At 39.4% G+C, this 72,089-nt stretch overlaps 1 protein-coding gene across 1 annotated transcript; it reads right to left on the bottom strand.

Annotated features, from left to right (window-relative positions):
* Positions 1 to 13,069: 13,069 nt before the first annotated feature.
* Positions 13,070 to 68,194, bottom strand: SLC6A2 (solute carrier family 6 member 2). Its single transcript, XM_063167796.1, has 14 exons — positions 67,813 to 68,194; positions 46,734 to 46,865; positions 42,830 to 43,067; positions 35,233 to 35,371; positions 34,367 to 34,501; positions 30,437 to 30,540; positions 29,631 to 29,755; positions 28,786 to 28,898; positions 26,118 to 26,246; positions 23,302 to 23,401; positions 19,831 to 19,931; positions 17,715 to 17,882; positions 15,906 to 15,977; positions 13,070 to 14,334 (listed from the first exon to the last, which is right to left on the bottom strand). Exons 1-14 carry the CDS (start codon positions 68,120 to 68,122, stop codon positions 14,311 to 14,313), a joined length of 1,890 nt encoding a protein of 629 aa, XP_063023866.1. The 5' UTR covers positions 68,123 to 68,194; the 3' UTR covers positions 13,070 to 14,310.
* Positions 68,195 to 72,089: the final 3,895 nt, after the last annotated feature.

Raw genomic sequence — 72,089 nt, 5'->3', positions numbered from 1 at the left:
TTGAAATTCTTTGCCCATGTATAGCAGGAATAAATTTTCTTTCTGCTTCTAAACACTTTAAACATCTTCATTGGTTGACTTGGGAACAATTAATAATGCTTTGGTAATAAATTTTGATACATATTTGACAAGAAAAGGACTATTTTTAGAAAATATATTGCATTGCCCATTGTAAACCTCATTTATAGATGGTTGAGGCTTTCTTCTTAGAGAATGCAGTCTAATATTCCTAAGATGGGGAAAGGAAAGCTTTATTTTAAAATTCTAATAGTGCTGTTCCAGATTAAATGCAAAAGGGGGGGAAACCCACTGAAATAAATTACTCTATCAAAAACTGATAAAATTTCATCTGCTTGTTAACACAGTTATATGTCAATAGCCCGGTGCTTGTATAGACCAGGAGACATTTTCTTGGATATGTGCTTTGTCTTTGGTGGTCCTAAATTATTCTATAGGACTGTAACATATGCCATTGGTAGAAGGGAAATTCTCCCTTCAGGGCCTTTTTTTCAGTCTTTGAGCCAGAAACTCCCAACTTTCATGTATGCAGAGGTTTGTAAGCCCAAAATTGCATGTTGAATTCCAATGGATATTTATGCAAGATGTTTTCCTGCATTTCCTTTGCCCTCATCTTATTTGTCTGTGTGACCCATTCAGGGGAGATTGGCTGCTTGGGGAATGGCCAAACTGAGAATTTTCTGCAGATCCTCTGAATGCCTTCACAGGACAAATCCAGGTATTCTCGCACAGTCGAATCTGAGCATTTTCCTGACCTGATAGTAAATTAAATTATTGCTGCTGTGGAAACTGCTGGAAAGGATGGAAATGCCCTCTTTGGGATTATACTAACTATGATTGATGGATTTGAGTTTATAGTTTATTATAACCAGGTTTAATACAAGAGTTTTCTCTTGGCAGAAACATGCATCAATCTAGCTGGCATTACTTGGGCACAGAAAATAAATAAACAAGAACTGAAGGGCATGTTTTACTCTACACACTTGAATCACAATAGAGATAGAATTGGGATAAAGTGTCTTCCAAGAGCTGGAGATAGCTGGAGCATCAGCTGAGATTTATTTACAAAGTTATTTTTTATGGAAGTCCTCTCACTAAGAAATTTCCGACAGATCAGAGCATTGCATTGCTTGACATTATGTTACTCTTGCTTTTTTTGGTGCATTTTATGCCAAACAACAAATATGGGCTCTTTAATAATTATATATAGGATGCAATGTCTTATATAATATAAGCTTTATTAATAATTATATATAGGAAAAACACAGTAGGAACTTTAGCATCAGGAATAAATGTTCGTGCTTGAATATTTAACTGCATGAAATTTGGTGTGGCATTTAATGTTTAATATTCATAAATCATAGAAAAGGCTTGTACAAGGATCAAAATAGTGTGATTGATTATAATTTTTCCTGCTGGAAGATGTTTGACATGTTTTTATACATCTTGAAAACATTCTAACAAGAGCAGATGGGAGTTTTTGAGAATGGTAGCTTTTAGATCAGGAACCAGACAGATTAATGTTTTGTGAATTAGATTAGAGTCCAAATTGTCTGAATGAGTTTGTTACCAGACATCTAACCAGAGTGGGGTTTTTTTTCTCCTGAATTGGATTAAACTGCCATAGTCACAGCAATTCTGCTGTAGTTTATGGAAGTTTACTGACTTTCATTATTGAAATAAATTTTAAGGAATTTTGTAAGTTTGACCTTTTGTCACACCAGATAGCAGCAGGTGTTTGGAAGGAAATCAGCTGGCTAAAGAACTGTTGAAAAATCCAGATTTGCTCAAGGATATGATTATTTTTGAGAATGGATTATACTAAAACTCCAGAAGACCTTTGAAACCTCTTGAATAATTCTAAGGGATATTTTTCTAATTTTTAGTGTTTGGTTCATATAATTTTTAAAATGTCTATGTTGAAAATTAAGTCTTGGAAATTAAGAAATACTGGATGGTAGTTGTTACTACCCTGATACATTTTTTTTCTAGCCAGGCAATAATGACTTATTCTGCTTGAATACAAAACATATTAAATAACAAATAAAGGAAAGACTATATCATAAATAAAGGAAGAAAATCCATGGGCATGTCTGGCAATCTCTGTGGCATTCTTATCTAGGATTTTGTCTCAAAACGGAAGTAGAGCAGGTAGAGATTTAAATGAGGATTTACAAACCCATGTTGTGAGTACAGAATTGTTTCAAGCCCAATACAAGTAGCAGAAAAACCAATGAAGGTAATAGCAATAACTTTCTACTGATGTTGTGCATGGAACAGTGTTTTGTATGTGCAAGCCACTAAACATCCTTGTGAGTCACAATTTTGTATTTGGCTCTGAAAGAGGAATATAACATGAGCTAAAGGAGTTCAGGATCCAGTCAAAATTGTCTAACTTTCTCTATCATCTGTGTTTATTCTGTAAAATATGTTTTGGTCTTAGTAAATAGCTGACCAAAAGTTAGATATTCAATAGAGATAAAAGAACAATACTTTTCTGAAATTGTAGCAATGTGCAATGAAGAACAAAGCAGTAAATAGTATCTCCCTTGCTTTGTAAAAATAAATTTTTTGAGACAAAATGTTGGAAGAGTTAGCTTAGGTTTTTTGACAGAAATTCTAACTTGTTGCCTAAAAAATGGTGTCTTTTACAAAATATTTATCTCATAAGCTTTCTGTTAGATTGAGATATTCATTTGCACTGGGGTTGTTAAAAAATAGTCCAGAAAGTCTCTTCTGGTGCAGCCATAGTCTGTGTAGGGGGGTGGAAGATATTCCTGGAAGCTGGGCTGGTGTTGCTGGTAGGTGCTAATGATGGCAAATGAGAAGTCACACTGATCACTTTGTTATGGACTAGAACATAATTCAGGGGCAAATGAACTATGTCTTTAGAGTACAGGAAACTGAAATGTCTCAGAATTCTTTAGGTCAGGTCCTGCATGGTGCCTAAAAGGTTCTTTCAAGGGCTGTTACTTACATCAAAACATCTCTAAGAGGTGGTGAGATGCCTTGTCTTTGAAGTTTTGTCATACATGGGACTCTTGTGTCTGAATCAACCCCCCCTAAAAAACCCCAAATAAAAGAACAACCCACAGCAGGAAGCCTGACCTGAACTTGCCTGCTGCCTTCATTTGTACTGTGAGGAGTGTCAGAGCTGATGTACCTCCAGCTGGGCTCTGCATGGACAGGGTGAATGGGAGTAGAAATGGTTGATCATTTATTTTTCCTCTTTTTAGTTGCTTAATTGTATGTTAGCTTTGTGTACAGTGACTTTTCTGTGCTGCTTCTTTCTTGATGACAGCAGCCCCATGTACTTAAAGGGTAATGTCGTTTTGGCTTCAGAAAGCATTGAAAAGCCAATGGAAAATGTGAACTACTGAACTGGCATATTACAAGGACAAAAACATCAAATCAGATGAGTAGAAAACAGGTCATTTTGTTCTTGAATAGCAAAGAATATTCTATATGCCTGGGAGGGAGAATAATGTTTCAGGTTTAATTTCTGAATAAAACAGATTTAAGAACCAAGTTAATGAAATAGTTCAGGGGTTTCAGGGTCAGTTCAGTAGGTAAATGCAACATACTTAAGATATATCAAAAGAGCAAAATAGTAATTTAAAAATAGGTGTTGAAATTACTAGACTGCCTAAGTATTTCAAACCAGAAGCAAGGCTGATATGGGCTTCTGTCCTTTCTGGGTGGTTGCAGTGGCACTCAACCAGTACCAAAGATTTTCTTGCCATTGTTTTGGATGAGACAACCATAAAGTGAAAGCTGGTTTGTTCTTTTCCAAAAATGGGAAATCAAAGTTCTTACACAGTTAATTCTCAGCCTTATTTGCTATCCTAATAGAAGTGGGGCCATTGAAGCCCAGCAAAACAGGAAGCAAAATGTAGTATTTACAAAACAAATAATATAAAATCGGCTCTTTCTAACATTAAAAATTCAGTATTCAGCTGCAGACACTTAGCTATATACTCTTAGAGTATAGAATGTTTTATGGAAAACTTAATGCTTCATTCTCTTCTTTATAGGATTGTGGGTTTTCTATTTCTTGTACAACTCCTGTATTTCTATTACCTGGCCTATACCAAATGAGCAGCAGATGGTTTCAAAGCCTTAGCTGACTGGAGTTGTTTTGAGCAAAGAGGAGCAGGACAGCCATGCCCAGGTTGTGTAGGTGGCCAACCTGAGGCAAGGCAGGAACCTGCCAAGTGTAGCAGAGCAGCTTGGGGACAGCACTGGAGTCACCTGGCAGGGCTGATGCCAGCCCCTGTGTGCCATGGCATTGCTGCACTAATGCTGAGAGCTCCTTTAGAGGGCTCTCCTTTGCTTTGTGAACTCCTGGTATCTCTAATGTTCACCACACAGCCCTACAATGCCTTATCCCCTTCAGATTTGTCATTACTGATGGTGAAAGCAACATGATGGAAGAATTCAAGATTGGCCACAAAGTTCACTCAATATACTCTTTACAATCAGGCTTAGTTAAATCTGAAGTTTGAAAGCAGAAGCTTAAGTGAAGCTGTCAGTGACTCAGAACATTGAAGGCTGAATGTTGTTCAACTCAGGACCAGAATTCTAATGGGGGCAGTAGGTGGCAGAAAAATAAATCAGTTCTAGGAACTAAAGCCAGGACAAGATCTATTATCTGGCAGTCAGTGTCTGTTTCACCTCAGGCTCAAAATTCTGGTCTGTGGTTCCTTTAATGTGTGTTCTGGAAAGAAGTCAGGAAACAGTTTAGATAAATGTGCATTTGGTTCCCAGCAAATCACCCATATTTACCTTAAATTGTGATTTAGGATAAACTTCCCTTGGGGAGGGAGGAATTGGCCTTGGCTGTCTCAGGAGGTGACTGAGGGGGACATCCTCAGCGTTTGTCACCTGCAGGAGGTGTCAGAGCCTGGAGCAGGCTCTGCTCAGCGGGGCCAAGCTAGAGGACAAGAAGAAATGGGCAGGAAGTGAGGGACAGGAAATTGCACATGAACACGGCTCCCTTTCCACCACAGTCATTCTGAGTCAGCAGAATGTTTCCTGTCTATAAATTTTTACACTTTTTCAAGCTAAAGAAATGGGTAAAAAATGGAATATTGATTATGATACTTTCAATTTTGCAACTGAATAGCTGCAACTGTGATAATTTCTGGTCATGGTCGATGTCAAAACATGTAATTTCTTTAAAGATTTGCTTTCATGAACTCCACTGAATGAGGCACCAAGCATCTCTTCTTTGAAAGGTGGTAGAATTTTTCTCTGCCAGAAATTACAACTTTGTTTTTTTTACTTTTTTTTACCTACATGTGCTTTATTTTTTTCTATGGTGGTTTGTGAAGGTTTTGTTAAAAGGTAATGAGTGAAACCATGTGAAAAGTTTGTTCTGTTGGTGAGCTGTCATGCTCACATTGGTTAATATTTTTGCAAAGTGCTGCTTGCAGAAATTTATCTGGACACAATAACATTCACGTTGACATTTGTGGGAAGCAAATGCTTCTTTTTGATAGAACTGAACACACAATTCTGAACATTAATCTCATGAATTTATCAGAGATCATACTGTGTGTCAATTAGTTGAGACAACTTGAACTTCAAGTGTTTCCCAAGCCTGTCTTTGGAAATTTGTGATCAGGGATTTAGAAAAACAATATTGACCAGCAGTATTCCTTGCTTGATTGTTTTCTGGCTTTGGCAGAGAGAACGGAAATTAAAAAATGGATTTTCACTTTAAAATGTTTCTTAAATTATGTTGTTTTTTTTTTTTCCTGAGTCTCAGTAACTAAAAGTAATAAACCCCTGACACTGGTGCCTTCTGAAAATGTATGCAGTGTCATATTTTGGTTAAAGTCGATTTCTCTCTGTGTAAGTTGAGAACTAAATCTTTGCTGGAAGAGAAATCTATGGTTTGATCACACATTTTTTGCTTGAAATGACAGTAAATTTCACAATTTGATTGTAACATGACCCTGCAGAAAATAATTAATGGATGGCAGAGCTTTGAGTCTGCTTGTGTGCATAAGGAGAAACCAAGACCAGTAGATGTTGAACTTTCCAGTTTGGTCCAATGTGGATTTATGTAACATGGAACAGCTTTCATTAAAGTGTGCAACTGTTTCCACACACACTTTGTCGATATCTAGGAAGAAAATTGACTTATTTTAATTCTTTTTGCAAACCACAGGAAGGGGAGAAGCTGTTTAAAGAGTTTTAATAATTGTAGGAGTGAAAGGATCTAATATATGGCTTGTATAATGTCATTTCCCTGGCCTGTCCCAGATGCTTTGCTAATCTTCATGAAGTTTTAATATTATCACTGTTTTTACAGCTGAGGAAAGACAGGGCCTTTCTGTTCTCTAGGAATTGCTTTTGATTTATTGCTGGAACTACACATTGGTGGATTATGCAAGTAGACATTGTTGGATCTCTTTCAATTCTAGCAGTTCACTCTTAGTTTTTTACACTGGTTTCTTGTGGAACTCTTAGAGCTCCTTGTTACTTTAGTTACTACTTTTAAACACATCATATCATTTTTCTCTTGTCTTTGCTTGTACAAGAATGTAATATTTCAGGGTTTTGGCAGCATTGTTGATTTGTCTTATAATGAAAAAAGAACCAGATGTTTTCTGCCTTCTCCAAACCTTCAGTTTTCTTTTCAAAGATAGTTTTTGTTGTGCTTCTGCATTTTAAGTCATCTTAGGTTATAAATATTAGTTTAGGTAAGAAAGCAAATTGAAATTTCATGTTTATTTGTACAAGTCTCAGATGCTGAAGAATCAGGGATGCTGACACAGTTGTTGGATCTACTGGTAGCATCCAGTCCCTCATCTGCCTCTTCTGCTTTGGGTGTTGAAATATGGTGCAACCTAAATTCCTGCTTTTAGAGTAAATTAAGGAGCTAACAGAAGAAATAACATCAGTAACCAAAAATAGATAGAAAACTTGCTTTCAATAATACTCCCAGGACAACAGAATGGTTTTGTTATTTTAAGTAATTCCTATCTAGTTTTACTTCCATGATAATCTGTTAATGCTGAATTAATGAGTCCTAAAGACTTGCCAATGACTAAAGCTTGGTTAAAGCAGTTGATGGGAGAATGAAGAGTAGTGGTAAAATGAAAATTTTGTAAACAGGTTGTTGAATGGTAGAACAGATTCAGTGTTTCACAGAAATTTCTATCTTGACATTATTCAACTTTTAATTGTTTTAATACTAATTTGTGTGTTTGACTGTTTCGCATTATTAGAAATTGACATGTGATAATTTTGTTATTCAGTCTTTCAGATGTATTAAAATAGTCTAAACCATGCACTTCTTACTTGAACACAGTAGAGAAATTTAATATGGAGTTCTGCTTAAAGAAAGTTCTGTAAGTTCCAAGTATAAAATTTGTATGGAGACAAGTGAGGCAGTCTAATAAAATGTATCTTTGGAAATAGTGCTATTCATTATTGGTGTGGAAATGTAAGAAATTGATGTGGAAATAGAAGAAAGTGGTTTTAGTTCTAGTGAAAAAAAGTTAAATAAAGTAATTAACTATTCTTCATTTAGATTGGGTTAAGGGTCACCTTTTCCTGGCTGTTCTGTAAATTAAGAATAATGTGCTTATTGCTATTATTACTTATGGCAAGATTAACAAGGCAGAAGGAATATCTTATAAAAAGGAGAACAATGTAGCCTTGGAGAATTTGGCTATCTGTGCATCTTGATTCATGTTCCTAGAAGGTCTTGATTATTTCCTTTCAATATGTGATTGTGAAATCTTTGTTGCATTACTGTAGTTGTTTTGCTGAAGGGAGTTCAAATGTAGAAATTAATCTGCCCACTGCATCCACTGGACACTGACAGGATGTGAACAATCTCCTGAAGGTTGAGCTGTGTAGGTTTCCAGCTTTTGGGATTTTGTTTTCAGCTGTCTGCCAAGCCAAGGACCACCTGCCCCTGCAACGCTTTAACTCAAATAGTATTGACAAAAACCAAAAATTTCATTTCAGCTTTTAATTGACAGAAGTAAATTCTTGGTACATAATCCTTTTCTTTATATTCTTTATGTGCATATTTGTCAGATTTTATTTAAATAATTTTATACACAATATTGGGATAATCTGTTACATTAATGCACAGCTTAAAACAGTTCTTATTTACACTGATCACAGAAAGACAGAGGTATGAGGACAAATACTTTACATTCACCATCTTTATCAGCATTTTAAGTATAGTTAACCAGCACACATCACACACATCCATATCCATATTTATAAGAAATGTAATTGTTTCTAATTATACACATGGGCATGTAGATGTCTCCCTTTGAAAAAACCATAAATTAATGAAAGAAATTTGAAATGCCATTTCCCCCAGATAACCAAAGACTTAAAAAAAAAAAGGGCAAAATTCACCTGCAGATTGCACAATTAATGGAATCAGGCATGGAATCATGGTGGCTGTGTTTGGACACTTTTGGTCACTGGGGCACTTTGGGGAGTATTTTTTACTAGTGGCAAGTTTTGAGCTCCTATGAAGACTTATTCCTGAAAACTACAAAGTGTTCTCTTGCTTTGGAAGTAGGTCTACTGGACACTAACACATTTGGTTCAATGTTAAGTCATCTAACAACACAAAATGGCAGCCAAAAGATACTCTGGATTTTTTGGTTTTCTTTTAGAATATAAATTAAAAACACATGACTTCATTCCATGAGATTAAGGCAGCAATGGAGAATATTGTGCTACAATGTGCATTAGCTGTAGGTAATGTTCTATTCTCCTGTATCACATTTTTACATTTATACTCAAAGGCCAACGTATTATTGAACTAGACTGGATGACTACAAAATCTTATATTGAAGAGATAGGTCTTGTGTGATAACCTTGTTACAGCAAAGTTGAATTTCTCGCCTTACAATATACATATATTCTATGAAAATTAAAAAAACTGGTAAAAATATTAAAATATTTCCTATACAGAGGTACCCTTATCTAAGTTAAATTCTAGTCACTGCTATAAAAAGGCATTAAAAATTAAGTAAAACACTGGTGTAAACCAAGTAAATGCTCACTGTAAAGCTTTTATTTGTAAGGCAAATCTTCATTAGACCTATTAGGATTTAGTTTCAAAATGTATTGTTTGGAGGTTCTCTCTTTGTAACTGATATTGCCCATAGCAAAGGAGAGCTAAGTCTTGCAGAAAGGTTCACAGAGAGTGCAAGGTAAATTACCAATGCAGGTCACCTTCAAGCTTAATGCCTCTTGGCAGTGACCAAGAAACAACATGACACCTTCAAAAGAAAACCAGCTTAAGGCTTAGTAATTCTCTTAATTCACTGAATTTATTCTGTTTCCTTTTAATGAAATTAGGCAACTCATGTTTAGTACAGCAGCTAAAAAAACACCTTAAAGGAGGAAAGCAAAGCACACAGATGACTCAGTCTGGCTGTGAGTGCTTGGGCAGGAAAGGCCCCCTGCTCTTATGGGAATTAATGCAGTCATGGTTAATGTACACAAGGGTTAAACCTCTCCATTTATCCCCTGCTCTTCCCAGCCACTCAGACCTAGAGACCTCCATGTCCTTCTAAGAGCACAATTTCACTGAGCACAATCACATCTGTGTCATTTATGTTTTCTTCTGGTGCCTTCAGTTCCTCGGCTGCTCCTGCTCCTCAGCCACACAGTGACTGCAGTGACTGCCCTTTCTGCTTTTTAATGGTGGTGGAAACCAAGCAGATGCTGAACTTAAAAGTGACTCTATTACCCTGTTATGTTTTTACTGATTGTTTTTATTGCCCATGTAGCTCTCAGTAGTCTCTGATGAATTTAGATGCACCTAAATTTGGTCTAAACTTGACCAGTACCACTGTACAAATTAATCACTTTCCACTGATTAGCTAGGTAAGCTCACAATCACCAACAGGAATGTGGATAGAAGTCAGAGGAAGGTAGCTGAGAAAGTCTCCCAAGTGGTTCAGGGGTCTAATCTGAAACATCATGTTTGCCTTCACATTAAGAAAATTGGGTTCTTACATGAGGTGATTTGTGGACCACAAGTATTCCTAGTATTGAAAAGATAAAGTGTATTAGAACAAAGAGATCCTGGTTCACTCCTCCAAGAGGCTCAGAGTTCACACAATTTCTGCAGGAAGGGCAATGTATTGTCATTTGTTGAACTGTAATGGCTTTCTAATGTCTGGGTCCTTCAGGCTCATTTTAAAATGTTTTAACATGGCACTGCAAATAAAATATTAAGTCTCACCTCTTTTGAAATTGTTGAACTACAGTTTTAATTTTGTTCGTAGGAAAGAAGTTCTTAAACATTTGCCAGTTCCTCATGAAATTTAGTGAAGCAGTCAAGGATATGAATGAAAGCTATCTACTCCCATAAAAGCAAGTATCTGCTAATTAATGCTGTATGAATTGAAAGAACTGCAAAAGAGACATTAACAGCAAAATAACTTTGATGTGGCCTCCTAGAGCCTAACAGTACAAAATAAACTTAATTCATGTCAAAACAATAGCATGAGAAGTAAATGCATATACAAAGTGTTAGGGCTTGCCCCTTTTAAATAATAACACTGAAATGGTATTTTGCTGAGAAGAAATGACCAAGTACAGGAAATTTTCTCTGGGAAAAGTCCATACAACACACATCGCACGTGCAGTCAGGGAACATGCACAGCAGTAACAGCCAAGTAATTTTCCTGCATTCTAAATTTAAAATATCGTGTTTGATCCTGGATATCCTGCAGAATCCCTCAGTATGGTAAAATGTCTTTCAAGTGTTGCCAGGGTGTGTGTCTCAGGTCATGACTGAACACAAGAGGGACTAATAAACAAGATATTGTTCAAACAGGAGCCCAATAATAAACAGTTTTAGGGCTTTTTGGACTATTGCCTTGAAAGGCTCACTGTTTCTTCCAGAAATTTAAGTCTGTGAAGTTTTAGTAATGCAGCTTTAGAATAATTCCAAGGATGTGAAGAATTACCTGGCTGAATGATGGCAGGGAAGGGTACAAAGAGAGAATGGAGGGTCTCTTTCCTTGGTCCTAACTAAGGATTGATGAAACATTGTGGATCACAGGCAGGTCTCTTTCACTGGTCAAAAGAAAGGTGAGAAGAGAGATACTGATACATGACAGCTGCTTCCTTTATCAGCTTAAGAAAAGCTTTTGAGGAAATGTTTTCTAGAACTGTCAAATGAGCTCTTTAACTGCTTCACTGAATTCTCCCCACACGCTTGTTACCCAAACAGCCAACATAATTAGCAAGCAGATGATTCTGCAACTTGTACCAAAAAAATTCTTTAAAATTGGGCTGCCTGCTCGGACAGAATATAAACACAATTCCATGGGGACACCTGGGACAGTGGCATTCCCCAGAGAGGGTCTGCTCTTGAAACAGGTGCAGCTGAGGGAAAGAGTGAGCTGTGGGCTGAAAAGTCAACAGAGTTAGGGGAAAACTTGCAGTGAAGTGACATGAATGCTAAAGAGGAGGCTTTGGTCTTGTTTTTTGACTACAAGTGTTTTAACTGAAGGGAGATGAGTATCTTTGTGGCATTTCATGTTTCCATATTGAAAACGTACTTGGGGACCCAAAGCAGGTGGGTGAGAGGAGGTGGGTGCCCATGCTATGGCTTCTTATTGGACTGTCTGTGCCATATCACTGAGTGGAGGAAATGAACATAACCTGGTCTCTGCAGAAGTATTTGTCATTTGTGTAGATGCTAGTTTGTGTCTAATGGCATCATTCATCATCCAAGAGGCATGAGGTAGTTCATCATCTTAGTCTGTGGAGAATTGAAGACATTTGTCTCTAGGACAGAAGTCATTATTTGAGGGGAGACTCTTTGGGCAACATCTTGAATTTAAAGTCCACCTATGCAATCATGCACTCTGTATTGTCTTTTCAATTCAGGTTATTTCTGATAGTAAGATCCCTACTTCCTTTGGTAAGACTTTTGTCTTCTGTAGAGATTGCAAGTTCTTTACCTAGAAAACATCAGAAAAAGGTGGCAATAGTGCAATGTAGTCCTGAGCTATAAACACTACATTAAACCCAAGAAGTTATACAGTAACAGAAATAAAAATAATGCAGTAGGTAGTTGGAAGTCAGTACTAAAAACACAATCAAACCCAAACACACTGGCTAAAGCTGATTTATTCCCTTGTTTGGTAGCTTTGCTCCTATGTCAGAGAAGAGTGGTGAGGAAATGTAACTTCTCCTGCATGGGATGGTGCTGATGGACTGTGTCACAACTGAACATTGGTGGAGGTTTTTAGCATTTCCAATCATGAACCAACCAAACAATCTGTAAAGTGACAACCTATTAAAGCTCCACGTTAAACAGCCCCTACAAGTTTCTAAACTTGATAATTACATCTATGCTGAGAAGCTTTTGAGCCATGCCAAGACAGTGACTGAAGCAGCTGAATTGTTGAAAAATAGGCTTTAAAACAATGGATTCTCATGAAGTTTGGCAAACAATAAAAATGAGATTAACTGAGAAGTTGGTGGGATTACTTTTTTGAAGCCTTCAACATATTTTCACTATTTAGCCTCTTGTGTAATTACAGCATTAGAACTGTGACATTTGGAATTCCTTTGTTATTGAAATATATTTAATAACAGGGTTAAAGCAGCTATTGGCCATCAGCTGGGCCAGAAAATAAGACTTCCTTTATAATTAGAAGAAAGTATTCTTTGGGTTTAAATCCCTATTTAAATACAACTGTTTGTCACAGAGACTCTTCAAGAGAAGAACAACACTTGATTCATTCTGAAGTATTGAATATGTTGGAGGAAGAGAATGAATAAGGAGAGAAATTTCCCTTTCATTATTTTGAACAGAAATCAATGTTAAATGGAAAAAGCCCAAAAGCACTTGGCACTTTAGAACTTGGCTATTTTGAATCAGAAAACAACTCAACAAAAAATGTTTTATAAATAAAAAAAGCCCATGTATTTAAAAGTCTTTTTTTTTTAAAAAGAGGAAGCACTACATACATTTAAAAGACAAGCTCAACTGAATGTATAGAGACAAAAAAAAATCAGAGGTAATGTCCAGAGGTAACTCTGGGTTGGATCCAGCAGAGAAGCTACTGCCTCTGCAAATTAATGTAGACCCAGTGATAAATAATCACAAGAACTAACTCAAAGCTACTGAATGTAGTGATCACTTGAAAGGTACTACAGTGACAAGTGACCACAGAATAAGAACAGCACCCAAATGCAGAGTTTGTTCTGTGTCTTCTACTTTGCATAATACTACTAGAGAACAGAGCTGGAATAGGTTTAGAGAGCTAAACATACTTTTAAAGTAGTTAAAAATCTTACTATGTCTTGGTGGGTAAATCCTGGTTAAGTTATAATATTTTCACAGCAGGGGAATAAAACCAGATTGGTGTTTTTGTGCCACTTGGTAATTCTATAATTTTAAATTATCCTTCATGTATTTTACATTCTTTATTTGGAACAAAATACAGCAAAAAGATGAAAGTCTGTCTCTTTGGATGTAACTTCCATGCTCAGCTGGAAAAGTCTGCAGAATGTGGATCATATGATAAAGCCATTCCAATTGTTGATATAAGGGAATATTTCTTTCATGAAGTACACTGATATTAAGCTGTGTTCTGCACTAGTAATTGTGACAGGAATTCTCTTCCTGCTGCTCTTTAGCTTCAGTGCAATCAAACTGGTCAAAAAATGGCATGGACGTGTACAGCAAAGACAGTGTTCCTCACCAAGAGAAGGAACAAATAACAAACCACTGAAAATGAAGCACTTTCAGAAGGATGCAAACTCACATCCCAAAGGACAGTATGGCAAGAAAGCTAGTGACATGAGGACATTGTTAAAATTGCTCTTTTTGTCATAACTGAGGTGTTCTCTTTCCTTAGATCTAGACTGCTTAGGTGTTGTTCCTTTAAATTATCTGAAGTAGTTATTATTGTCAGAAAAGTTTAATTCACTTCTTCACAATAAAAAAGCACTTAACTTATGCTGATTGTTCTTTTCCTCTGCTCCCCCCTCCTCCACTTCTGCCTATAGCAAAACTCACAAGTTTTGGTCATGTAGGGATCTTATGGCACCAAAGGATGCAAGAAAACTTAAATGGAGTCTTTAAAGATCATTTGAAGCCAAGTAATAGAAGGGAGGCATTGACAACAGAGAGCAGATGTCTTCCCTCACAGAGTCAGTAGATAAGCTCTGGGCCAGCCTGGTCCAAGCATAAGTGAGGGAGCTTTGAACTTGACTTTTCTGTAATCTCAGTTTAGTTGAAAGTAGGCTTTTTCCTTGGTCTGTTGGTTGTCATATTGTTAGCCAGTGTTGGAGCTGTAAGGAAACAGAAGTGGTTGTTAAATTACATCATTGATTCGAATGATGATGCTGACTGAGACATTTTTTGACAAATCTAGGGTTACAAAGAAGTTTCAAAATAATGGATAGATTTCCACTCTGTAACTAAGTTTCTATGCAGTCCCCAGTGAGAAATGCGCTGAATGTCAAGGCTGCTTAGTCACATCTTGATTAAGTTTTAAAGTTCAGAACTGCCAGACGTATATGAGAATAGAATATTTGTATTTGTTTGGTTACAGTAGGCAGTGTTTTATTTACAACCCTAAACATTGTGAGTAAATCACTTAATCTGCTTTAGCACTAACAAAGCCATTCCTGCCTGTTCATTGAAGATGGCAGCAAATTAAAATGCTCTCATATTTAGCATGGTTTGAGGTAACCTTGGTGGTTTACTTCTGAGGGCAGCCTTTACTAATTTATGTGAAATTAATTTGCCACCATTTGGTCATAGATTTGTGTTCAGAAGACCAGCACTGTGGCGTGGCTGTTTATAGCCCTTTCACACAGGAACATGTGCCCCTGGAAACATTGAGTAACAGCAGGAACAGTAAATCATCTGACAACTGAGGGCAGAAACAGAAGAAAGAGAAGGCAGGAAGAGGTGTTGTGCTATTTTATATTCTTGGCCACATCAAATAAATTGTGGTCATGAAACAGGAAGCCTATTTGTGCTTTCATTCTGTGTCCCATAAATCTACACAGATTATTTCCTTTAAAAGTCAAAATTTACTTCAAACAATATCTTTCAGAATAAGCAAAAGCCAGATTTATTTTTTCAGTATCAACATACAAACCACCACTATAAAATCTGGGTCACATTTTGTGGAGGTGTGCATAATTCTAGTTGCTTTCAACTTTGAAGAGAGAAAGTGGTCCAGCATGAATGCTGATGAGTGTAACAGGCTTCACATTTGCATCCTTTTAATCTTTTACATAAAGGAGTTTATTGCAATAAGCTCATTTTATTTGCTAAAAGGAAAGCAGTATTTGGAAGCCTATAGCATATTTTTCATGGCTTATGAAGTCTCCAGCAGTGTTTTCAATCAACTCTAGTCCTGTGGGGAAAGCCAATTCCATGTAACCTGGTGCATCATTTTATGACATAGGTAAGCTCTGACAATGGATATTTTTTACTGTTTATTATGTTTTGTGGGACATAATTGCTGTTTCAGAAATGTGATTTCAGCTTGCTGTGCAGTAACTGAGCGACAGGCCATGACCTCTTCAAATGCACGTGACAGTTTGGAAATACCTTTGTTTGTTGGTGACATTTCACTGTATTTGAACACAGCCTTAAAATGCCAGATTCAGGTGATGTGTAAAATTGAGGGGTCTCCTTAGGCAAAGAAGGAAGGTCCCAAAAGCTTTCCAAAAGGGTTGATGCATGTGGTACTGAGCCTCCTGTGTCTTGTCATGCTGAGAGAAATAAAGAGCTACAGACCTGCTAAGGCATCCAGCATGGGAAGATTTGTGCAAAGCTGTAGTTGCTGCTAAAGACAGGAAAGGGTTGGAATCAGGAGAAAGAAGCATGTGAAAGGTGTACTAACCTTAAACTGCCTGACATTTCCTTGGGCCACGAGTTGGTGCTCATTTTCAGGTGTGATGCAGTAAGCCAGTCTCTAAACCAGGCAGGAAGAAGAGGAAAAAGTCAGCCATATGAACAGGATTATTTATGTAATCCCCAATCTATAGTGGGGAAGTAGCATGAACTTTATTTAAAATGGTAACTTAAATCTTTAATATCACTGCATCATGTGCCTTTGCTCAGTCACTGAGAGAATAAGCCTGTTATAAGCCCTTGGGTGTTAGCCTTTAATATAAGAAGCAACAGTAGAAAGTTTATGCAAATACTAAGTCCAACTATTTAGTGAGTGCATATAGAAAAGAATATCAGGAACAAGTTGGTATCACAGGCCTTTGTTCCCCTAAATTCATGCTTTTCTGTTAGTGCTGTAAGAGGTTTGACCAGTCCCAGGGTGAGGGAGGAAGGAGGGACTGGGATTTCCCAGCTCATCCCCCTTGTCTACCCTGTGCTGAGCCCTTTGAAATCACACATAGATTTTGGTTTATTTGGAACTTTCAACCAACTTAAGGAGTTCCCATTAGATTAGGTTCATGTCTTTCCCTATCCCTTAAAGAGCCTCAGTTTGGGACATCACATTGGAGCTAGTGGCTTGGATGTCATGTGTTATCCTTTTGCCGTAGTGCTTGTGGGCAAAGTGGGGAGCTGCTCCTTGAAGGAGCACTGACAGACAAACCAGAACTCACTAACAGTACATGTGAATGAGAGAATGTGATTTTGGCTAAAGGCTTCTGCATCCCCCTGTCAAAACTTGAGCAAGAGGGCAAAAGCCTCTATGGGCCAGTATAAATTATTCTTTGAGACCTAAATCCTCCTAGAAAAATGTGTTTGTAGCCCTCCCTAGGATAGAACAAAACAAAGGGCTTATAGAATTGCTGGAAATGAGATCTAGAAATTGTGCACAACATTGAGGTATTAGAGCTGATGAAAACAAGGCAACTGAGGAATTCCATCTTTGGGGCACCTTTCTGAGGTGAACACTACCTGAAGTGAATGTAATGTTTCAGAAACAGGACCTTTGTTCTTTTGGGTTTGCTAGGTCAGTGTGAGGGGATGTGCCCTATCTATTTTGCAGGTAAAGGTTGAGATCCTGTTTTCTGCTTAATTCTGTGTGTTGTTGGTTCAGTGATTTGCCTAAGAGCATCAAAATCTTGCTACACCATTGTGTAAGTGTAGCTGTAGGAAAGGAGAGCAGTAGAGCTTTAGTGTAAGTCAGTGGGTCTATACAAGGTTATAAAATCATGATGTGATGGGGAAAAAACCTGGTGCTGGATAATGGTGAGGAGCCTTCTGAGCACTGTTAGATGTTTTAAGATTACAGATAATAGTGAGGGTATATAGACAGTGAAGGTAAAGTTAATATGATGGTAAAAATGATCTGGCTAGTGAGCCTTAATCATATGCCATTTTGAACTGATAAATAAAGAAACGTACAAAACAGCTTGAAGACCAGACCTCATAGCTGAATGTGAAGATAGCATAATTTGTCCATTCTTTGTTGATAAACAAAAATCTAATCTCATTAACTGGATCAATTGCATTCATAAAAATAATTTTCCACAATTATTGTGGCGCTGTCTGGAAAGCTAATTTCTGTCTAGAGACTCAAACAGCATGCAGTAATCCTACCTCAAACCACTGATCCACCTGACAGATGGATTCAAAAGGTCACTCATAAGTAATAAGTTTTGGGAGAGAAATAAACTGCCAACTTAGACCCAGCCATTTCATTTCCCAGCAACATTTCATGACATTTGATTAGTGTTGCACTCACTTCTTTAAAGGTCCCACGCACGTTCATGAATTTGTAGATGATGTAGGCAGGCACGAGGATCATGGAGGACAAGGCTATGCCCCAGCCAATGCGGTTTGCCCACAGAGGGAAGGTGTAGTCATCATAGGTCAGGGGCTTGAAATTTATGATGCTGACTATCACCACAAACTGGAGAAGAAAGTATAAAATGAACCACAGTTTTAAGATTAAGCGCCTTACTGGAAGTGATTCCAGGTCTTCTATTAGGCAGCCACCCTAAAGTTTATTTCAAACCAGCTTTATGATTTACCTTCAGCCTGTTTACTTTGTGCCTCTTACTGCTTAAACTGTTGAAGTTCTTGATGTTTATTAGTATTAACAGTTCGTTTCAACTACTGTGGATGCAGATTTGAAATTTTGATGGGAAGATGAGGTGACTGTCCACTACTGCCTCATTTAAATGAGTATTTCAGATGTAGATGAGTGATTCTGTAGTGAAGAAAAAACTGCAGGATCTATTGTTTTTTACTTTCTTTGTTTCCCAGAAATATTAGACTTCCTTTAAGAGCTTTGTACCCATTTTTCAGCATGATATATGTACTGAGGAAAGGTAGAGCAGCCTTATGGCCTGGTTGCCTTTTTTTTATTATGCTTCTCTGTCCATCCAGTGCTAGATGCAAGAAGGAAAGAGTGGTACACCACCCTATTTCTGTCCTGTGAAATCCATGTGGGTTCTATAACATGCAGATATCCTTGATTTGGTTCTTTGGGGCTGAATGTTCTGCTCTATATTTCAATTCCAATTAAAATATTTTGAGCTTAGGGTTTCAAAGACGACACCAGGATAGTGTAGGTGAAAGGGAGATCATAGTGCAGAATCTAGTTAGAAAAATACTAATTCTGTTTTGTGATTTTTCTTGGGATTTTGTTCATAGCCGCAGATAATATGGAGAAAGAGCTTCAAGAACTTCCAGATGGAAAAAAAAGAAATGTGCGTGGTGATGGCTGAGAGATGTTATCTACAGGTTTATTCTGACCCTTATGTTTTCTGGCTTTTCTTGGAAGGCATTGAGGCTCTTTCACCAAGACATCTTAAACTACCTGAAGGTTAAACTGGTGGGCTCTCTACCTTTAGCTAGATTGTTATAACATTCATGATAAAATGTAAATTTTCAACTGTCTCCTTGTCTGCAAAATCAAAGGATGCTTGCTCCAGCATTTTCCCATTCTGCTTGAAGTGCTGCAGAATACAGTTCCATAAAAGTTCCTTTATAGAACTGTGTTTAAAAGGATAATTAAGGCTTGGTATGTGCTTATGGATGAATTGGGGTCATAGCTTTTATATTTAAAAAAATGTGGACTTGTTCTAAAAGCTTACCCAGTGCATATTTGCCATACCAGTAATGTTTTAAGATTGCAAAGCTTTAATGCAAATAATTGTCTTCTAAAATCATAAAATGGTAAAATTTCTGTATTATTATCCTGACCTTTTGATTTACAAATATGCACAGAAGTGATTCCAATATAAAACTCGAGGTTAGTACTGAATTTAACCTTTACACAAAGCAACCAAATTCACACTTTGGGATTTTTTTCCCTGATGTAATGGAACACTTGTTTTTTCCAACAGGCAGCTTACAAGGTGTATTTTAGACAATTCTTCAGTGTTTCACACAGCTAATTACAGGCGTAGTTGTATAATTTTTTAAGGTGTCATTTCACAAATTGGGTATCCTGGTATCCTTCAATCAAAAATACATTTTTGCTAACACAATCTCTTATCCCTAGCTAACTTATTCTCCCAAGGGAATGGTTTGTGTTTAATGCAGAGGTGCTGCAGGGACAAGGAGGACACTGCCAAAGTGTTCCCTAAGAAAAGCTGCCTTCTTAAAATCATGCTAAAATGAAAGAACAGAAGAAGACCACAACAGCTTCTCTTCCACAACTGAAATGTAGTATAGAAAATATTCCCGGCATATAATTTCAAGGAGAAAAAATAAATAAATTGGACTGTCTCCTCTTCATCCCAACAGTGTCTGGCACAGCAATAGGTATCTTGCTCTTGGTAACTATTTGTGTATCCTGAGTAGCAATGCACTGGTATTCTTTTCATGATGGAATAATTATTAACACTTACCAATAAAAAAGCAGGACTAACAAACTTCCAGCACAGTCTCCAGTAGAGGCCTGGTTTGAAGCCCATCATTTGTTGGATGTCTTCACTGAACCTGTCCACTCCTAGAATGGATGTGAGCAGATGCAAGCATGAGACTGACTTCAGTTTAACTGATGAGATGCTGGCATACCCGAAGTATCTTTTTCAGAAACCAGACATGAATGACTTCCAAATCAGAAGGCATAAGAAACAACAACATTAATCTCCTTTGATTGCCTGGGTGTGTCTTTGACATCACTGTGTCTGACTTAAATGCCTGTGAGCACTTAAGGCTTGTTGCAGAGAGCAGCATTACCACTGAAAAGAGGCATTTCAAAAATATTTAGAATTTAAGTAGTAAATAGTATACAATTTTTAAAATAGTTATGGATTACTGTAACCTAATTCCTCTGTTATTATGAGTACACTGCAGGAAAATGTAAACCCTTACTCACACTGCTTGCGGATAATGAGGTAAATTCATAAGATTCTTAATTTATCAAAGGAGATTTCTTTGTTCCACTTAAGACATACTTACTTTTCAGTGTTTCATTGAACATCACAGAATGGTCTTTATTACAAATGTAATTTCATATTTATGACTTTTCCAGAAAACTCAGGCAATTCTTCTGTTTATTGTAAATAAGTACAAAACTGCACCACATTAGAATGGGATGATTAACACTGATATAAAATGGGGAATAAAGTATCCTTCTCTGCCTTCTGTAAAAAGAGAACAATATCTGACTTAATGCCTTAGAGACAGTGGGTCTGTGCATTCTGTCATGTCAGACTATTTGTTTATAATTTATTTTGCCCAATGTGTTCAGAAAGTTTACTTATAATCATGAACCCATTAGGTAAACAGTAGAAATGCAGGTTTTTTTCTATGGATATTTGTTTATTAGAGAGCATGTATAGTTTTCCAGAGATTATTTCTCTTTGTAGATAAGTTCAGCACAATTTATCTAATTTATTTAATGTAAATAATTGGGACTGCTTGAATTAGTCCATTGTACATAATAGGATGCAAAATATTTTCAGGGTGTGGACATTTGAGTGTAAATGTCTCAAAACAATTTCCAGCCCTCAATATTATGTCCAGGTGAAGAGAAATAGCCAAGAAGGATCTGCAAATGCTCTTTAAACTTAATCTGATTCTATTTGCAGTGCTTTCTGTGAACTTTAAAGTGACTGAATTTTAACTGCTATGAACACTGACTGAAATTTATCATTGTGGAGAAGGTCAAAGACAAAGGTATATCAGAATTTTATTCAAATGTTTCCAGACAGATGCACTTGGAGCTCAGACAGTGCTTGGTGCTCAATTTCTGCTGAAAATGGGAGATGACTGGGCCATGGTCTCAGACTGCCCTTTTCCACAATTTGCTTTTTCAGTACTGCATGTCTTCAAATAATTTCCTAAGAATCAACCTTTAAGCAGAACACAGCCATAGCTACAGATAACAGTACCTGTAGGGCTTGGTTTCAGAGATACTTAAAATTTATTATCAGGAGCTGTTAAATACCCAGAAATAGAATATTCACTAGAAAGATGATATCAGGGATGCACATGAGGAAAAACTGGTAACAACAGAGCAGTCATAACTAAGGAACATCTGCACAGTAAAGCAAACTAGCTCTCCCTTCTCTTACATACACAGTTGGCCTTTGCAAGAAGAAACTTCACAGTAAATGGTCACAGATATAATTTGAACAAAATTTCCATGTTTTTAGTCTGTGCCAAAATGTCAATGCTTGCCTTTAGGCTGGCTTAATATTCAGCTGGGTCATTAAGGCAAGAGGGGTCTATCAGAAAAAGGAGGCAGACAAGATCATGCCAGATTTAATAAGTTTAAATAGCACCTGGGGCTGTAATAAGTTCTTTATAAAGCAACAGGTCATGCTGTGTCAGTAGAAACATCTGTCAGCTACTCAGGAAAAATGAATAGATGTTTTCCCAATTATGGGGAAGCGGCAGGAAGAAAGGAAAAAAATTATAAGGATAGAGGGTGTAAAATAAAATTTTACTAACTTTGCCCTTGTTTATGAACCACCTACAAAGCTTAGCTACTGTAAAGTGCAGTAAATCCTGTTTTTATAGTACCAGAAAGTAACTTTCCCCTAAAAACTGAAGAAGCCTCAACTTCCAAGCTAAGCTGTGGTCACTCATCCACATTCAGCTCTTTTACTGGGATTAAAGTCTGTGAAATAAAGTGCCTCCATTATTTTGAGAGACAACGGCTTATGTGCTGCTTGCTCCATGCTGATGTTGGGGGACAGAATTAGTGCATTAAAACTAGAAATTATTCCTTTAATAGATTGAACAGCTTTATGCATGAATGCCATTCTTTCACTCCACTCACTCTCCAACAGTTCTTTAACTGCAAGATGAAGTTTGTTAGGTTAGAAGAACATGGTTAGGCAGAATGGATGGATAAATAAGTGACGGAGTGAGGTAAATAGCAATAAGAATCAAAATGTCTAAGAACCCTCTGAATCCTACATTAGCTATAAACACTATGTCTGAATAGAAATGAAGAGTCCTTTCAGAGGAAGAACAATCCTGTAGGGAATCAGGGCAACTCATTCAATACAGACTTAAAGGGAAGAAGATTTGCAGGCTGCTGTGATATTGAAACCTGGTAATAGTGAAAAGGGTTGTGATCTGCCAGGAACTAAAGCATGAGAATAAAGAGGAGATGAGGAAGGAAAAGAAGAGGTCATATTTTTTAGGTGGCTATAGCACATCACTGCACTCTGATTGGCATAGAGTGATTCCAGTCTTATGTCAGAGATCAAATAAATACTCCTAAAACTTGACATACTTGGGATAAAGTAAATCACTACTCCCTTTTTGTGGTCTAAGTTAGTATCAAATACTAGAAATATATTTTCTGGTATCTAGTGTATTGGGTATTTTATACGATTCTATGAAATAAACTGCTAGTGTTTTACAATGAAGTAGAATATTGTCACCAACAAAAGCGATGGATGTAGGAATTATAACTCTGTAAACACCACCTTTATTTGTGTTGTGTGGAGAGTCCTTGAGATTGGCCCTGGGGGACTAATGAAAAGTGAAAAAAGGTGAGCCTGTATTTAGGCTAATCTACTTGTTTTCAAAGTACCAAGTCTAAATCTGCTACTGCAAGTCATCAGCAATACTAAGAGTCATAAAATACTGGCAAAAGGAATAACTTGTCCATCCCATCACAGTCCCTTTCACAAGGCTGTTTATTTTGGCTTTATGCAGGTCTCAAAGCTTGGCCCACTGAATGTCTGCATTCCTGTCTCTGCTCATAAATCAGGAGAAAATCACTCTATGAAACCTGACTTGTCATGTTTTATGTGTACAAGGCTATGCTGTTTTCCCTGAAAATGATGTGTAAGCCCATCATAAGCACTTGGCATTTCAGACAAGCTTTTGCACATGCAGAAGGAGGAGCTTACCATAAAACCAGGAAACTCCAATTGCCTCCATTAGGACAGCAAACAATATTGAAGTCCCAGCTGCAAATGTGTCCAGAAGTGTGAGCACATAAATTCCACCCTGCAATGGGGAGTTAAAAGATGCAAGGACATGAAGTTACAAATAGAATCGTCTCAGAGTTTAGTGTCCACTTAACAGAAGTCTGCTTTACTTGAGGCATTATCTTAACCCAAGTATTTTAGTATGGATCTGATGGATCCATATCTTAACCCAGGTATTTCAGTATGGATCAGACACAGGCTTATAGTTGCAGACAAAATAGTGGAATCGACTTGCAACTCTTCTAAACAGGCTTTTTTTCACCTATGGTCCTCCCCTCACTGGGAAACAGAAACCTCAGCTTAGATGAATGAGTTCTCTTGGCACTCCTGTTCAGTGGAGGTTTGGGGAAATGAGCAGCAGTTTGTAGGGCAGGGCCTGTCTGCAGCAGTTAATGAAGAACTTCCTAATTAATGGCAGGAATGGAGCACTCCAAGAGTTTCCATAGGTCATTATCAGTCACTTTGTTCCCAAGGCCATTTGCTCTGCAGGCCAGTGAGTCTGCAGTGTTGGTCTGGTTTCCCTTTGCCCTGACTGCCTGCATCTGTCACCCCCTGCTCCTCCTGAGGCAGGAGAGGATGTTAATTCTGTCACCAGCACAGCAAGAAGTGCTGTGCCCTGTTCAGTCTCTGGGCTGTGGTATTTGCCAACCTTTGCTCAGTGGAGACAGCAAACCCTGTCTTCCTTCACAGCAGCAAATTTTGTTCTTCAGTGGTTCATGACTGAGAGCTGGAAATGCATTTACTGAAGTATTGTTTGAGTTTTTTTTTTTTTGTTAGCTGCAATTTCACTATTTGCTGTGTTTGTGTGTACATGTGTAAATTACTACTCATTTTACTGAGTTTTAGCTACAGAGGAATGGAAAACCATGAGATGTAGATTTGTATCAAAATGAACCTGGATAAAGTGTGTCAGGAGTTGTCACACATAAATAACTGAAATGGTTGCAGTTGATTTTTGTTAAAATATCTTTTTACAACCAAACTTAATCAGATTTATGCCTGTTCAGAAAGGGAGGGAAAAAGGAATTATTTTGTGTTTTTACAACCAATGGTATAAATAGCACTTGTATTATTTAAATCTGTAGGTGATTTTAGTCTTTGTAATCAGTTGCCTTTTATTTTTTTTAATTTTTTTTCTGGAACAGCTGTGCATATTTACAAAAATAGGGAGAGCAGTACTCAGGCCTCATGTAGGTTTTTAATTCTGTGGGGACTTGTCTGGAAATGGAATGAAGTTTGGTTGTTGTGTTAGAAAATGTTGCTTCTTCAATGACATTTGAGTTTGACCTCTTGTTTTTGCTCTACACCTGCTCCAAATGAATGCGTTTGCAATCAATCTTAAAGTGAATTACTAATAAGATCTTGTAAGAAAAATACTTGTTTCAGAAACAGCTTTATTTTGAAAATAAAGCCTTAAAAATTCAGGGGGCAAAAGCAAACAGACTCATGTGATGTTCTCACAAGGGTTTTCCTTTTTATTTTTTGCACATCAGAAATGTTCTTTAGTTGCATGAACCAATACATTTGCACTATTCTGGACAGTTTGTGAATTCCAGCTGGAGGGTTGAACTTCAGCCTAAACAGGTGCCATTATTTAAAAGCTAGATTTAGGTCATTATCTTGAATAGCTTTAGCTCACTTGGAGGCAGTGAAATTGCACCCACTAGCATCTGTTCTGGTTCTTAACACTGAATTTCTTCTGATATTGTACTTTAGGAAATTTCATTGCAGCTGCAACTTTGAATAAACAGGAGTGATTTAGTGATTAGGTATCAATAGAAATAGTATGGTATTAAAAGGAGAGAGATTTCAAACATTTTAGAGTCTCAAATATTTCTCAGTTTGAGGAAACTGGAGCAAAAATATTGGGCTATTTTAATGTAAAAAGAACTTTGTTTTTTTTAAACTTATGCCATTTCAGTAATCTTAATAATAGATGTGGAAACCATTTCTAGGGATGGAGAGAGGTTCAGCACATCTGCTTTCATGATGGTTTCTTAAAGTTTCAGTTGTATTCTGAGAGTTTTGCCATCTTTGTTAACAGGCCTCTCTCTGTCTTTTTTATGGTAAAAAAAAAAGAAAAAAGAATTCTCTCCTGCCTAGAACACATTAATTTAATTCCTTAATTAGTTATAAAAAGCCAGATGAGGCAAAACATTCAGTCTGATGGTAATGATAACTTATCCTGAATGTTTAGTAACTTGTATTTTTCTTTGTGCTTTATGTGGTGTTAACAGTAAAAGATGTCAAGATCTAGGTACATGAAGGAACATGAAGAAACGAGGTGGGGAGAGGAGGTCATTGCTCTACACTCCTTCCATAAGAAATGAGTGTCTTTTGCTTTCTTTAAGAAGAGAACAGCCAGGTCTGTTCACTTGAACTTCTTAGTTCCTCACAGAGAAATAAGCTCTCTACACAATTCCATTTAATGGGACTAAAAAATCCAACACCAAACCAAACAAAAAAACCCCCAAACAAATGCAAAAGAGAGCGCACAGAACTAAATAAACCCAGCAGTACCACAGACAGTTTTTTGGGACAAAGACTTATAGGCTTGGCTGATAGCAAAACCAGATAAGCTTCATATATGTTAGATTAAAAGTGATGCTCTGAACAGAAGTTAAGAACTAAAACTTATAATAAAATATAGTAATCTGGACCTATCCATATTTCATCTAACAAGGTTAATGACATATTTTAGGTAACATTTTGATGGAAACTTTTGTTGTACTTACATTGGTAATGCAAAAAAGAGCAAGTAGGAAAGTGCCAAAAGAAACACCAAAGGTGAAGAGCTTTCTGTGCTGCTTCAGAAGGTGGAAATCATCTGCCAGGCCAGTGATGACAGCCTCCATCCCACCCATCTGAGAAGGGAAAGGCAAAAACTCTGATTAAACACTGCTGGCTGTGGAAATACAGACTGAAGAATGCACGGCAGTTTGTGAAATGAATACCCAACCACTCTATGGTTCCTGATATTTCAGCTGTAAGTCACTGGTGACAGGAGGATTTGTTTTCTTCTGGTAAAGGGCTGGGCCAGGGAACTGGACAGCAAGAGGGGAGGTTGTTGCCTCCATAGCTGCATCCTCTGAGGACTCTTGGCTGACTCAACAGAACAATAAGTACACAGTACTTAGGGGAAAATAATATACATCTGAATGTACTCTGGAGGAAAAGCTGCTAGCTTTAAGTAGCTAAGCTCCTTAAGATAGTTCTTAAATAAAGACAGACAGGAAAAGCACCTAAAGGAATTGTACTGAACAAAGATTCACATTTGCCATTGATTAACAAAATCCAGTTTGACAAAAATCTTTACAGACTTGGAAGAATTACTACAAAGGAAGCTTGATGTAATTTTTTTGTTCACAACATGAAAGAATTTTACTTTGCTTTCTAGAAGTTAATGAGGAACATTAGCTATTGTTTTGCAATACAGGAAAGGTACTTTCCAAATTTTCATTTAAATTGCTGGATTATGTATGTGGTTATGAATTTTCATTTCTTTCCATTAATGAAAGTGTACTGCCCCCAAACTCCAACAAAAAGCTTTGGAAAATAAATTTCAGTCTTTTATCATAGTAAACAAATTTATTTAATATTTTGGAGAGGCTTAATTCTATGCTTTTTGTGATGCTAAAAGACCAAGGCAAGACCTGAAGTGCCTGGTGCAACACAATAGCTGGTTAGCAGGTGCTGACACAGCCTGTCTCTTCCCTATAAGAGTTTGATTAAAGCATTCCTGGTTGAAACCAGTAACAGAGAATTATCACCATAAAAAGTACAGCAGAACTTGAGTTTTCTTTGGGAAATTATACAAATCTTGAACCAGTAAATCCTTCCCCTTTTAGAAGGAAAGAACTAAACTTGGCCACAGTTCACTAGTTCACTGTGTTTTAATTAGCTCCAGCAGAAAGCCTTTTCTCTATTTGTAGGAAAAATATGTTCTGTAATCTAAAGCCACTTCTATGTTTCTTTACATTGCCCTGCATTTACTGCTGTTACAAAGTTAACTATTTTGGATCTAGACACTTCTGAGCATAAATTTTCTTCTTCCTTCTTTTCATTTGTCATCCTTTTCCTATTGGTCATTCATGTCCTTTTATTGTGCTAAACCCTTCATTTCAATCTTTTATATTTGTTTACAGTTGAAAAATTGTCAAACTACAATCCCAGATATAATCTTCCCTCAAACTTTTGTCTAAGGATGCAGATTTTAGTCTATATAGACAAACTTCATTGGCCTTAGCTGGAATCCAAAAATCTAAACACTTTGGAAATATTTAGTCCTGAATCTGACCTTTACAGCTTAGCCCTCACTCCACAAGATCTCATTCAGATATTTGCCAATGATTACCAAAGCTTCCTACTGCAACCCCTTATTTGTTTTAAGTTTTGCTCTTTTCCATGTCAATTCATTCTTTCCCTTTCTTGCCTTTGAAAAGGAATGAATTTTCCTGAGGTTGTAAGCAATGGAAACAGTCCTTTACCATTTCAGCAAGAAATTCCTGCATCAACTTTGTACATTCTGGACTTTAAAAGAGACTTCTATGCTTTGGAATAGTAAGAAACCCCTACTCTACTAAAGAGGATGAAAGTTTGTCCATGTTTCACTATTCCTTAAAGACCCTATTTGGTTCTGCTGAAATTTATCAACCTTTAAGCTAAATATAACAGGAGGCTTTGAGACCTTTTTGCTAGAAAAAAGCAGTACAAAAAGTTATTTGGCGACTTGGAATATTCTCTGGGATGAAGTTTCTGTGATCCTGAATATTATGTTGTAAAACTCATCAAAGAGCAAATACACTTGATAGACCAGACACTTTACAGTAAGATTATAGGAAAATGAAACTATGGAAATATTCTGGCATGATTTTTAAATTGTGATTAAATTTACAGGAAATTCTGCATCATGGCTTGTAGAAAAACAAAGGGAGTACCTTCAGGCATTGTCTGTCTAGAGCAGATTAATGGATTTCAGCACATAAAATAATCCCTTCTAGAAACCACTCTACTCAATGTTTTATTTGTGTTTTGCAAGCAGGGCTCCAGAACCTTTTTGCAGGTTCATAGCAGTAATAGTTCATAGTAGTGTTGTTGGACCTTTAAATAGTAATAACTGTTGATGAACAGCCTCTCGGTAAAGTCATAAAAAAGTAGCAGGGAGTAAATATTTACTGGCTTGTCCAAGATTTAATCTTTTCCTAAACCTCTTAATGATGGAGAGTCTTTATAATACAGTGAGTAATAGTTATTGCTATGCTGTCTATGACTGTGCAAACAGGTTTGGGAAATGTACAGAATGTTTACTTGAAATGTAATCTCCTGCTAAATGCAAATGCCTCTTTAGTTACAAAATACGACAGGAAAAGAACAATGTCAAGTCTAGAAGGAGAAAATACTCACAGAACTGTCAATGCCAAGTGTAAGGAGCATGATGAAGAACACCACAGCCCAAAATGTAGATCCTGAAAGAGTTGAAATTGCCTCTGGGTACAGGATGAAAACTAAACCAGCTCCTGGAATAGAAAAGGGGAAAAAGAGGTGTCACTATTATGTTTCTTATCTTCACAAAAGTGCTCATTTTAATAAGATAAATCATGACTAAGTTGACTTTAATTTCAGTCCTTGTCATGCTCTGTGTATTGTTAAAACAAGATTTGCATTATAACAAAATATATCTAAAATACTTTATTTATTTACTTGTTATGGTTTGGTATTAAAAAAAAAAAACAACTATCCCATTATTTTCAACTTTGAATAATATTTTGTTGGATTTGCACACTTCCTAGTTATTGTTCAGCTATGTAGTGGAGAAGGAATTGTGTGGATGTGTTGCCTGTTTGGCAAGAGAACTCTTGGATGCGATGAGAGGGGCAGGAGCTGAGGCCATGGGTGACCTGTTCCCAGTGAGAGGGTTACAGAGCTGAGTTTAGCAGAACCATCCAAACCAGTCACCTGGGGCACTGAACAGCAATACCTTTGTAAGATTCTGTCCAGAATCTGTTTGTTGAATGGAAAAAACCTTTGGGGCAAGATTCTGGGGAACCTCAATTCAGTAGAGGTGAGGTGATGCAATAACATTTACAGTTCACATTTCAACAAGGGATTCAAACAGAGTTCTAGTTCCAAGTAAGTTAATTGTTCACTTCCATGAGGTTTTCACACACTTGTTGGAAACAAATATAAACATATTTGCAGAGAAATGGTGGGGCAGAAGGGTTAAAATTAGTATAGGATTAACTTCCTACCTTCAGTAGCTACATCCTCAATTTTAACTTTGTGCTCATGAGCCATGTAGCCCAATATGGAGAAAATGGCAAATCCTGAGATGAAGCTTGTGACACAGTTGATGGTGCTAGTCAGCAAAGCATCCCTACACGTGGAGAGAAGAACAGCCCAGTGAGAAAAAACTTTAAGAACCAGATGGAGATTTTCTTTAACGTATTCCCCCATCCTTCAGTTCACAATGCATTTATAATATATCTGCTTTCTGAATTTATATTTCATTGGAAAAGTGATGTTTGTTTTTATTTCAAAATTTAATGTTGACAAAACATCTAACTGCTGGGATTTCTCAGAAGGTGCAGAGTGATTCTGGTTGAATTTCCATGGTGGTGATTCAGCAAAACACTTGAAAACTGACTTGATTTAAAGTGCATTCCTAAACTGGAGTGCAATGTAAAATATCAGAAATATAATCCCAAAGCACAGAAGCACTTCTGGAAGCTGGGATCTTTCTGCTTTTTGTTCCTGCACCAATAAGATTTCATCCTGTGTTCACTGTTGCACTTAATGGTACTTTTGAAAGGCAAACACCAGCACAGTTTACACAGCTGTCTAAAGTCCAAACCTAATCCTATTCTGCTTTGGAGAGCAGCAGATATCTTGGCAGGTTCCTGTTACTAAAATTTCACTCAGGAGAACAGAATTTCAAGATTTGGGTTGGTTACTATGTCTACACAAAACTCACCATCATTAATATATGACTGAAGATAAAAGGATAGCTTTCAGCTGCAGTCAGAGTAAAATAAAATGATTTTGCAGCAGCTCTTACCTGTAGCAGTTGTTGTCGAACTTATTGTAACTGGCAAATGCAATTAAAACACCAAACCCGGCTCCTAAGGAGTAAAATATCTGAGTGGCTGCATCAATCCATACCTGCATAACGACACCAACAGTGCCAGGGTCAGTTCAGCCACAAGGATACAGCAGCAGAAAAGCAAGGAAGGGCTTTTGGAAAAGAACTGGCATTCACGCCAAGGGGAGTGTAAGTGTCACATGGAGCCTGGCCCTGGTCTGGAATGGTCCCACCTGAGGTGGTGAGGGGGGAGCAGGAGCAGGGAAACTCCTCAGAGCACACAGACACTGCTGCCCTGCTGGGCTGAGCACTGGGACAGGGAATTCTGAGATTTCACCCAGCACTGAAATGATCACAGGGTTTTTCTCCTGCGTGACAGAAATGCTCTTGTTCCAAGTTAGTTTGGAATGCACAACCAGAAATCTAAAAATATTTAATGGGTCAAGAGTTATAGGACATTTTCTTTCCCATACCAGAGCTTCCTTTGTGTGACTGTTAGGGCACTTTACATGATACTTCCTTGGTTCAGGAGCTGAAACAGGACAGATGTGCTGTGGACACTCTGCATGGTTCTCCATGCAGATTTATCTCTCAGCTTTCTCACTTAATTGGAGAAAGAGTTATTTCTGTGATAGCCATTAAATTTCAGTTTAGATCCAACTTGATAATTTTAAGGATTGTCCACCAGGGAAAATATTTTAAAAGTGTAATATTTTCTAAAGTGTCCCTCTTAGCAATATCCATTCATCCAGTCAGGAACAATGCCACAGTCCTGGTTTCCTGAACCAGAAACCTGAAAATAGCCTTGGTTAACCCTCTTCTGTTGTTACACAGAGATTTTTAAATGAAAATCTTCAACAGAAGTAGTGAAGTCAGTGGTACGAATAATACTCAACATTTCTCAAAATGAGATCTGCAATGTTTGATTAAATCTGCCAAGAACTCTGAAAGAACTATGAAAAGCACTGGATTTCATCATTCATCCATCTCTACAAAATCAGATCTAATATATCTATTCAGCAGGAACTTTCTAACAGATCTAAGCAGCTTGTGAGCTCCCTCTGCATTGGGAGTTCAGTGCTACACTTTCATATTTGGCCTAGTGGAAGGGTGAGAGTGCCTTCTCCCATGCTGACATGATATATGAAAGCACTTAGGCTGGTGATCTCTTTTTTTTCTCAACATAGATGATGGATGCTTTCAACTGCTGCCTGCTGGACACTGTGAACCACTTATGGTACTCTGGGTTTGTAGAAAAACTTGATTTTATGAACTGTGGAGAGTTGATTACTTGAAAGATAAAATGAAGAGCAGTCTATGGAGTGTTTATTGCTAGCCAGTGGATGGGAGGATATGATTTTTTCAAACTGTAGTTCATAGAGGGTTTTATGGATTTCTTTCAATGAATAACAAAATAATCCTGTAACCTTAATTCCTTATTCATTCTTTTTATGTAGCAGCTATATCTTAATATTCTATTTTCACACAAAGGTTGAGATCATATAGGGTTGTTCTCTCTGAAAACCGTTTATGTGAATAGGAATGCAGAAAGAGGGGTGCAGTCTCCTCTGTTTCTTCTTGTGTTTTGAAAAATTCAGATAACTCTTGCTGTTAACAAAATTCCTGAAAATTTTAAACATCAAATTTGTTAAACTCCAACCAGATCTGCACACTGCCACCATAAGACACTGGTTTTTAGTGGTTCTGTGTCTCTCTTGTATCTTGCCAATGCAGTTCTACTCACCCTTTCTCACTAACCGAGCACCCCTGAGCACGTGCTTAAATCCTGTTGACTCCCAAAGGATTTAAGCACATGTTGAAGTATCTGTTGAGTAAGAGTCTTGGCTTAAAACACTGATTAGGAAACAAATTGAGAAGATCAAGGTGAAGGGAAAGAGCAGAAACCAGAAATTAAGATTAAATGCAGAACATTCTCTTTGTTCTAACCAAGCAGGATGTAAGAGAGGAGGGCTCGTTCTGAATTCTAGCTCAGGTTTCTCATTGTCACAGCTTCTGATCAATGTGTGATCTAATCTATTTTATGGCAGAATATTGGCTTTGTATGTAATAAAAATCAACAAGTAGGAAAATTTTACAGTAGGCAGTCATCAGTCTTTCCTGCCTTCTTCAGTGTTTATGCTGTTATAACTTTTGTTCAGTGCAGTTTGTGGCTCCACAAAATGGGGCACCCCTTGACCATGGTCAGGGTGCTCTAAGGGCTCTTAGAAGAGCCTTGGCAGGGCCCTCTGTGGATCACCACCTATGACTTTGGGTGTTTCTTTGTCAGATTCTCAATTTGGAAGAAATAAATATATCACATCCACGATGCATTGACATAGAAACGAAGTGGGATTCTATTCTTTGGAGCATGAGAATTAAAGATTAAACCCACATTGCAGCAGCAAGGATCAGTCTCCAAGGGGAAGGGCTGGCATGACAAAGCAGTTCGTGGCACTTCTCAGCACAAGTGATCTTTAGTCTTTGATTATTCTAGTGTAACTTTTTGTTGTTTGAAAAATGTAGTCCTAGAAACAAATAACTTTAGGGTCATCTAAATAGCAGCTACAGAAATATTAAGCCAAGAAAGGGCAGCACACAGAATGCCCTTCCAGCAGCAGAAGGCAGATGTGATTATGGAGGCCTGGTACAGCTAGTACAGCTCCATAGACACCTACCTGAAATTGTGGTGTTTATTTCCAAACAGCACTTAAAATATAAAATTAAAATATAAGTACCTGCTTTGCTCATCTTGACATCTTTATATTTATATGTAGGCATAAATGTGAATTACTGGGGTGACTACTGCCTTGTGACAAAGGTGGGTGAAAATCCCATATTTGGAGTTTGATTGGACTATTCCAAAATAGTCATGGGGTCTGGGTCTGTTTTTGGAGAAATGCCTGCTTTCAAATTTAGCATTAAAAAGCCAAGAATGTATTCTTTGGCTAAGAATATTAAAAATATGTCTGTATTGTAACACTTGAGGGTTTTTTAATAATTTCAGAAAAACCTAGATAGGATTCATAGGAAAGGTACAGTGCAAATATGGACAGACTGTAGACATTTCTGAAAGCTGCAGTTTTTCAAGATGGTGCATTTCCTTTTAGTAAAATGATGTCTCTTTTCAGATTTATAACCATTTGAATCGCCTTGTAACCCATCCATAGGGATACTACTGTCTTAGAAATGTTTTATGCTATTTTTATTTTAGTAGAGGGGAGTTAATGTAGTCTTTGTTTTTTGTAGGTCTAAAATGCTGCCAATCTCATGTATTAGTGACTGTAGGTGTAGATTTTGCTTTACAATGTATGAAATAAGTCTTAGTTCCAAGTTACTCCACAAATTGGGTTGGTTTGTATATGTTCAATGATAGAGTGAAATGTACATCACTTTCAATAGTAAGATAAGAACATCAAACTTTTGAAAATCTTATTTCTATGAAGGACTATGGTTCAATTAGATGAGCTAGTCCTGATTTTGTATGTTTATCAAGGCTTGCATAGGCCAGTATTTTTGTTTTCTAGATTAATATTAAAGCTAGAGATTCAGAAAGCAAGATTTTCTTCTTGAGAGAATTCTTAGCCTTTTGAGTACTAAATTTTTGCATTATTCCAATTTCCTGTGTAAAGGATATTGCAGTTTACTGCATGCATAGTCAAAGCATGGACTTTTTTAGGTTCTGTAAGTGCCTTCACAGAGGTGTTTTGTGATCTGAGTTGTTTGGGTGCAGAGTGAGATAGTCCTGTTTGGGAGAGTATGGAATGTTAAACTGTCAGAGAAAGGGAACCAGTGCTGAGGCAGAAGTGTGGCTATTCAATTTCAGAAGTTAGCTGTAATATTTTCAGTTTCAATAACAAGGGCAATATGTTTCATAATTAGGGAATGAGAACAGAAGAACACACTTACTGTGGCTTCTTTTAATCTTCTGAAATCTATATGCAGGTATGCATTTATTCCATTGTATGCACCAGGCAGGGTTATTCCATGTATTAATAAGACAAATAATACAACATAAGGCAAAGTGGCTGTTATCCAAACAACCTGCAGACAACAGAGATACCAAAGGTTAGTCAGCTGTTACAGAAGATTTAAGAATATGTAGCAAGTACAGCTGGCATTTTCTTGGTTTAGTCCATTCAGTTTGATGGAGAAGCTCTTTTTAGGACATGAGGGAAAATGCTGTTACATGTCAGGAATATTTTCATATATAAGTTTACAGACACAGTAGGAGACAGTTTTGACAAAGAGAAGACAGTGTCAGTGTGTGTTAAGACTGCTGATTACTCCTCATCTCTCTGTTGTTTACTGAAAAGTGCAGTCATTGCCTGATGTTAACTGAAACTTTCATGAAAATGTACAAAAAGCTCTCAGATGTATCCAACTCTAGAATTTCTGTTGAGGTATTTTGTGAGGGATGTCAAACAGTGATTTTGAATTACTTTCATCAGATATTTCTCTTGACATGGCATTTTATATAATAAAACCAAAACCTCTTAGATGATTGAAATATTAGTACATTTGGCTGAGAAGAAGATGCCCATTTAAGACAATCTTGTTTATTTAAAAATATTTTCTGGATGAAACCACCAATGCTGGATTAAAAATAGTACTTTTATAAAATTTTCAGTTGGAATACCACACAAGAAATGTGATAGTTTGATCCCTGAGAATGCCTCAAAAACAGTGATTCATTCTCTTGCTTTCTAAAATTAGGTAACTTCTTAAAGTAGAAAAAGAATGCAGTCAAGACAGAAGGACAATATTAGCTCTACCTTTCCTGAAGTCTTCACTCCTTTCCAGAGACTAAAGAAAAGAATGATTACCACCACCAAGAGGCAGAGGGAGAGCTGCCAGCGGGGCAAGCCAAGGTCGTGGATTCCACGGCTCTCGTGCAGGTGCAGAACTCCCCTCCTACACACCAGACACACAGAAACACAGTGAGGTCACTGGGGGGAAAAGCCTTTTGCATTCTCATGCTGTGGCAGCAGGAATGGGAGTGGCAGCAGTAGGAGCCCTACTGGCACCACTGGCAGTCAGTGGAGGTGCTTTGTGAAGCCTCTGTTCTCTGTCAACTCCTTCAAACTATGTCCAAAGCATGTCTTGAGCATGCTTTGTCTTAAGTAAAAGTTTCTGAAAGTAATCCTTCCTTCATGAATAGAGAGATGTTTGTCCAATTCTGCTAACAAAATAAACTCTCAGAGTTCAAATGAGTCAAAAAGAAAGGAAAAACCATTGGTAGTAGGACAACTGGAAATAGTGTTTTGCTTGCAGATTGTTGTTATTGAGAAAAGAATGAAAGTAAGTGAGAAATACATGCAAAAATGAGAAGAGAATATTATGGGGGGAAAGACTGAGAGCAAACATTAACAGATGGAGCTGACAGTGGAATAGGGATCTATTTAATTAGACTGGACAAAATGCAAGAGAAACAAATAAATTGTTTAAGCTTTCTGATATTCTAGTCAGACCTCTACAAATATTTAATTAAAACATCACCAAGAACCAAGCCACATGCACTAGAAATTAGGGATTTGTGCAGAGGGGCTTGGTTTATCCTAGGACTTCATCTCATGTAAGGGAGTGTAAATTACATTTGCAATGAGATTGTACATCCAGGTTCCCACAGTCCGTCCACCTCTCTGCAGGAGGGGCAGGAATGTGAAGGGCTCTCAATTTGAAGCTGCGTTCAGACATTCTGGTTCCTCCCAAGGGAAATTTCTTCTCATTCTCTCCTTCCCTGTGCTCTCTTCTGGGAAGATTCTCCCAGTGACCCCACAACTCTGGCACCAGTTCCTGCCTTCCTTCCACACTGCACTCAGCTAAAGGGAAACAGTTCACCTCCATAGAAATCTGCAAACAGTGCTTTGTTTGTTAGTACCTCTGACTCTGTTTAGTCTTTGTGCAGCACTTGGGTCCCCTTTGATTTGGCATCAGACCCTGAACAGCCAACAGGCAGCTCAGCTGCTTGGTGCTCACACATAAACCCTGCTAAAACCAAATTATTGAGGAGGCAATGGGGCAGCTGCTCAGTAGGACTCAGTAAATGAAGGACCCTAGTCATAGTTTTGATAACAGGAAATGTTGGAACCAATAAATTCTTCTGTATCTTGGCTTTCGCATCTGTAAAATAAGGATTACATTAAATGTGTGCTTTGTCTCTACTCTGAGCAACTCAGAACATATTATGGAAGTGGTGAATATTTGTACATAAACAGGGAACCAAACCAGGAAATAAAGAAATGCCAAGGGTTGTGACCTGAAAATCACTGTCATTTTCACTCCAACACATTTAAGCTATAGCCAGAAAATAGGATTTAAGAGTTTTAGGTGTAGAATTCTCTGAGATGGTTTTGTCAGACTGGTACTTTCTAGGGGGCTTTAAGTGTTATTCATCCCTGGACAGATTTATGTGATTGTCTTTTAGAAATTTAGAAAATTTTGCATAAATAGATCAAATTTAAGCTCTTGGAGTAGGCCTCATTTTTTCAATCCAAAATCAATGATAGTTTTAATTTTCGGTCCAAATATGTTTACATATGTTTACAGCTCTATAAGCTCATTCTTTCTCTTTTTGTTAGAGGCAAAAGTTACTTGCCTAAATTTGATGTGCTTAATAGAAGGGTGTCATTTATCTAAATTTTAGACGTGTTGGATCAGATGGATTCAGAATTCAAGAATCTCATTATTATCAGTAAAATAGTATGTTAACTAACAAATGTATTTGTTAGTTAACATATAAAGTACTTCCAGGAACATCCAAGTACTTCTAAAAGTTAGTAGTCATATTTGTGAGATCAAACTCAAACAACTTGCATAAACAAAGAATCAGCAAAATGGATCAGGTGTCCCAAGCTATATTCCCCATTCTGGTAGTTAGACTATGTTTTTATGATTTATAACTTAATGTAAATTGTAGACTGAAGATGCTAAAAGAACTGTCAGTGTATACAATGTGCAATCTATAGAAATTAAATTGCATACTCAATTTAGAAGGCAATTTGAAGCATGATAATTGTGCTCAATTAGAAAGCTCTTCTACATGCATCTTCTGTGTTATATATTTGGGCAGCCACAGTTCAGTCCTCATGGCTGCCAGTTTCATTCAGAGCATGAAATGTGATTTTCCTTTACCTGTGGAAGGTTAGGCTAGCTGCATGATGTGGATAGAGCCCTTTTTGCAGAGTTTGCCAGGCTCCAGGTTTTTTTATTTCACAAATAGCACTACTTACATTCAGCTTACAATGAGCTGTGGTTTTCCTGGCAGTTTGTGCCCACACAGCAGTGTGAGGCAGAGCCTGTGGTACAAATCCTGCAGAGCTGAGCTGGCTCCATGCAGGCTGGCCAGCAGGGTGTCTGTGACTGGGCTGGGGTGCAGTGCAGAGGGAGCAGGGTGGCTCCCCATGAGGTGCCACAGGGGTGGCCTGGCTCAGGCCCAGCTCTGCCATATCCAGGGCTGCTGTCTGAGCTGCTTGGGTGTCTTTGGATGCTTTGCAAAGAGCTCTGAGTAGGCACAGCTGCAATGCTGAAGGATATCCTGGCTCTGGGCACTGCTGTCCTACAGCCCAGAGCATGGAGAGCAGCTGAGCCATCTGAGGTGCAGTGCTTGTGTGAGCCCTGTGTGCCTCACCCCCACCCTGGGGTGCTGGCCACAATCCAGGGGGATGCAGCAGCATCTGGGTTTTCTCTAGATATTTCAGCTCCCTCTTGTGTTGGAGAATGGAGCTGTGTGATGGACTGCAAGCTAGATTTTGGGAAACACATAATTTACCAGTGGCACCCTGGCTGATTTATCTTATTATTTGTACTTAATCACAGGACAGACTAAGTTGGAAGGAACCCTCAAGGATGGTTGAGTACAACTGCTACATCTGCATAGGACACCTCTAAGAAATGTCCACATCTCCCATGCCTGAGAGCATTATTCAATCACTTCTTGAATGCTGTCAGGCTTGGGGCTGTGACCAGTTCCTTGGGGAGCCTGTTCCAGTGGCCAGTCACCCTCTGGGTGAAGAACTTTTTCCTGATATCTGACATAAACCTCCCCTGACACCACTTCCAGCCACTCCCTTGGGTCCTGTCACTGTCACTGCAGAGAGAGATCAGTGCCTGTCTCTCCTCTTGCCCTCTCCAGGAAGCTGTGACTGCACTGAGGTCTCCCCTCAGGCTGAACAGACCCAGTGACCTCAGCTGTTCCTCACACAGCTTCCCCTCAAGGCCCTTCCCCATCTTCATTGCCTTCCTTTAGATGCTCTATAATATCTTAATACCTTTTTTATATTGTGGTGCCCAAAACTGCCCCAGCACTTGAAGTGAGCCCCCCCCAGAGCATAGCAGGACAATCCCCTTCCATGCCCAGCTGTCCCTGTGATGGCCTGGTGTCCCCAGGACAGGGATGTCACCCTGACTGCCAGGGCCCTCCTGACTCATGTCCAGCTTGCCATGGACTAGGAGGACCCTTTTCATGGCACTGCTTTCCAGCATCTCATTCCCTGTCTGTCTGTACATCTGGGGTTGTCTCATTGGAGGTAAAATTTCTTTCTGAATCATGATAATAGAGAGAATGTTTATCTCAATGCACTGAAAACTTTATTCTCCCACTAACTTAGCAATTCTGACCTCCTTTGCTGCTGTGCCCCACTTCAGCACGTTCATGACTCTCCAAAATTTACTGTTTCAGAAGAGCTGAATGGAAAGGCCAGATGTGATTAGCAGAATACAGGGCTATCCACCCTCATTAGTTCTTGTTGCCTGATTAAGTTTTTATAAGCATTTATAGGCAGAATTTATAAGCATTCTTAGGCAGAATTGCTTGTGCTGACTTTTGAAATGGTGTTTTCTCTTTTGGGAGAAGTTGCTTCCCAACTGCTTAATGGAGGATGGGTTCCTGCATCACTGGGGTCCACAGCACTGATCACTCCATTTGCTGTCATATTGAACTATGTGGAGCCTTTGCCTGTGGTGGCATTTCCAGTGAAGATTTGTACCCTAAAGCACAAACCTGCTGGTCTACAAAAGTAACCTTAGGGTGAGGAGTTTTTTTCAGGATGTTGTTGGTTCACACACTACTCATAAATTTCATAAATCATAAATATGACAAATGTAGACTGCTGTAAGGGAATTCCTTGTCCTTAGGTAGGTTTTTGCAATTGCACACAGCTGGGCAGACTTGGGAATTCTGTGAATTTCCTTTACTGAATCTGGCATGAAAATTTCCCTGTAAAATTTCTCATGCAGAAAGAATGGATTACAGCCCTGAGAAAAAGTATTGTCAGAGGGGAATAGCTGTAGCCCAATGATGTTGACATTTTCACTGTTTTTTCTAAAAAAATGGCCAACATTTGTTTCTACAACAGACTGTGATTTCTTGCAGGCACAGTACCTTGTGAGAAGAATAGTGCCTTTGCTCCTCTAAACTGGTATTTTTAATTGCCAGCATAAATGAAAGCAGGATGGTAACAGACCTTTTGCAGACACCAGAATGGAGAGAACAAATATAAAGTATGCCCATGTTTTTCCAAAAAAGAAGAAAGGTTTGTCTTGAATTATTTTAACATGTGTGGAAAGGATAGAAGGTTCTTTTCATTTTCTGTGTTTAATTCCAAACCACTGAAGAGGGAAGGAATTAAAGAAATGTGTGTACCTAAAGAAATGCGGAGTTGACATCTTATTCCTAACTGGAATATTACTGGCTATTACTTAGCAGAAAGGCACCAGTTGATATTGGATTTTAGCTTGGTTTGCCAAGTTTACAGTGTACAAATACTTGATAGTTGATTTTAAGCATCTCTAATGAAGTATTGGAGAGGTCCTGCTCCTTCCTGTTGTAAGAAGTTGTCCCCATGACATCAGTGGTGCCTTGGCCTGAATTAAGCCTCTACAATTGAAACCAGACTTGTTAAAAGAAACTCTCTAGAAGACTTCAGTGAAGAAGGACATCAAACTTAAGCTCTGCTCAGGTTTTGAGGCTTGAAAACAAAAGCAAAATATGTTCTTCAAGGTTCTCCTGTCATTGTCATGAAATTTGCAATTTGAAATTATTTCTTCCAAGTCTGAGACTTAGAGGTTTCTCTCTGCTTTTCCTCCCAGCCAGATACTGGACAGCTGATAGATTTGGCCTAGATTGCAAGTTTTCCCTTTTCTCACTCAATAGAAGTAGTGACAACCAGCATATTTCTGCTGAATTTGAGGTACCATTCTTGTAGTATTTGATGAACTGTCACATCACAGCACTCCCACTTCCTCCTACAGTTTATTCCTGTGCTGCTGGAGATAGAAGCAGTCAGCTCTGGCAGCTACAGGGCTTTAGGAAATAATCAACTCTAAATCCTTGGTCAGGCCAGCTTAGTGTGAAGGAATTGTCTCAAAAAGAAGTGTCTGTGTCTTTCCAGAATAATCATACCAGCTCTATGCTTGAGTCCTGTCTTGGAAGTACCTCTTTTCAGTCACTCTCCAACTGCAAGATAAATGTTTGGTGTTTCTGGTCTCCCTGCTTCCCCCTCAGCCTGCCCACCGAGTGTGTGAGTGTTCTGATGTAACTGTACAAACCAAAGAACCAAGTTTAAGGTGTATCCCTTCCCATTTCCTTTTGTGACTCTGGCACAAAATATGAAACTTTATAATCAAAAGATTGAACTCTCCTTGTTGTAAGAAGACCATGAGCATGAATTGGGTTATTTGATATAGGAAAGAATCTGTTTTCTGATTCAGTTTATAGGTTGGATGGGAATACACTGAGACTTTGTATGAGTTTGGGTTGACACCTGAGCTGTACAGCTGGGCCTGATGAGCTCATCCAAATACTGGATAAGTGAATATAATGCCTCTTGTGATTCCCTGTTTTTACAGCTGGGAAAACAGATGTTATAGAGGGTTTTAGTTAAGTGGTTACCCTTCTCATTTTTGCAATGTAATCTAGTCATTAATAAGTACAGGGCCTAGTGACCTAATTACAGCTGTGAAATTCAGGGATTAAAGCAAAATGAAATGTGAAATTCCCTTTTTGTTCTTATCTTCTGAACACTGCACCTTGAATCTTATTCATGATGAGGAAAGGACCATAATATTTCAAGTTTCAGTGTACAGACAATCATTAATTGAGCTGTTCCCCAGATCAGTGGAAGTAAATCAAAACATCATTAATTGATTCTAGCACAACCTCACCCACTACAAAGTCAAAATCATTGCCCAAACATGAGGTGATAGCAGAAGTTGCTCAGAACCATTTTAAATAATAAAAAGGCAAAGCATGAAGGTAGGGATTGCATTTTACTTCACTAAGACTTAAGCCCTTTATTGTAAGGGCAGTAGATTTCACAGCTGTCATTATTTGCCATTTCAGTAAGCTCCTTTGAACTCAAGCCCCCATCTTGTTTTCAAAGCACTGAGTTTCGTTTACCCAAACCCCTGCCAGCAGTTTGTGTATCGCTACTGATCTTTCACTGCTGTCTTCAGAGAAAAACAGTGGCCACAAATGTTAAAGAGCTGTAAACAGAGACCCCAAGATCCCTGCTGGTTATTTATGGAAACAGTGTTTTCCCTTTGTTTCTGCAAGGTTGGACTAACTGCTTAGCAGTTGTGTGCCCTAATATCTTTCTACTCCAAACACAGAAATATTAATTGATTCATTATTCAGATTAATTCAAAAGCTGATTCAATAGCTTGATGCTCATCCCCTTTCTCCTAATCAAATCTCATTTTCCCCTATAAGCCCATAATGAAAATGTTTATGCAGACTTTGGTATCTTTGTTTAATAGTTCAGTTATTAATTTATGTACCTTTTGGGGTTTGATTCCAGCTGTTTGATTTAAGCCTGCCTTTGCCTGTCTCAGCCCAGGTTGCTGAACACTCTTTTGCTTAGGCATTGGTAAAAGCCTGTCTTTCTATAACCCGGCTCTTTCCTCCTGCTCAGTGTTTTATCTCACTTCACTGAACTATTGAAGCAGTGGAACAAACAGAGGTCTGTTGTCTGAAATTTTGTGAGTAGAACAGCAGTCTACATCTGTGAACAAATTGTTATTTTAAAGCCTTAAATTCAGCTCAATTTGGCATGCAGTCACCTCTGTCAGAATATTGCTGTGTTTCCTTGCCCTAGCAAAGCTGGTGCAAGCAAAAGTGGCACATAGAGAATGTTTGTGTCTTGTCCAGTCCCATTTTGCTCAGCAGCAATCACAGCATTAGTACAGGAGAAACCAAAGATCACAGAGGCAAAAGTCAGTCACCCAGGCATACCGACCAACATTACAGCTCCATTTCACCCTTAGTCTTCTGATGCTTGCTCTGGAGGCTGGATACAGACTATTTTACCTTCAAGAGGAAACTCCCTTAGACACAGAATTTTGAATAAATAGTGAAGTTAGGTCAACACTTACTCATAAAATTCAGCTGCAGGAGTGAGCTTGTACTTGGAGTATTTAGTACCATTGCCAAGCACTGATGCATTGAAGAGTTTTGGATCTGTACAGTTTGGGCTGTTCCAGCTGTTGTGGCAGTTTGTCCAGGGGAGCTCAAATGTGAATGATGAAAATAGATAATACAGAGACCAGGCTATGATAACGTTGTAGTAGAAACCCACGTAAAGAGCTATGAGTATCACTGCATAGCCTACACCTAAAGACAAAGGAAAACTAGATTACACATTGCATTTGACATGCCACAGTATGCACAAACACTGGAGTTAAACTCAAAGATACATGATTGCAAATTAATTTTAGGTCTTCACACCAATAGAAAGGAATTTTTGACATTTGCATACGCATATGCGGACACAATGTACCTGACCTCTAAACAAAAAATTACAGAAATGGTTCTGGAAAATGACTGGCTTTTATCAAATCCAGTTGTTTGTCAGAAAAAGAAATTAAGCAGTGCAATGTCAAAATTTGTCCTTGTACAACTCCATTGCTGATTTGCTTCCAATGCAGAAGATTGCAAGCCCATGTTAGGAGCGAAACTCACTTCATCTTCGTGACGTCAGGGACCTTGGCAACTTCTCTTGGAAAAGTAAAGCTGGACACTTAAATGAAGTTTCCCTATGCCTCAAGTTCCCACCCTGAACCAGTTTAGCACAGACACTGATCCCTCTCTTGTTTCTTTCCCATTGCTACTCTCTGTATTGGCTTCCATCAGTGTGTCACTGGCTCCAAACCATGCATGAAACAGTCTGTGCTGCTCCACTGAGGGCTCCAGGTGGGTTTGGGCATGCCAGTAAGACTTGGTGAATATCAGGCTGGGGCTAAAAACTGTGTGTGACATTCAACCCCTTTTACTATCTCTCCAGGATTACAGAATTCAGAGTATAAGAATTCTATTTCGACTTTGAACATTTGCTTTGTAGTTTTGCATATCATGAAGTGTGGCTGGAGGGTCTCTTAGCAAGAGCACCCCAGAAAGTGCATATTCTCTTCATGAAAATGGATATTTTCCAGTTTGGGAGGAAGTTTTGATACAAATGTTGGACCCCAATAAAAGTTGGTTGGCAGAATTGTTCAGGAATCTTGCTTTGCCCTCAATCATTCTCACTGTGTGTGCAGCTTTGTTCTGTGAATCCTCCCTCAAAGTTTTATGTGCTGCATATAAAAGGTAGGGAGTACAGTTATTTTATCAATGTCATCACTGCCACAGTGGCTACTGTCACAGCAATGAAGTGCAAACCTTCTATTTTTCTTCAGTTTAATTTTTGGCATTGGAGGCCTAATAGTTGGAGATTATTAAAATTTCTGATTTCTTTATAAAGGAAAGAAGTAGCAAACACTGTGAGTATTAATCCAGGTTCAAAATTTGCACAAGGATCAGAAGCTGACCCTGAAGAAGTTGGCAGTTCAAAGGCTGCTGCATGTACAAAAGTTACTCTTTGCTCTGCAGGAGTCTTTTAATCTGTAAACCAGTTTGCTCCTCCCTAACAATGGGGAAATAATTGTGAAAGTAAAGATGAAACTACTTTCAAATCCTTGGTGCTTAAATGAATCTAGTACTTGAACTCTAGTGATACACCATGATCAATAAAATGGAGAGGAGGGAGGAATCCCCAAAAAGAATAATTCTTAAGTATTAAGATGAATGTTAAACACTAAATATGGATAATATATTAAAATTAGATGATTTGTTGTTTAAAAAAGTTTCTGAAATTCCTGCAGTCGAGGAGGACAAGAGATGTTTAATATCAAGACTAAAAAATACTGGATCAAATGTGTTTTAAATAGCTCTTCTCTGTGAGCTTAAGAATGTTCAGGAATGAATTTGCTTTTATGTTTCTAGATTTTCTTAAAAGTAATGCTGCACCACCCACAGTCTAAAATAGACTCTGGAAAAAAATGCAGAGATGAAAACAGACTGTGTTACAAAGGTTACAGGGTATATTTGTAATTGCATGTGTTATGATAGCATCTCATTAGAAGTAGAGTGCTTAGAGTTCATAGCAATAATATTCATAGCTAAAATTAGAACTATAGTGCTGTTCATTTAGAGAAGCTGTTATGAATTTGTGTAGACTGTGTACTTTTCCTTTGAGTGAGAGATTTGTGTTGTCCCAGAAACAACTCCAAAGCACTAGCAGTAAAATGTGTTTGCATGTTATCAGAGGTTTTAGTAAAAACTTTAAAAGTACTGAGTTTATAGGAGGTGTAAATGTCTCAATGCTTATGACTTTTTGAGAATCAAATATACTATTCTATATTCTTGTAATAAGAAACTTAAAAATCAACAGTAATGTATGTTTAGTCCACCTTGAAAATGTCAGCTTAAAAACACAGCTGGAATGTCAACAAGAATATACATGAAATAAGTTCTATTTTCCTTTCTCAATCCTTTTCAATCCTGAAGTCAACACAGAATACCTCTGAGCACAGTGGTATTTGGCTCAAATGCTTTGAGATCCTGAAGGTCTAATTTTTGCATTTAGGTTTTCAAAGTCCTCATTCTCATCCAAAAGTGTATTAATATTACCAACAGGAATTTTTATTGAGCAAGGGTATTCAGGTTCCTGGGTGCTGGGATGAATTTTATCTCCCATGACAGGATTATAGAAGGGCTAGGTAAATCTATAGGAATTAATTTTATAATTTTGAGGTACATTATTTAATTATTTTTTGTTGCATTGCTGATTTTGCTTTGAGTTTTGGGTTTGATTGGTAGGAAAAACCCCCTCCACATTTCTTATTGTGTGGCACTAGACTGCTTGAAGAGGAAAGCTGTGTTTTGAGAAAGAAGACTAACATTTACTCAGTGTAACCTATATCCAAGCAGCAGATCCATCAAGTTTGGATTGCTATTGTTAAGCTCCTCAGCTTTTGCCAGTCCCAGGATGAACATGATCTGAATTTTAAGGTTCTAAGGTCAGCTGAACTTGTCTGGTTTAATTTCAGATATGTCTGTTTTGAAAAGGCTTTTGCATAAGATTTTAGAGACAGTCTGGTATACATACAAAGGAACTTACATTTTTGGCCGGCAAGCACTACTTAAAAATTCTTGAGGTTCCTTAACAAATACTTGTTTCATGTACAGAACCCATGTGGCTTCTTTCACACATTGATCATTTCCTGATCAAAACCAAACACCCTGAAGCACCTAACCTATTTTTCCTTGCAGAATGATGCTGTGCACAAACAACACTCCACAGCCTTTATTCAGTGGTGCTGGAGAGTTAATCCTAGTGGTAAACACTCAAAAGTAATAATGTTCAGATTTTAATAAGTGTTTTTCATTGCTGAATCTGAAAGGCACATTACAAAAACTATCAGAATCATTGCTCCCACTTCACAGGCAGGAAAACTGAGGTACAGAGATAGCACAGAAAAATCCTGTGTTTTAAGTCTGGTGGCCAAACCCAGAGTCTTCAATACTCCATTTTACTGCTGTAGGCACTGGGGTATGTTGGCTCCTGCACAGAAAGCTCCATGCCCTGAATGGAGAAGCCAATGGGGAAGACAGGGCTGAACTAACCTAGATGGGATTTGGTATTTCCAACATTTGGATTGGCAAACCCCCTCTCCACCTAGAGATTCCCAGTTCCTCCCAGTACACAGGGGAAAGGGAGGGCAGAGCTGAGCTGCTCCTGCTCATTGCCCTCTCTTACACTCAGCCAGCAATCACCCTGAAGATGATTTCTGTGGCTTTTCCCATTTTGTGCTTCACCTTTGGTAACACAAAGACTTCAAGGGTTGGGGGAAGGTCACCAAATACACTTTGTCTGTGACAGATGAGAGATCCTTAGGTTGTTTCTGATGACATGTGTGTGGCACCCTCAGGTGCTGCTCAGGGGAGCAGAGGAACACTCACCTTTGAAAACTGGACAGATTTTCCAGACAGTGGCAGCCCCTTCTCTGTTATATTGTCCCAGTGCTAATTCCATATAGAACAGGGGCATTCCAGCAATGATTAAGAAGAGGATGTAGGGAATAAGAAAAGCACCTGAAAAGACAGTAAAGAGACATTGTAGTCTTTTTATGTTGCATTTTAGTTACACGTTTCTTTCTCTGATGCTTACTTTAACCAGTTAAAGACAAAACCACTGCTTATGGAAAATATAAAGGAAATACCAGGAAGGAAGAACCCATGTATTCTTATCCCTTTTCTGCATTTTTTAAAGGTCTCAGATACAGAATCCCTGAAAGAAGCTATAGGCTGTAACTCCTACTTCTCCTTAATGTTTCCTCTCTGCTTTTTGGCTTTAAAGACAAAAAAAAAGTGTCCCTGAAAAGTAATCCCTAACTAAAGAAGAAAAAAAAAGTTGAACACACTTGCAGAGCTGAAAGGGAAAGGGACTATGAAACATTTTTTTAGGTTTTATTTTTAGTGCAGTATTTTCAGAAGGGAACACAGATCCAACAACAAAAAAGAAAAATGTGAAATCCTGTAAGTGCAGCTTAAACCACTGTATGAAGTGTTTGCAGGAACCTTTGGGTTGAAAATTAATTTCTACTGGCTAATTATATAGAATTTGGACTTCCATGAATTATTTTGGATTTTGCTATAATAAATTTCCTTATTCTTATGGAATGGGTTAGACTGCACACCCCTTTCCAACCTAGTGGTGCTTGTGGCCATTGCTGTGGAGGATGTGGAGGTTCCTGCTGGCCCCAGGACAACACCTTGATACTGCAGCAGGACAGAGCTGGGGCTGCTGGCACCTCCCTGGAGCACTTCACAGGGCTGAGCATCGTCCTGTGAGTCTGATTCTCACTGAGAATCTGTCACCATTGGGAAAATCCTGGTGTGTGAGCTGCTGGAGCATAAAAAGTATTGCCAGCTGAAATACAAAAGGATCACATAATGCAGAAACTACCTGAAAATTCCTTTGCTGTTTCATATGATCCAGATCACAGAGAGATTGCCCCAGTGCATGGCTGCATGTGATGCTATAAAGCAATTATAGCTGGTGTCATGTTTAATAACTGTGGGCTCTGACAGATCTCTGCTTTGTGGCACGAGCAAAGGGTAGCTTTTATTACATTGCACAGCTTGCTTGGTCAAGAAAAGTTCAATTAATATTAAACTTGCCTGTATGAAAAACATTATTGGATTGCTTTAATAACTAGAGAGTTGACAGAGTAATTACATACACTGAATAACTGACTAATGTCCTTAGGAGTTACCTATGAAAAGGAAACTAGATTGTGAATATCATGGTACAATTTTTCAGCAAAAGAAAAAAACAGCAGTAGCTTGACTATTTCTTGTAATAGCAAGTGGTACAAACTTTTGCAAACCTTTAAAAGCTATTGTATTGGTTCAGTAATTTGAAAACTTGCCCTGTAAAAGGAAGTAAATTTGTATTGCTCCTAAATTTATACACTTACAGGAGGTAAAAATCTGGAAGCATGACTGGATCTTTTTAAAACATGCCAGTAAGCAGAATGAATTACATGTTAAAAAAGTATGTTTGAAACTATTGTTATGCTTTTAAGAGTTTGAATAGTTTTTTCTTTACCTTTGAGCTTGCTTTTCACAGATATTACTGGTGTAAGCTGCCTTGCATCACTGCTCAGAAAGGGAATTTTGACTATATACTGGAGAATAGAATGGAAAAACAAACTCTGCTCTCTTAGTCATACCACCAATCTACTTCTAAAAGTAACGTGCTGTAGCATAATGGTAAGGACAATGTATTCAGCATTCAGTCATAAGTTTAGTCATTTGAAATTTGAAACCTTGCAATGAAACAGGCAAGGTATATCAACAGAAAAAATAGCTTAAACCTTTGAGAATACATATTAATATTGAAATATATTGGTTGTATCACTTTGGGGACAAGAACCTTCTTCACGATGGAGTGTAATGTAAAATGTTGCATTTGCATAAGCTACTACATTATCAATGATACATGGTTTTGGTAATATTTTAGTGTTGTTTATAATCTGTTTTCTATGATTGCCATGTTGAACTATTGTATGTTTGAATACTGTGCAAAAAAAAAATTTGTATTCATCAGATTCTTAATACCCTGCAGTTCTGAGCTCTGTTCAATGTTGAAACATACTCAGCAAAATCAGTCTGGGATACTACATATTGCTTTCACTATATCTAGTATCTGAAAAAATTATTTTAGGTGGTTTTACTGTCAGATTTCCTGCAAAGGAGCTTTTGAAGTGCCATACTTGTCTTGCTTTGATCATATCACAGCGTGTGGAGCTGACTCACAAACCTGGCTTGTATTTGGGAGGTATGGAGTTTGCAGGGAGTGATGTTTGATTAATGTCATGAGGCTGTGGAAAACATGATGCCTATTCAGGGAAATTTGGATTTGAGAAGATTAATCCTGGAGATGTGTAGTGGACATACGTATTTAATGCCAGTTTAAAATACTCAGTTTTTAAAAGTATGACTAATCTCGAGATGAACTGTGAGGTGTACTGCACTTAGGCATACTTGCTCAAGTGTCATCTGTTTGGCTGCGAGTCATTCCAGGCTTTAGTTATAGGAGGTTTCTTTCTTTTTTTCCTTTTTTTTCTTCCCCCGCCCTGCCCCCGCAAGGGATTAATAAGGTGTGGTGTAATTTTCATCAAAGAGCAGTTACACAGTATGGCAGGGTTTCGTAGCTGGGTTACTTTTCAGGTGCTAAGTGATTGAAGTATTTTGAAATTGAGATAAATACCAAAGTAAGGGTGCTTAGTCATATTAGTTTGACTTAATGTTTTGGAGTTTTCTGGAAACTTCTTGTTTAGCAGCTTCTGGTTAGGTAAAAAAATAACAAAAAGTCAGGTATTTTTGTAAGCATCTTTTTGTATTTGCTTTTATTTTCCTTGCCAATATCCAGAATCAATTCTCATGGTGTTCGCTCAACCCTCTCTGCGATCAAGGCCCCTTTAAAGAAAAATAAATGATGGTCAAAATATCATTCAAATTTCCCCATGATATAGATATAGAATAGAATGGTCTTCAAATTCTTGTAAACAGAAATAGAATAGAATGGTCTGCAAATGCTTGTGAACAGCCCGTGTGGGAGCTGACCAGTGTCACTCTGGGCCTGCACAAGGCCTCTGTCTTAGGCTGTTTAGGAGCAGTGTCCTATGAGCAAGAGGCGCTGTTTGGAAGAATTTTACAGTCCTGTTTGTGTGAGCAGTGTGTGGGCCAGAGGCAAGGCAGTCCTGGTGGTCCTGTTGCTTTAGATCCAGCGGTGTGAATTGAAGCACAGCCCAGCCTCCTCTGCAGGAGCACTTGCAGTTAATGCCTGCCCTGTCTGGAGGTCAGAGCGCTAGAAAGGGTGGCACCATGTGTCCCTCCTGCCTGTGTCACCAGCCACAGAAACTGCAGGGCTTTAACTACATGAATCCAGTGTCACATTTGGATAGGCCAGAGAGCTGAGCTCTTAGGAAGCAGAGCTTGGCTAAAACTTCACTCAAGCCTGCCAAGACCTCCCTACCTCGGCGAGCTGTGCGACCGCGGCCTTGGCAGGAACGCGCCGATCGCACTCGAGGGCATTCCACTCCCCTCTGTGGGAGCACACAGCTGCATCCCAAAGGCTGCACTGCTTTCAGCAATCCCTAATGGTTCCTAATTCCCTCTGCAGCTAAAAAGCTGAAGTCATTGACATCTGTAGAACTGCTCTGGTGCAAGAGCCGTACTTGACTCTCTTCTGAGTCACTTGCAGCTTGAAAGCCACAGGTTGGCCTCAGGCTGTTGTGAACTGCTGCATCTCTGTCCTGACAGATTTCACAAGATCCACACATGTTCCTTTAAGGCACCAGTGCAAATATGGGGTTAAGACTGCCTATGTTTTATGCAAAACTAGGTTAGGTCAAACCCTCAGCTTCTACAAGAACCATCTATGTGAAACTTCAAGTGGAACCTTACACAGATTTTTTTTTTTTAAGTATTGCATTTAATTAATGAAGGACAAAATACAAGATAGATTTTGCATTCCTGTATTCAGTGCCAAAGCAACTTCTTAAATTTGGTATACCAGAATCCACACACGGTGTTTCCTCTCTTTGTAAGCATTCCCAGCCTCCTAAGGGGTGGGAAGCAAAAGCTCTAAATATTCTTCTCAGTCCTACTAGGAGGTCTCATCTCACTTTTAAATCCCAGAAAGGAAGAAGCATTAATTTACTAATGGCTGAAAGAAGACACTTTAAACAGCTGTGGTTATCCTAAAAGGATTTTTGATGCACATACAAGAAGTAGGCCAGGACAGGGGTAGTTGAAACAATTTTGAACTCTCTGTGCTTGTTAGCCTTCTGTATTTGTTACCATGGTTATTTCTAGTCAAAATGTTATACTGGCAGGGGTGTCTGCTAAAACAACAAACTCTGAGCAAATATGGCAGTATATTTTCCAATGGGATTGTTTCCAGTATTTGTGCAGCAAAAGTCTAAAAGCAGAGATCTCCTATAATTGCTTTATAGTATCACATGTAGCCATGCACTGGGGTAATCTCTCTGTGATGTGGTGAACTGAAATACAAGCTAATATCTCTATTAACATTGATTAACACTGTTTGTTGGTTTGTTTTTTTTTTTCATTCAGAATAAATAGTTCTTCCAACAATATCAACACACAGTTGATAGAACATAGGACATTTGCTTGGACAACAAGGAAAGTGGGTGGAAACTGATCTGTGCAGACTCTTGTGAATGAAAAACAAAATCACTGATGCAGAGTTCTTGACATCTAGATTGTACAAGATCACCGTGGGTAGAAATGGAAATTGGAAAAGCAGGTGTTTCTAGTACATGGATGTTATCTGGCTCCTCAGCAGACAGGCCACCAAGCTTGCACAGCCTCCAAGGGCACCTCTGAAGGAGGGGGCTGGATCCTGCTGCTGACAACTGGAAGAAGGGGTGGAACACTGAGACCTTACTGGCCTGAGATTAAAAGCAATGAGGGTCTGTGTGGTACAGCAAAGAAATGTCAGAGCTACAAAAGAGCATGAGGGAACCTCAGGTCAAAGACAAGATGATGACAACAGCAGCTGTGTGATGATGTTGACAGCAGCTAGCAAGATATTCTAGTTGTAAAAAATAGCATTTTTCTGCAAAACAGATTGCATGGCATACTATAAAAACTTCAGCAGCATTTCACACATGTATAACTCTCCAAGTATACAAGAAAATCTTCCAAGTATGCAATCTTTTTTAATGGAAAGTATTTCTGAATAATGAAACCAGTGGATCTATACCATAGTGAGTGGCATGTTTCTCTTGAAGCCTTTACATTTAGCTACTCCTTCTAACAAATTTTTGCTAGATTTGAGCTTATTTATATTACTACTCTCAATTTGGGCTCCAAGCCTTCAGTTTTTTCAGAATTGCAGTTTTAACAGCATTCCTTTCACTCGAAAGTGAAAACAAATAGTTTCCAGAAATGGTTCAGTGCTGTTGGCTGAGGCCAACTGAAGCCTGCATTTTTTGTCTTGAGCTGTTAACCTGCTACTGCTTTAAAATCACTTGAAGTAAGTTGATGTGCAGTGTATTTAGAAGGTGGTCACTGATCAGTAACTGAAAGGGTTACCTAGGCCCTCCCCACGCAAATCCAATCATCCTTTTGCCTTTTGTCACAAGAGTCATGAGCTAAAGAAACCCATTAGTAGCTATTTTGAACAAATTAATGAGAGCTAAATATATCCAGCCACTCAGAGCACCATGATTCATTCATAAATAACAGCCAAGTCATTGGCCAAGGTCCTATTTACATAAATTAATGAAATGTTCACATTTACAACAACGTGTAGTTTAAAGATAATTGCAGGCACATACAAGAACAGAACTCTGGCCTCTGTTTTTTGGTAGGAAATTAGGGAATAAATAAGAGACATGGTGGGTAAGAGAGGATATAAATCAGGTTGATCCAAGAGGGACAGTGTGGCAGTGGGAGCTCTGGAGGTTTGCAGGAGCTTCCTGCTGCTGACCTTCACAACATTCACTGTGGCTGGCTTAGGAAAAGAGCAATTTCCATCATTTGCCATGAGTGTGACCGTGAAAGTCCAAAGATCTGCTTCATGGGTTGCAGTGCTAGCTTTTAACATTTTGCCTCTATAGCAGAGGTACTATTGGTGTTGGATCTTTTGTTTCTAGATCAAGGCAATAAGATGAGTTTTAGTTTGGTAAGTAAATACTTGGAGTTTGTAACAATCTGAAAACCTAGCTACTACCTGCCCAAATCCACCATCTTGATTTTATGCCTTTTTCTCTTTTAACTACCTGGCTGGCTTAAACGAGAAATGAGAGAGTAATTGAGCTGAACTGTGGAGCCAGCTTGTAGATTGTTCTGTTATTTATGCCATCCCTGTGGCTAATGCTCAATAGAACAGGGGATGTAGGAGTGGTAGTATCCTCTCCTGGACAGATAACATCATTGGCACCAAAACCAGCAAACTTTATAGTTCACAAACTCTTCAGGAGGTCCTAGCCAGGGAAGATGTGTAGTACTGGACCACTGGGTCAGCATGCAGATGCCTCCCTGAAGAACACAGCTGCATCACAAAAGACATGACTGCAAGCTTAAGAGATAATAAATTAAGAGGGGAAATTAGTATTCTAGCATTTAATTAATAGGAATGTTCTATTAGTGCTTTTTTCTCCAACCTTGCAGCTATTAGGGGTGACACAAGGATATATTCACCTGCAATTGCACATCAACAAAACCACCCAGGTGTGGTGTAGGCTGTACTTCAGATGTACAAGAGCAAGGTGCCTGTCAAAATGTACCCTGATTTATTGGCGGCAGAACATCCATGGCTAAAAATACTTTTGAATTAAGGCATCAGAAGGTATTTTCCGTGAGCTTGTGGATCAAGATAAGCAGGTATTTCTACATTCCAGCACGAGATCCATAACAGCATAACCTCGTGTGATAAGTTTTCCTTGAACTGTTAAGTACTGAAAAGATATTTTCTGTAATATGTGGGACATCATCATGTACACAAAAGGAAATACTACTTCATCAGCTTAGCTGTCTCTTAAGTGCAGGGAGAGTTGGTGCCAGGGAGATTTTGGCAACGACACTTCTACTTTGGTTCAGATATAGACTGTTAGTCATAGCTTTCTCATCTTCTCAGAGGACTTGTATGCTCATTTGTGTTGGGTTTTCTTTTCCTCAGTCAGCTGTAAACTAAAATGGATGTTTTCAAAATTCATGGATTAATCTGAATGTGATGCCAGAATGGCTTGTGAGATACTTTGATCTAACTTGCTGTCTAGCATAGACCAGAGTTTCAGCCAGAAAAACTTACATACCTGATGGGAAGATACTAGACAGATCCTTTGCTATTTGGTTGTTTGGTTTTGGAGGTTTTTTTGGTCTCATGTTGTTTTGTTTTGGGGCTTTTTGTTTTGTTTGTGTTTCAATTTTGAATCAAGTGTTAGCCGCCTTTTTATAATCTATAGAGATGGAGTGAAGTAAACTAATTAATTACAGTGCAATAGTGGTATCTGCTTTTCTAGCTGAAGTTGCCACCCTGCAGGTACTTTTTGGCATTGGCAGGTTGAAGAGCTGTGCAATTTTGGTACCTACATTAAGTTATGATACTTGCTTTCTGAGCTGTGCTTTTAATGTGTCAGGAATGCCAAGTTTATATCCCTTAATTGTTTTTCACCTTAATAAAAAAGAGCCTGGGATGAGTTCTCTGAAGTTGAGCCCCTCATTTAAGCAGTATTGGTTGGTCCTTGCTTTCTATTCTCTCTAACACTCTCAGGCTTGCCCCTGTGTGAAATGTGCTTTGTGCTGTGCATGCAGCAGGGCAGCTCCTGGTTCTCAGCATCTGGGATGGAGGGTGTTGCTCTTAAAGGCTGCTTTTCTTTTGCACGTTGTCAAAATAAGAACCAGCCAGCAGCCTCCAAGTTAAGCACCCTCTGGGGAGGATGCAGTACCCATTTTAGGCAGCATGAGATTCATAACTGTGCCAGGGTAAAACAAAGTGCCCAAGACATCTTAAATCAGCTCCAGACAAGTGCCAAGCAGCTTTCAAGAAGATTAATTTACAAACCAATAGGAGGAGAATGCCTTGACATTCTGCTAAAGAAGAATCAAGGACAACAATCTGTGATACTCTTAAAAACTTGCCTTACCCCATTTAGTGTTTAATCCAGTTCTAAGTTGTAACTTCAATGTTTGGACTCAAAGACTAAAGCAAAACACTCCTTTTACTTCCAGTCTTCATCAGAGATTTACTTTTCTTTGCGTTATACTTCCTGTACTATCTTAATCTTTACAAACTCTCGCCTAACAGAATCCCCTAAATTATTCCTCTCAGTAAAGGGCTATGTCTATTACAGAAATGTGAGACAGTCAACACTCCTATCTATAAGAATTTTAGTAAATCTAAGTTTTACTCTCAGTCATTAGAAATGAAGCCTTCGGGATGAATGCTCTTTCTGACTCCACTAAAGGAAGCAGAGTAGCTGTACTGTAAATTACATATAATGCAGGTTTAAACAGGGATTTACAGCAGAGGCAAAAAGTTACATTCACTATAAAGCTATTCTCCATGTTTTCTTAAAACCACTATGTGCAGTTTTCTGATATTTCTTAGACATGCTTTCTAGATTATGAACTACAGATATCAGACATATTTGAAATTAATATTATGTTAATGATAGTATGTTATCTAGCCGCAAAGAATATTTTCTTATTGAAGACAAATGCTGCAGCATTTTAATTTATTTGTAAATTTTAATGGCTGTGTGTGGTGCTTTTAATAACGATATTGGCAAATTTGCCATTGCAGTCATGGCTACTGTTTGCATAAATGCCTAGAAAAATTAAAATTGTACTCTTATCAAAGATTATAGTTACTGTTGGATTGTGCTAATATTTTGGAAGGCCTGGGCAATGGTAATTTCCAAGTGGGTGTGGCTTCTTTACTTTGTACCTTTCTGTTAGCACTGAACACAGGAATTTCACAAAAACTGTCACCAAGCTCTTCACAGAAAAATTCTCTTTTTGGGAAAAATCTGTATTTGGCACAGGGTAGTGCTGGTAATATTCTGTGTACCAGCCATTAGGTGGGGTCTCTGAGAATTTGGGCATTGTGAGCACAAAGTGAAACCTCTCCATATCCTCCCTCCTGCAGCAGGAGGGCTGTAAGAACTACTTCTCTTGACATCAATTTGCTTGAAAGGGTAAACTCAGTCTCATTTAGACTACTCAGCTTCTTCTGTAGAAATTAGTAAGACAAAAGCTTTTCTTTAAGTTTGCAACTTGAGCCTTATGTTTGTTCTTAGTGGACTGTTTTCCTAACAGGCTTCAAGCAACGCAATTTTCCCCTCAGTCCAAGCTGTCCCGTGCATGCTTTGTCACTGCCATTCTGCATGGGGCCTCCTAGCTTGATATGCCATGGAAGAATGTGAAAATTACCCCAGGGCCCATCATAGCTCCCAGCCAAGATGAAGCAGAGGCCTATTAAGAGTTTGAAGCAAAATCCTTCTTGTTTCATCACAGTGCAAACTTTTTTTGCTTGGGCAGATTGCAGGGCAGTTTTGTTCACTGATTACTCAGACCTTATGATAAATCATTGTGGCTGAGTCTGGTGTTTTTAACTTGTCACACAGCGATTTTTTTATTTTTATATTTCTAAACCACTTTAAACACATAATACATCATGACTGTAAAACAGCGTTTAGTAAGAAACATATAGGTGATCTTGAAGATTTAAAAAACCTCTTAATTTAGGGTGAAACACAGTGATTTTGTCATCAGCTTTTGTATGAGTCAATGAAGGATTTTCTGACTGTTTAGGAAGACCCTGGTAGCTGGTTTCTGGCTATTTCTGTTAGGGTAAAGTCAAGACAGTAATTTATGCCAGAGAGTAACTATATTCTTATAGCCACCAATTTCAAAAGTTCAAAAACCATGGAGTAGATCCCAGAATACTTTAAAATGTATGATCATCTGCTACCATCCTTTTATTTGCCTGCTTACTTTTAGTTTTGAATTTACTTTGTGCTTCCCCAGCTTTTCTTTTCAGCCTTGAAAGCTAGAAAGAGATTCTTGCCTAAATCATTTGTCCCTATGAAACTGTGAGAGTAAAAGGCACTTCTTAAAATAGAACTTATTTTGTTGCTTGAGCCCAGCATAGGAGAATGCTGAGGTCATAGTCTAACTCTCACAGGGTGAATTTATTTTGTGTAATAATCACCATCATCTATGTAATCCTGGCAGTTTGCTTTTCAGGTAAAGTACTGAGCTGTTGTACTGAGTGAATATCAGTTACTACTTGGTGGAAGTTTTGTGTATCAGTTTAGTCAGGATAGTTTTTTATTACTTTACTGTGTTTGTCTTCTCACATAATTCTTGGTCTGGAAATCCTGTCTACTTAGGAGCCCTTAAGAGAGACGTCTGTTATTTGGGTTTAAATCCTGGCTCTGGTGACGTCAATGGAAAAAAATCACCCATTGACTTCAGCTGGGTCAGGATTCCTCCCATGTGGTTTAGAACCCATTGATTTTAACTGAGGCAGTACAGCCATACATACATGAGAAACAAACTGTAGAAAAGAAGCAAATGATCAAACTCTTCCCCAAAACAAAGTCCTGGACTGTCTTTGATCTCATCAACACCTGTCTCATAATCTCATTTACACATCTGAATGTCTCTTCTGAAAGGACACAAAGCACTGCACAGCACAAACTATTCATTAGTTTTGTGGTAAATTGTAGAACTGAGCTGCCTTGTACAGCTCTGGTCTCCCCTCAGTCAGAGGGCAGGAGCTTGGGAGCTTTCTTCAAGCATCACTGTTACTGCACATCAGTAGGCAGATACAGCCCTGCATGCTGATGAAGAGTCAAGCCACTTCTGAGGGTGGCTGCTGAGCTGCAACTCAGTGTTTTGGTAACATTTGGCCTTGAACTCTCTCTAATATCATAGTAAGCACAATATACTTAATTGTGAAATTACTGTGTTGAGAAACTAAGATTCCTCTGCCAAGACGGAAAGATGCTGAAACCCCCTGAAATGTGGGTTACATTAACATTGAAGAAGAAAAAAGAAATCTTTCAGTTGTAGAATGTATCCATGAAAGTCTGTGTGGAGCTTGGTTTTGTCCCCAAAGGAGAATCTTTTGAGGGTATTTGGAGCACCTTCTAAATTTAGGATTTGAGAAATTGTTTCCTCCTATATCAATCCTTGGGGAGAAGAGACTGCATCTCCATTTTATTGTTGGACTTTCTTTAAAAAAAGGTGTGTTCAGGGCTAACCTCTTGTTGTCAACAGATTGTGTCCTTGTTGTCATTGTGGCCATGCTGACAAGTGGTCAGTGAATTAGGCACCACTAAAAGCTGCCACTCCTATAATATCCTAATAAATAAAATAAAGTGAGAAATCCAAGAACAGTCGGCTAATATTTGTTATTACTGGGCAGCTCTGTGTTTAAAAGGAATGAGCCACCATGAAAGAGATTATTTTTTCCTATAAAAGTTGTGACATCAATTATCAGGTGGGGATCTCCGAAGACCTGTGAGGATCTATTGCTCCACCTTGTGGTCTGAAAAACGCTTCCCGTTACTCTGTAGAGAGTCCTATACCAGAAAAAGTCCAGCCTCTTCCTCTTTTTTATTTAACTGGAATTTGACTGGAATCATAAGGCCTGGAATCAGTATTATGCTTTCCCTCGAGATATGGATCTTAAAGGCAGTAACGTGCTGTCACCTTTGGCATACTTTAGGATAGACATTGCAAGAGGTCTTTCATTACAGAAGAGAAAAATAGAAGCTGAAATATCAATGAAGAGATACATGCCCACATAGGTCAGGAGGTGCAGAATAAATTAAAAATAGCTGGCAAAAACCAAGATGCACAATACTCAGATGTTTTTTCAGTACATAGACTGGGCCCAAGGAAACAGTGGTTTGGATGGTCAGTGAGGCAGTTGCAGAGGGTTCATTCTTCCATGCTGCTGTTGGGCCAGGAAATCAGCTCATCCCCACAGTGCTGCAGGCTTCAGTAAAGACGGATGCTGTGCAATTGCCCAGCCACAATCCTTCCCCTACATCAATGCCACAAAAGCTGTTTCTCAGACTAGCAAGAGTGCTGCAGCAAGACAGGACACCCAGGGCTTGCAAATCATGCAATAACTTTCTCCAGCTCTGAAATAAAGGCTGCAAAGGAGTAATATTCCTCTGCTGTGGAAATCACATTTCTTGTGTACTTCAGTGGGGTGGGATCAAACTAGTATTGCTCTTGTGATGCTGGGTTTGTTCTAGGGAAGCAGCTTATAACAATCTAAGAAAGACTTCATGTCTGTGTGGTCTAACACCACCCGTCTGGGAGGGTTGGATCCTGTTTTGGACACCTAGCATATATTCTTAGACAATTTTAATAGCCAAACTGTAGCAATCAGTTAATACCTACATTAAGAACACAGCTTCTGCAATCACTTGTGCTTTTGGAAGTGAGGGGTTGTGTTCATAAAGTCTTAAGGAGTAGGAGCACTGGAAAAATTACCATCTTCTATAAAAAGACTTACTGTATAATAAGGGTAGCTTGTCTTACTACATACCAGCAGTCAGAATGTTTGTCATAAAAAAAACATTTATGGACTGGCAAAAGACAACTGCCTGCCCAATTCTGCCTGGATTTTGCTTAGTAATGTGTTATCACAGAATTCTGCTCACTGGAAAGTTGGTAGTGTGCTTTAGACTAAAATGAGTGTAGAGAAGGATGTGGCTTACACAGCCAGACCTCCCTGCTGACAGTTTCTGCTTCTGAATGGTAAACCCTGATCCCCAAAGTGCTGCTCTGTGCTGTCACCTTTGTCATGCTTCAGGAAAGATTGCAAAACTTGTTTGAATAGAGAATAGGGGAAAGGAGGAGTGAAAATAAAACAAAGGATAGTTTTCATAAGTAGTTTAGAGGTTCTTTCCTATGGTTTTATTGAAGAATATGTCACAAGGCAAGGAAATCAACTGTTTTCCTTCCATGCCTCTCACCTCCTTTTCCCTTCTTTATGGATTAACGGTTTCAAAAGCTCTGCGGCTAAAATTAAGTATGTTGAATCTATACAGAAATTAAGATGCTGAATTACACTACAGTTACCTGGGATTTCCATGAGAACAGGAATTACTCAACAGTAATCTAGGGATCTAGGCACTTTTGGTGCTGATTTCCTGAAGGACTCCAATATCCATCTGTAGGAAACCAAATTTTGAATGTCAATAAAGCCTTGCATTTGAAACTATTCTGACTTGGCACCAGTATGTAAGATCTGCACAATTAGGGTGGAACCTTTCCATCAAAGGTTCTAGACTTAATACAAAGGTGGGGAGAAGGAAAGCAGATGATTGAGGAGTTGTAGTTGGAGGAGGCAATCATGGGTTTTCCAGACAGGGGTAATGGGCTGCTAACATGAATCCTTTGTCTCCTAAAGCCTTGAGGAAGGAAAACTCAAGGTTTATAACCAGTGTGATATTCCTGGATTACTTACATACTCTTAATTGAAAATGGATTGTGACAGTGGATTTGTCCTTAATATAATTTATTTCAACTTTAATGATTATGACAACAGGAACAACAACAATAATAATTTTTTCTTGTTGTCACATTTCAAATCAAAAAGTTGAGAGAGTCAGATGCAAGATTGCAGGGAGGGGTTGGACAATCCTTAAGTTCCCTTCCAAATTCTGTGGAATTCTATGATTGTATATGTACAAAGAAAATGGAAAGTACTAAGAGTGAGGTAGTAGTGAAAGATCCAGAACTGTTTTACAAAGATGCATCATTTAAACTTGTCTCTTGACTTCTGCATTATAATACTTTAGTATAAATGTATCTCCAAGTATAGAATTGGTTGTGGTTTACTATTTTGTAATAGTGTTGAGAGCAGTTAAGCAAAACAGTGTCTAAAAACTTCATGTAATAACTGCAGTGTAAGTGCTATGGAGTTTACAGGGCAGACTGATATCAGAGAACCATACTACAGTTCTTGAATATTTAATCAATTGGTTAAACTGGGACAAAGGCTTTACAACTGGGAGTTGCTGATGTGCTTACCATCAGACATAGCAAAAATGAAGACATGAGCTACTCGATATTGCTCTTCAGAAGTTGTCAAAATTCTTTAAATTGTTCATTTCCATTTTAACACAGAGCAAGATGTTCAGTAATTTATTGCCTGATTTTAATCCATCATTCCCCTCACAGCATATCTGAACTCTCACTAAAGATGAATGTTCCTCCTGATCTTATGTGTAAGTAGTTGTATTAGTATTCTGTTTCATATTGGTCTCAGCATGGGGAAGAAGTATCTGTCTGGAAATAACATATTTAGGCTGCTGGAGCTGTATTCATATATTCACTGAACTGACGGACAGGTTTGTGGTATTTTGCCTAAAAATGAAAATTCTGCCCCCAAACCATGTCTCAGTCTCTTTAGAGATATTTTGGTTTCTTCAGTAAAGAAGGGTTGTTGGCTGCTACACTCCAAAGCTGGCCTTTCTCTTTTCCATTACTGCCAGAGGTTAAGATGATGTGAGTGAGAAAGCAGACACACAAAGCTCAGGTCCTTGCTATTTCAGTTTGAATGAGTATCCAAACCCAGGTCTCCAGGTCAAACTGTAAGAAAGTCTTGTATTTTTTTCAGTAGGAGTTAATATCAGTTTTGATGGCTCTCTAATGTGACTTGCAGAATTTACTTGCACAGAAATGGTTTACCAGGGATATTTCAGTACTTCTGGTCCTTGGCAGAATTGAGAGGGGTATGCAAGAATGAAGAGGGCTTGGGGGGGAGGCAGGGGATGGGAAGATCTTAAACAGGGATTTTAAGTTTTTAAAAACAGAACTAAGTTTATTTCTTGAAGTCTTTTCTGCCTCTTAGTTTAGAATAAAGTACTCCAAGTGGTAATCAAAATGTGCATCCACTGTACTTGGAAAGATGTATCTTTGCTTTTGTCAGCTGGTTCACACCAGCTCTTTTACAGCAGTCAAGCTGGAAAATCAGTTTTGGTAAATGATTGGATCACTCTTTAGATCAGTTCTCAATACTTGCCCTGCATCAGCCACAGGATGGTCCTCAAATGTGTAACATCAAGCTAAACATTATGGATCTCATCTAGAACCTCTCGACGCTAGTGTATCTCTAGACCTTTGTAAGTTTGTCAAGCTAGGAGTTGCTAGAATTGTTGAGGGACAAATACCATCTCTGCACAGGCAGGTATTTGGCTGAGGGTCTATATAGTGTGACATTTATACACTATTTCATTGTATCATACCTCAGAGTCAGAAACAAGTCGTTTACAATTGATGAACGATTTGGGTGAGAGATTCAGTCCTTCCCTCTCAGCTATTCTTAATACTTCATGTGTAGTAGGTGTATGATGCAGAAATTCCTGTTCTGAAGATTTATTTTGTGGAGCCAACAAGACACGCAGAACAGAACAGGGAATTTCAGAGGAGCAGCTGGCATGTGAGCTCCAGTGCTGAAGAGCCTGGGTGAATCCTTGCCCTGCATGCAACAGGTGATTAGTGGCTGATCAAGGAAGGGAAAGAGAAGAGATGGAGTGGGAAAGGGAAGAGAGCATCTGTGAGCTGGACACTGCCTCTGGATCTGGGAAAGGAGGCAATGCCACCCCACACAGCTGAGCATTCTCCCTAATGTCACACTATGGCTGAGAACCCAGAGCTCATGGTGAAGAAATCAGCATAACAGTTTAACCTATTTGAGGTCAGTGGTTTGATGTGCTAATGGGAATTGAAAACCCCTTTTTTAGGAACCAAAATCACTAGATTTGCATCTGAGCTTTGATTGACTGATGAGTCAAACTCTTGGCGTAGGCTTTGCAGTGAGATTACTTCAAAGTTGATTTATTATTATCATCATCAATGCTATTTTGAAGTATAAACTCTGATATTGTAAGGCAAAGGTCATCCACCTTTAAACTGCAAAGTGCCAGGTTATATTCTTCCCCAAAATAGTGATTAAATTTGGTGGCAGACACTTTGCAAACCTGAGGAGGCAGAGTGCAGTAGAAAGACAAGGGGGTGCTGTCAGCAGCAGGGTTTGCTCTCAGTGCAGTGTGTGGTGGCCAGGCTCCCAGCTTGTGGGAGGTGACAACTCCATCTTTGTGTGTCCTTCTCAATGTGTGACAGCTCCGGGCTCCTGATTCTGTGCTGGGCCTGTTCAGGGATATTTGGATGTGGTTTTTGCTGTATTTGGGTGCCTGTGCTGTGGATTGCTCAGTCCTGCATTACAGCTGATGGAACTATGAGTAGGACAGGGGCGTTAGGATAAATCATAAGATACTTCTGAAGTGTATTGATTGCTGGCAAACTGTTGAAGCAAATAATTTCTTCTGGAAATACCATGGTCTAAAACCACTTTAAAATAGTGCTGCAAGGGAGATTTAAAGTGTGCATTATGATGGCTAAGTAATGTTAAAATATTTATCTGCCACTATTCTTAAATTCATTAAAAACTTAATCTGATTCTTATGATACAGTAAGTCTCAAGTGACTAATCCGACAATTACATGCTTCCTAATGAGTAGTCTGAACATGACTGACCTTGCAAATACTTTGGCTCACAAAAGAAGTACTTTATGTTGGTAAATTCCTTTTCCCCAAATTTCAGTGGGAAATATTAATTCTGCCTATGACTATGCGGGAACAGGAAACAAAAATGAACGTTAATACTGAAAGGGTCTTGCACAAAAACTACAATAGCTTGTTAACTAAGACTGAGCATCATCCTCCCCCACTGTGAGCACATCAGTTAATCATAGTAGGCATTACTCAACTTCATTTGGCATCAGTAAAATTTCATATGTAATCCAAATATCAGGGTAAATCTTTCACTAATTTGATGAGAGTATAATTTTAATAGTCGTCTTCTTTAATTCACCATAGCCTCTTGTAGAGCTGGGGAGCAATTCAAATGTTGGTTGTGTTATAAAGAATTCTTTGGACTACATTGATGTTGACCACTTACAGAGAGAGTTAAACAGCTAGAGAATCTTTGCCTTAAAAATAATTTTTTTAAAAAGTGCTTTTGACAGGGAGGTTATAACAAGATACAGCTCTTGTAAGATTAGCCAGTACAAATGACCATAGGTGATGATTTCTCCAGTGAGAAATCATCCCCTGCTGCTTTGCAACTGTGACAAATGCACTGCGCAAAAAGTATTCCATCTGCTGCAAACAGAGCTTTTCCTCTGTGCTGCAAGCAGCAGTCAAATCCATGTAAGTTGTGGTCTTTTTTTCAGCTGGACTGACAAGGTGATGGTTGAGAATTCCCCCTTTTGGAGTGTTGCCATATCTACTTAGTGGGAGCTTGCAGATTTTCCCCATCTGTTCAGAGTCTACCCTATCACCTGATAAATACTTTAGAGCACACAGTGGACATATCCTGCTTCCAAGAACTCCTCCAGTCTGTTCATACTAAACTGTCCTGTAAGCTTTCTGTGGCAAATTTCACTGCAATGCATTCACTGGATCTGTCTGCCCTTGTACGGCAGGCAAATCCTATGAAAGTAGGTAACTGATATAGAAAAATAAATGCTCTAGATTTTTAGATCTTACTAAAGACTGGGGATTTTTTAATAGCAAAAGAATGATTCCAAAAATTACAGTTGTTTACAGAAGGGTTACATTCTGCCATCTATCTTTGTGCAGAAGTCCCATTGGGGTCTCTCAGCAGGCTACTCCCAAAACACAGATGTTTCTGGCTATTCATTCAGTGTCTTAATTCTGCTGGATGCTTCTTACTCTCTAGCTTTTTGTTACTGGGAGCTTGTTAAAATATAAATGTTTCTTTTTGTTACCACCACCAGTGCTGTCTCCGAAGTTACCTAACAAAATGTCTGTATATCTGCCACTGGGTGGTGTATGCCTTGTGTAAGTAAAACTTACTAAAGTAAACTATCAGAGTTTTGTATAAGTGGAACTTCCAGATCAAACTCAAAAGCCTCCATGTCTGTTTTTTTTTTCCTAGAAAATTTCCCTGGAGTTTATCAAAGAAAGAAACTCCAGGACTTGGCTAGTGAAAAGAAGGAGGTGTATATACATCCATGTCCTTGTAAAATTCAACTTTCAATGAGGGAATACAGTGTGTGTTTATATTTTCCTTCTCAGTTCTTGTAAATTTCCATGCTTTCTTGAGAGCCACCTACTTTTACAAACATGCAAAGGCCCTTAGTGTGTCTGCAGGCATCTTGAATTAATCATAGTTAACTTTAGGGCATAGTCCATATGCCAACCTCCTAACTTTTTTTTTTTAATGTAAAGGAAGATACCATTTTCTACCAGTTCCATGTCATTGATGTTGTTGTTCAAATTCTAAGAACATTTGTAGAACCTTTGTGGTGTAGCTTTTGGTTGGATAGCAGAATTTCTTTTTGTTAGGTGGCACAAGCTGTGCTGAGCCAGGACTTGGGGCATTGTAAGCTGCTTGTGCTTCTGTTTCACTGAGTATTTTGTATCAATAGGCTGATAACATGTTCATAACCCACAGGTTTGACTGTCCAAAGCCAGCTCTAGTTAAGTCACTGAGGCTGAGCAATTGCTGAGGCTTTCAGAATAAAGAGAAACTGCAGGAGGTAAAGGAAAGGAAACCTTTTACCTTCCACTGCTTTACTTTATGCATACTGTCCAAATAAAGTTTAACAGTTCTGTTGGTTTCTTCTTTACCTAGCAGCTCCTTATAAATATCAAAAGGCAAATTGTAATCCTAGTATGAGCATCCTGTAAAATTTTTTATAGGTTAAGTCTAGTCAAGTATAAAAACTTCTGATTTCATCCCTTTAATTTGCTCAGCAGTCCGGAAAAACTACTAAGATAGTGAAATTAAGTCTTCCCTGTTTCTATATCCACATACCAACTTTTGCATGGGGATGCAGAGCAATTATATGTAACCCATTGTGTTATCCTTTTGAGGCAGCAAAAGTTAAATTAGTGCTGGAAAGGTTCCTGCATGCAATAGCAGTGGGGTGCAGGGGGGAGATATTTGATATTAAGAATATCCATGATTTATGACTGGAAAGATCTCAACAAAATCCAACAATATCCCACAGCTCTGCCTGTTGCCTTATGCTTTTTGGTCTTGTAGGAAAATGTACACATAAAGCAAACAAGCTCCCAAGTACAGTTTGAAAAACAGAAGGAACTGAGTTGGCTTGAAACTCAGTAAAATTCTGCTAGAGCCTGAAACTCTTACAAGAGTTACAAGCTGATATGTATGTCCAACATAAGAGGCAATGGATGGAAAAATTTTAAGACACCAGAGTGTTTGGTCTCTATCAGTAATAGCCATGTAATGGCCATTCTATAGACTTTGGTAGCAAAGGTCCTCTTTACCTTTGATATGGAAGAATTACTGCAAACTTTTCACTGAAATGTGCCTCTTGTAGCTGTTGGCTTTCTCTTCACTGCCATTTGGAAGTATCTGAATCAGAAGATATTAATGAAGACCCAGTTTTTTCTAGCTGAACTGACATAAGATAATACATGGAGGCTAAACAAAACACAAGAGTTGCAGACTGTTACCTTCTGTGCCTGAGCTGGCAGTGAGTTATGAACGAAGCAGGTTAGGAAATTAAGTGACCCAAATTACAATAGAAAAGAGTTCAGGCACTCTGGGTGTCACCTTGTGCAATGTGGGATAGGAGAATAATGTCTTTTCCTGAAAACTGCCAGATGATGTGGAGATATGGCAGTGGTGCACCTGTCCTGAGTGCTATGAATGATGCTGCCCCACCTGCACCTGCCCCAGCAGGACCTGCTGGGCTCCTGAAGCACTGTGCTGCTGCAGTGTGAATGGCTGGGCTATTTTTGGACATAACAAAATCGGGATGGAGGTTATTTTTCAGCACTAACTACTTTCTTCAGTCTGTCTGGGTGGTGAGCAGAGAGATTTTCTGACTCCTCTCAGAAGTTTTGGAGCTACCAAGCTCAACTGAGTGTTTCATTAGCACGCATATCCTACTAAGTTCAAAGGACAGGTATAATTCCATGTTATTTGATAGGGATTTTCCCATTCATCCTGCATTCCTATTTCCACAGGAAGCAATTATTTTATGCTACAAGTGTGACCTATTAGCCTTTATCACCAGGCAACCACACTATCACTATATCCATACATGAATACCTTTCAGAATGTGCTTTCTCTCTCTCTGTTCTGTCTGCGTGGCTCACTGTTCACACACCGTTCTCCATCTGCCAGGCAGGGTCTGTTCTTTCTGCGTGTGATTTGAGAGCACCCCAGGCACCTGCCCGGCTTACAGATGGTGTTACTCCATCACAGCCTGGAGTCATCACTGACAGCATGTTGTACTTAGGGAGATGAAAGAGGATGATGGAGTTCAGGTCTTCGTGAAGATACGCCAGACAATCTGAGCCAACTATAGTTACTATGTGTAATTCTTTGTTTCTGTCATTGCCAAACTGTGCAGGAGGTGAGGTTTTGTTTGTAACAAGTCTCCTACCTACTTTGGAGGAGGGGAGAAACCCCCACATTGCAGAACCGAGGGCAGAAATCACAATCCTACATTAAAACTGCCCCCCCGAATCCTATCGGTGGTCTGGCGCTAGCTCTTCTAGATGCTGTTTTTCTGCTTGGGCGTTTTTGGTTTGGCCTTTTTTCCCCCCCTCCTCTGGGTGCTATTTTTTGGGAACGAAAAAAAGTGTTCGGCAGCCTGGAGTGGCAGCAGAAGGCAAATACGCTTGTACTGAAAAACTAAGTTAAACTTCGAGGAGTGTGCGAGCGATCGCTGCCGGGAAGGGACAGCGCGGTGCCCTGGGGGCCGCGGCGGGTCCGCGCTGCCCGGGAGGAGCGGGGAGCGCGGCGGTGCCGCTCTCCTGCCTCGGGCACCGGGCACCGCGCCCGGCACCGGGGGGGAGCCCGGCTCCGGCTTCCCGCACAAACTCCGCCAGCAGGAGCGGGATGCCGCTCTCGGGGCTGTGGGGCCGGGGAAAAAGACCTCGCAAGCGCTTCTCTTACCCCCTCCATTTTTGTAGCAGAGGTATGGAAATCGCCAGACGTTGGCCAGGTCGACGGCGAAGCCGATGACGGAGAGGAGGAAGTCGATCTTCTTGCCCCAGGTCTCCCTGTCCTGGGTGCCGTAGCGCGGCGCGGGGGCGGCGGGCAGGAGGCTGCTGCTGGTGTACTGCACCCCGTTGTGCTCCTTCACCAGCAGCAGCTCCACGTCCTTCTTGGGCGGCGGCGGCGGCCCCGCGCGGTCCGGCAAGGGGGCCACCACCGACACTTTGCGCTCGGGCTGGACCTGTTTGTTCATCCTCGCCTTAAACATCCAGAGAGAGCGAGCTGAGGAGGGGGCGCGCAGATAACGGAAGTGCGCTTCCCGCTGGAGGCGACTCCGCGCTCAGCCCGGCGCTGTCAGCGCGGCGGGAGCGAGGCACGGCCGTAATAAGAGCCATGCAAATGAGGCGGGAGAGGGGGGACCGCGGCGCCCGCGCCCGCCGGGGCGCCCCCGGGGAGCGGGGCTGCCCGCGCCTCCTGCCGCCGGGAGAGCCCGCACCTGGGGCCGCCGCCCGGAGCCCCGCACCGCTCCGAGCCCCGCACCTGGGGCCGCCGCCCGGCCCCGACCCGCGCCCCGCACCGCTCCGAGCCCGCACCGCCCCTGGTGCCCCGCACTGCTCCGAGCCCCGCACCGCCCCTGGTGCCCCGCACTGCTCCGAGCCCCGCACCGCCCCTGGTGCCCCGCACTGCTCCGAGCCCCGCACCGCCCCTGGTTCCCCGCCGAGTCGCTCAGGTCGCCTCCGTCCTGCCACACACTACGGCGCGCTCGGAGCTGCTGCTTCCCGCCGGGCAAAACGCGCATCTCTAGTCCAGGCAGCTGAATTTGCCCTTAGCAGACAACAGGTAGAGCCTGCTTGGATTGACCACTTCCCTTCTTTCTCGGCTGGTCTCCCCTGTCTGCTAGTGTGGCTTTAGTTAAACAACAGAATTTTGGGCTTTTGACATCAGAACCCGGCAGGGTGCAGGCGGCACGGCAAAGCTGGACACTGCTAATGCTCCTCTGCCAGGGCTGATGGATGCCCAGCTTCTTTCATGGCAAGTAGGAGGCTGGTAGAATTCAGTTCTCAGGTTGAGGCATTTGTGGGACATTAGCTATTTGCTGCTATTCCGGATGGAACCCAAGTCTTTTGCATGTAAAATGGACAAAGAATTAGCTGGCAGAACAGTGATTTGTGTCAGAAGTTGGCTAAATACAGCTGCAGAAAGAGGTTTTCAGGGACTTTTCTTGTTACAGCTGTGAATAGTAACTCTACACTCCTTGTCAGTTAAGGGAATAAAATTTGTCCATAAAAGACAGAAACCAGCTTTCTCTCCCCAGTATTGAATAGCTTCCCTTCTGCCTGGCATCAGTGAGAGCAGGTCAAGTCACAGAGGATTCTTGAAGGTGTTAACAGCCTACCATACTTATTTATTCTGCCAGGGCTGATAAAACACTATTACATATATTGTAATACATAAAGAGTCAGAGTTCATAAAGAACACCAGATTTGTCTGCAAACTTGGAATGTAAAAAAGGATATTGCCTCAGAGTTAAAGTTCACATATTGGCATCATCCCCATCTCTCTTTAGGCCACAGACTAAAATGATGCTAGCAGGACAGCTACAACATACAGATTTTATTCCTTCACAAAAAACACTTGGTTCAAGCTCCAACATCCAAGCTCTGACCTGAATCCTAAAGCTTTCATTTGGGTGAGGTATGTGAGCAGTGGCTATCCTGCTCTAAAGCACTTAGGTGCTTAGACTGTGCAGCTCATACATTCTCTTTTGGTTACTCTGTGATTTTTTTGTCCTCATCTCTTTCCAATACACCACACAAGACTTTTTCTCTGCTTTTTGACACTCCATGACACACGTGCTGTAATTCTGCATGACTATTCCATGGTACCCTCTGAGCTGCTTTCCTGTGCAGTGCAGCCCACGGGATCGTGCTCGTGCGCAGCTGTGCTGCTGCCTCCTCCCTGCACCACCCATCAGTCACTGCACCACATGCACCAAATGCACCAAACACAGACCCTGTGCCATGCACTGCCTCCAGACAGGCCCAGCTCACCTGAGTTTGTGTCTGCACCCCCATTCTCCCACAGCAAATAAAGGACACGCTCTGTTTCAGACATAAGGCAGCCTCTGCTCTCAGCTGCACAGCCCTGAAGGCATCTTGCTGACAAACTCACCAGACAGCACTGGGGGTGTCTCTGTCCCATTCCCTGGTACCTATGGGGAGAAGGTGGCTGAAGGGGGATTGCTCCTTCTTGGTTCCACCACTCAGGGGCTGCAGCCTCTCTGGGAGCTGAAGATGTATCCTAGCCAGTAAGGAGCTTTTTAAACCTGGTTCCCCTCTCTCCACGTGACTATTACTGCCTTAATGATCTGCACAGACTTCCTACGCTAGACAGAGGCACTCCTGTATTGCTTCTGGAAAAAGAGGGCCTTGCTAAGGAACACCCTTTTCCCCACAAGGTCTCAATTAGCTGAGCTTGATCATGATGTCTGTGGTGGGAGGAATCTAGAAAGCCCCCGCTTATTTCCTAAGAGAATTAAGTCACTCTGCCTATATATATATATACACACACATATATCTATCTCTCTATATACACACACATACACCTATATATCTATATATGCCTTTAGTTCTTGCATGGAAAGTGTGCACAATCTGGTTAATGTAATATCCGCTGCACCCTCAAGGTAAGAAAGTCCTCAATTGGATTTTATGAAAAAGTTGCTTAATCTTGAATCTGTCTGGATCTTGTTATGCCTAATGTAGCCTGACAGTGGGTAGAGTTGAAGTCAGAGAAGAGAATATTGTATTTAGAAGCCTCAGTGGGGCCAGGCAAGATGGCAGGGTGTTAGTGACATGCCACTGTTGGCTAGGAAGCAGGTTGTAATTTACTCCAGAAAACAGTCAGGTATTGCTGGGTTAGTCATCAATTATTCAAATACTTGTCTGTCACTCCTTGCCATGTATGGGAGAATATACTGTGTGCTGTAACAGTAAACTGAGGCTGTCACTCACACATTAGTGTCTAGGAAGAAAAAAAACCCCAAAGAACAACAATTCTGTGTGGGAGAGCTCCATTTGCTGGTGGTGTGAAGGCTCACTGTGCTTGCTGGCAGCACCGTTTGAATTCCCCAGTGCTGGCAGCACAGCCCTGTGCCACTGACCCTACAGAACTACAGGAGCTGCCCACAGTCCTTCCTATGAACCTAGGAACATTTTCTGGGAAGGGTGGTACCAAACAATCAGTGTTCAATTATGCTGGAACTTGCAGTTTACTGTTGGTGCATCTGTGAGAGTCTTGCCTCATGAAGTGTCTGATACGCTTGGTGCAAGAGCTTGGCTGATGAGCCAAGCAAAACAGTAACTGAGAGAGGATATAATTGTTTTGTAAGTAAATTGGGGTAAATGTCACTGAGAAAAAACCCCACCACTGTTTAAACCAAAGGAATCACAATAAATTTAGTGGGAAAATGGAAAGAGTTCTAGCTGTCAAAGCAGTGAATGCAATGGGAGCTGAAGACTTGGGTTTGGGATTGTTTTTTTTAATGAGTTGATTTTGTATGACAAAGTTGGTTTGGACTTGAGGACTTGGGGCATCAGTTTCTTATTATAATCCAAGATATAGTGTGAAAGTAAAAGGGGCAATGGCTATATGCATCAAGTAATTAATTTAATGTCCTGGTAAATTCACAGAAACTCATTCTGGCCTTGAGGCTCACCAGCACTAAAAAAATTAAACATTTTTCAAACAAAGTACATAAGTTGAATGAAGTTAGGTTTGGTTTTTCTGTAATAGAAGAAACTTGAGGAATAGCCAGTTGCTGCAGGAACAGGGAACAAAGCCTTCTGACTAAATCAATGGTAAAAGGATTTCACAGTGGTAGGAACATGGCATTGGCAGGGGTGCCCATCTTTCTAGGTTAGCAGGTAAAGGATGCCATGCCATGGACTTTACTGGGCATCTTTTAATGACAGGAGATATATCAGCCTCAGCTTCTTGGACTTTTAAGAGAGGGTTGGGCAGGTTTACTTCACAGTGTCTCTAAAATCACAATGCCATTCCAAATACAATGTTTATTTAGCATTTAAAACTTCCGTGTTTTATTGTTAGGAGGCTGCTGTCATATTATCTCTCCCCTAGAGCTAAAGAAATGCATCTCTTTCACTGAAAAGGGTTTGTTTGGGTTGGTCCTACCCTGCATTTTGACAGTCTGTCATGTTACAAACTGTCTTCAG

Source organism: Melospiza melodia, chromosome 13, assembly GCF_035770615.1.
Source record: "Melospiza melodia melodia isolate bMelMel2 chromosome 13, bMelMel2.pri, whole genome shotgun sequence".
In the NCBI taxonomy this organism is placed as follows: domain Eukaryota; kingdom Metazoa; phylum Chordata; class Aves; order Passeriformes; family Passerellidae; genus Melospiza; species Melospiza melodia.
The sequence above is the reverse complement of the archived record's forward strand: the minus strand, read 5'-3'. Positions and strand labels throughout refer to the sequence as shown.

Bases quoted from the DNA above. Each gene is read 5' to 3' on its own strand.
- SLC6A2 (XM_063167796.1), bottom strand. From the start codon at position 68,122: ATGTTTAAGGCGAGGATGAACAAACAGGTCCAGCCCGAGCGCAAAGTG. The intron at 19,932-23,301 runs GTAAGCTCCTCC...CATCCATTCTAG, and splicing joins TGGAGTTTCCTGGTTTTATG to GAGTGGACAGGTTCAGTGAA. The intron at 14,335-15,905 runs GTTAGTACACCT...GTTTCCTTACAG, and splicing joins GAAATGTCAGGCAGTTTAAG to CTCCAACACTGGCTAACAAT.